Source organism: Phoenix dactylifera, chromosome 10 (genome assembly GCF_009389715.1).
Source record: "Phoenix dactylifera cultivar Barhee BC4 chromosome 10, palm_55x_up_171113_PBpolish2nd_filt_p, whole genome shotgun sequence".
NCBI lineage: Eukaryota > Viridiplantae > Streptophyta > Magnoliopsida > Arecales > Arecaceae > Phoenix > Phoenix dactylifera.
The window spans coordinates 2,850,164-2,921,729 of NC_052401.1; the positions used below are offsets into that span (position 1 = coordinate 2,850,164).

Sequence of the window (71,566 nt, forward strand, 5' to 3'; positions counted from 1 at the left end):
CGGAAAGACTCGTTCCAGAGCCTGGGCATATGAGGCGGGTGTCTCCAAATCCTGCAGACGCATTTTGGGAAGAAAACAAAACCGGGGAGGGGTGAAGGACGTTTGCGTGAAGCCCCAGAACCGGACAATATCTGGCAGGGGAGCCCCGTGTTCCCCCCTCATGTGGCCCCCACGTGGGCACTAGGTGCCTCACGTGCCTCGCGGAGGCGGGGGCGTGACAGTTCTGATGGTTTATCTTTCCCAAGTGTTGCAATCACTGTGACATTGTGCTCATCCTTCATTTGAGAATGAATCGCAGCATTGGGAATTACCCTCTACACTCCCTTATTCAACTAATTTTTGAGTATTTAATTTCCAAACGGTTCTGAAACGCTGACATAATGAGCGTAGTTTCCTCAGATCAAGTCCATGCATTCCAAATTCGAGTAGCCCTGCAACTTCCTACACCGACTTTTTTTTTCCCTCTCGCGAGTTTAGCTTTGCGACTTCGTATCCATTGGATCACCAAAATTAAAAAATATTTAAGAATCCAATCTATAGTGTGTTAGTACCACATGTTACAAAGTTTCAGCCCAAGGAGCCAAGGTTTGAAGCTGTGGCAACCATGTGAAGGCAAAGCAGAAGCTAGAAATGAACATGAGAAACAAGGTTACATGGATTTAGTTTTTGTTTCAACCTATGTAAGTGGGAATGCTGAGTCCTACAATGAACGGTCCTGTGTTGGAGATAATTCTTTTACCATCTAAGTTTGAGGCTATAAATAGTTCTTTCTGCATTAGAGATAAATTCTTTCTTTCTTTTTGATTGCATTCTTTTCTCTCTCTCTTTTTTTTTAAAAAAAAAAGAAATGGGATTGGATTCACTTTCCTCGCTCCTAATTTCTTGCTACAGAAAGATAGATGATAATTTAACACCTCTTAGAGTCTTCTTGCTTGGTTAATGCAATCCAAAGATTCCAAAGGCTAGGGTACCCAGACTAGAAGAATGAAGATAGCAATCAAAGACAAGACAACGCAATGTGACATGGTAAAAAGAGTCCATCTTTAATGCAGAAAGAATTATTTATAGCCTCACACATTGATGGTAAAAAGAATTACATGGTAAAATAAGTTACAGCAGTCACAACTGAATTAGCCCATGATCTCAAGAGTACAAACTACAAATTAAGTGAACACTGACTCAACAACACCTACAAACTATAAATTAAGTGAACACTGACTGAACAACACCACCAAATTTTATGACCCGTCCGTCCAGTACCATGTTACAAACAATCAACTCTTGCAAATTAATTAACCAACACAGGACCACTCATTGTAGGACGTCTCAACATTCTGACTTACACTGGTTGAAACAAAAACTAAATCTATGTAACCTTATTTTAGGGTGCAATCATACCAGCACTAATGCACCATAAGAACCCCCTGGGAAGTCCTCGTCTTGCATTCATTTTATTCTTCTTCATTAAAAAAAAAAAAAGAATCCATGTAACCTTGTTTCTCGTTTTCATCATTTCTAGCTTCAGTTTTGCCTTCAAATGGCTGCGACCGCTTCAAACCTAGGCTCCTTGGGCTGAAACTTCTGCTTGACATACACATCCATGTAGTCCCCGAAGACAAACTTGGGGTACAAAGGTTGAGCCACTTCTCCGGGGGTTGCTGGAGCTATCGTGGCCTTGGGGGAGGGGTTGTAGAAGGACGCAATGGAGCGGCGGTTGCCATTGCTGGTGGCGAGCACACGGTGCCACACGCTTTTGTATCGCCCATTGCTGAGCACCTCTATCTGATCTCCGGTGTTGATCACGATGGCATTGGCTACAGGCTGGACGTCGATCCACTGGCCATCTTTAAGCATCTGGAGTCCACCTACATGATCGTCTTGGAAGAGCAGGATGACGCCGCCGGCGTCGGTGTGGGCACGAAGGCCTTGAACGAGGTCTAGGCGAGGGCATGGCGGGTAGTGGCTCACCTTGGTCCCGAAGAAGGGCTCGTGTTCGCCATTGCCGGAGAAAGCATTCTTTATGCAGCCCTTCTGTAAACCCAAGTTTTCATCCATTATTTCCATTAGTTTCTCCGCCAGCTTCTTGAGCTCTCTCCTGTATTCCTTCATGGTTTCCCTGCAAGTTAAGGAAGAGAAGGGTTTTAATGAAGCAACCGTATATGTCTTCGGTTGACCTGGCCGGGAAGTGTAGGATCTTACTTGAACTCTGGGGGGTTGGATGGCCATTCATTGTCGTCTTGGAGAACAAACACATCCTCCCAATCCACGTCGTCCAACCGCTGAACGTTACTGTTCTCGCCTTCTTTATCCTCCAATTTGTTCAACAACTGGACAGGGTTGGATTTCTTGAAGGCTTCAGCTCTCAGTTTGTAGCATTCAGAGCTGACCTTCTTCACGCGCTCCAGAAGCTCCACCGGAATCCCATGGTTCACCAGCTGACAACAGCAACAACAAGATCGTTGAGAATAAATGACAACATTTAATATGTTCATGGCCTAAATGGGTTGCGGCAGTGTTACTGACTGACCTGAAAGAATCCCCACTCTTCGCATCCATTGGCGATCTTAGCCAAAGTTTCGGCCCTTTCCTTGCCATCCAACTTCGAGAAGTCGATGACCGGAATTGCCATGTCTAATAGCAAAGGTAGTTCTAGAGAGGGAAGATGAGAACTCAGAAGCTTTATGGCAAGTTTCGGAAGTCTCTCTTCTGCTGTGAGTGGAATTGGTGGCATGGTTGGCCTTTTATAATGCACCGTCTCGGTGTATTTAGACAAGAAAACAGGAAGGATAGTAATTAATGACATTAATCACATTAATCAGGTGTTGGTGGCTAAGCTTGGTCCAAAGGTCATCTTGGGTGACAGCTTTGTCCGCAGCCTTCTTTCCATTGACTGGGATACGCAAGAGCCTTCTTTTCAACTTCCAAGCTAATTAAGTTTGACCTGAATGATCTTAAATTCTATGTAGGTAGGCCATGCCTTCCAATATATATATATATATATATATATATGGTCTAATTTTACAGACTACCATGTGTTAATAAAAGTAGACCATATTTATCTACCTACCTACCTGTCTGCCTCTCTATCTATCTATCTATATAGATATCAATCTCTATGTGTATGCATGCATATGTTGCCTAATTTTACTGGGTTCTTATCTAGTTCTGCTAGATCTTTGTTGCACCACGCTGGACTTAATCAATAATTGATGATAATCGTAAAGCGAGGATGATGGGATATCTTATATGTACTTAAATTAGATGTACACACTACAAGAAAATACATATTCAGCGACTAAGATTTGAGTTGCCGAATAACCATATTTGGTCGCCGAAACCTTTTCGCGACTAGAATACTCTTCGTCGCCGAACCCTAGTCACTGAAAGGTTTTGGCGACCAATATTGTGTGGTCACCTAAGGTACACCAACAACGACCAACGTTTGGTTGCCAAAGCAACTTTTCAGCGACCAAATTTGTTGTCGCTAATTCCCACGCCGACCAAATAGTTGGTCGTGGAATGTTTGTCTTCCGCTACCAAAAATATGGTCACTGAATGTCTATCTTCCCCCACCAATAGTTTGGTCGTAGAATGTATTGGAATGCATTGGCAACAAACATTTTTTGGTGGCAGAAAGTATTAACCTGTATTTAATTAATAATTCAAATTATAAGCTTAATATTTATTTTTGGGCTCGTTCCAAATCCTGTACAACCAACACAGCCTATCCATTATCCATATTGCACAATACATTTGCTCATCCAAATAGAAGTATACACAATGTTGGAGAATCCATAATCATTCATTATAAATATCATCATCTATAAGTCTAAAGTCAAGCAAACCTATTAACCATTCATCAAAATGTTTCATCCATACCATATGTTAAGGTGATAATCATCACCAAACACATCAAAATGTAAATTAAAAATCCCAAAATATCTGATCTTGCAATTCATCCAAACAACCATCATGTAGATAAAAATATGAATAAACAAAAAACTGATTTCTGCTTGTAGACAACTCCACCATGATCATCTGAACAAAAGCTATCCATGTACCAAAAACTAGATTCACATGCTCATAACTCCACCATGTATCTGAGAAAGCAAAAAAGAATACACAATCAATAACCACATGTGAAAAATAATAAACTAAAATTCAAGTATAAGTTCACAATGATATTTCACTTAATTTGGTCTAAATCTCTAAATAACCTACGTAATATAAATGAGAATACATACCAACGAGTATTTGTGCCACCAGTTGATGACATGGCCCCATCATGATGGATAGACGACTTATGCGTTTGAGTCTTTTCCTTTAAGAACTCTGTCACCAAACTTGTAAGATGTGCAATTTGCTTCTGTTCTTCCTCTCGCTCTTTCTTTTCCTCCTCACGCTCTCTCCTCTCCTGTTCCAATTGCCTCCGCAGCTCCTCACGCTCCATCTCACGCTCCATCTTCATCTCCTCCATCTCAGCTTTAAGTTTCTGTAACTCCCCAACATGGTCTTGTGACACACGACTAGGTGTGGAAGAAGATGAAGAGGGCTTCGGCCCATCCCCAAATCCAAGAATGTATCTCTTCCTTTTTCCAAGTGCCTGCCTAGACATCTCCTCTGATGTTAATTGCACACCGGATTAGGAAGATTCTTCTCGCAAGCTCAACATCTTTGACTGTCAATGCAAAGGTAACAACAGAATTAAATGTATATATAATCTTGCAAAAGCATAAAGTGATTTAAATTATTATTGAGATTTTAGATACCTACATGTTTCACGGCGCAAATAGGATCAATCCACTCATTGTTCTTCTTGGTATGAGTTTTCTTATAGAATTCTGGAAATTCAAGGTTTTCAGAACCATTAAACTCCGGCTGCAAAGTGTAATTTAGATTAGCATATAGCCACTATATAATAAAAAAACTAGAATAACTGTCAGATCTACTTGCATAAATGATTCCAAAAATATACATGCAGCAAACTAGAATAAAAAATCTACTTGCAGCAAATTATCTATTTTACAATAGCCAAAACTATCCCATAGACTGTTTCACAGGCAATTCACTAAAAATATAGCCAGTACATACTCAAAATATATTACCTGTATAGTCATTGTTGCAACAAATGACCGAGATCCTGAACAATGATTGTACTCAAGCTTTTTCCTAATCTTTTTGCCAGCTTTTGATCTCACCTTCAAAAAAAATACAAATCAAAAATCTAAAGAAAACATTATGATCAAATATTTTACTTATAAACTCTGAAGCACTAAATATGTAAGTTACCTTGTGTTCTTTGCTTTTCCACACATCGTCAATTAAGTGGCGCCAATCCTCTTGAGTCACATGTTCGTATGGATGACTATAAGGATCCACATGTAAGACGTTCTTAACATGCTTGTAATGCAATTTCATATTGTGCCTTCAATTGCATATTCTCCATGTTGCACCCAAGTCTTGTAAGAAGGCGAGATTCCTTTTAACATTAAATGAATCTTGACAACTTGAATCCTTTGTTTTTTGTCATTCATGCACTCGACACAAGGACACCAAATATCATTTGCTGAGCCTAAATTTGCCACCGCAAATTCAATAAAGGACTTCACCCCTTCTCTATACTCTTTACTCTTCATTCTATTTTTTATTGTCATCCAACTCTTGTCCATTTTAACTGACCTACAAAGTACTTCATCAAGTTAGATTGATTAGTTTATAGATTTATTTTTGTATCCTGCAAAAAAAAGTTGCAGCAGAAAATCAGAGACGGCCCAATACATTTGGAGGCCTAAGACAAATTCAGTGAATGAGACATTTCTTTTTTTTTATTATTATAATAATACTAAATTTTAATAAGTACAAAATAGTTAAAAAATGATATGAAAATAGATAGCTGTCAAGTATACTATTTCAACAAAGATGCATGAATCTAACAAAGATAAAAAAGCCTCTTCAGTTTAATATAATTCTTGAATAGGAGCATGAAAATATATTTAGTTTAAAAAAAATTCCATCTCCCATCTCCCCTTCGATACCACGGCAACCATTCAACCCAAATAGAAATGGGAAGAAAAAATTAAAAAAATCTCCACCCTCTCCAATCCCCCTATCTTTCTTCCCGATGGCCCAGCTGGATCGGAGTAACGTGAGGGAAGGAAAACCAAGACCAAAACATCCTCTGTTTCTCTCCACCCAAAACAAAACCACCGTCCCCAAATCCCTCCTCGCTCTCTCTCCCTGCCGGCCTAGGAAAAGGACCTAGCCCCAAATCTCCTCCCCGGTGGCGGCGGCGGCGGCGAAGGAGGAGAAGCCTTCCGCGGTGGATGCGGCGGCGGCGAAGGAGGAGAAGCCCTCGTCGGTTTCTTCTTCTCTCGCCTCGCCTCCAAATTCCCCGGTGGCGGCGGCGGCGGCGAAGGAGGAGAACCCCCGAGGACCCCCGGCCACCGCTCCCTCTCCCTCTCCCTCTCCCTCCCGGCCTCTGCAAAATAAAAGGGTTTCTTCTTCTCCCGGCTCGCCTCCACTGGTTCCCGACGACCCCCGACGACCCCCGGCCACCTCTCCCTCTCCCTCTCCCTCCCGGCCTCTGTTTCTCTCCCAGCTTATCAATCCTCTCCCGGCTGGCCTCCTAATTTCCCGACGACCTCCGGCCACCTCTCCCTCTCCCTCTCCCTCTCCCTCTCCCTCCCGGCCTCTGCTAAATTAAAATCGAGAAGAGAACGTACCTTGGGACGCCGACGCCGAAGGGATGACCGAACGGGCGAACCGGCGAACGGGCGATGCCGACGTGCAGACGTGCGGGTGAAGGCAGGGTGAAGGCGGGGTGAAGGCGACGTGCGGGTGAAAAGGAGAAGAATAGGGAATTAGGTTTTTTTTTATTTGGTTTCCCTGCATTCATACTTTTCGCGACTAAATTGGTTTAGTCGCTACATATGAACCTTTAGGAACCAAAATTTAGTCGCTAAAACTTTTACCTCCAGCCCGCGCGAAATACTGGACTCGCGCCAACTTGATTTTGATTTTCTACGATCAAATATGCATTTAATTGATGTAAAACAATCATTCAGTAACTAAAAAGGATGCATGCAAATTTATTTCGGAGCGAATTTTCGATCCTGCCCGTAGGATGTCCAAAAATTCTATATATTTTTAAGCGAATTTTCGTTCCTGCCACGTCCTCATGTCGCGTATCCTGTCGATCCATATATTTATTTGATAAGGAGTCAAGCATCGAGCTCGAGCTTTTAAAATTATATTATAATAATAAAAAAAAAAAGAATTTAAGTATGAAGAAAAGTTGTGGGATTGAGATTTAGCCGAAGAGACAAGAATATGCATGCCTAAGTGAATTAAGATGTCAAATGGCACCGTTTGAAAATAAGTAGTTTTTTCTTTTTTTGAACTTAGAAATTAGCATTTTACAGGGGCTAGCACAACATCGTTAGTTTTACCTCCAGCCCGCGCGAAATATTGGACTCGTGCCAACTTAGTATTGCTTTTCCGCGACTAAATATGCATTTCGTCGGTGTAGGATATTTATTCCGTCACTAACAAGGATGTTAGTCGCCGATAGCCTTCTTTTCCGTGACCAAACGTTAGTCGCCCAAAGTTTTACCGCCACCCGCCAACTTGGTTTTGCTTTTCCGCGACCAAATATGCAGTTCGTCGGTGTAGGATAATTATTCCGTAACTAACAAGGATGGTGGTCGCAGATAGCCTTATTATCCGCGACGAAACGTTAGTCGCCAAACGTTTACCTCCACCCCGCCAACTTGGTTTTGCTTTTCCGCGACCAAATATCCATTTCGTCGGTGTAGGATAACCATTCAGTAACTAATAAGGATGTTGGTCGCAAATAGCCTTATTTGCCGCGACCACGATTCATGTAGTCGCCGAAAGTGGTCGCTGAAAGTGTATTTTCTTGTAGTGACATGTTTGGTGGGACTTTTTAATATCTTTGATCACATCATATTCTGAGATCATGAAATTTTCTGAGGGATCATTTCTGACGTCACACATGCTCTGAGGCAAAATTGGTATTGGAATAAACCTTTTCCGGTCTCAAGGGATGGTAACAAGGTCCCAGTCAAACTTTTCTACCGCTTGCCCGCTCCTCTACACGTGGACCGCTGTACTTTGAGGAAGCTTGCCAGGCGTCGATAAGCTTTCCACCCTTGGGCTGACATGGTTTCATTATGCTTGTTTTGTTCACGCTAACTTCTTTCTTCGTGAAGTGAGTCACGCCTCAAACCCATCATCCGGGTCCGGCACGTGACCGGCCGCATGAGCCCTAGAGCAGTGCCCTAAAGATCATGCAAGGCCTAAGATAAACAATAATTCAATAAATCCACAACTAATAAATTAATTCAAATTGACAAATTCGACATGTCCAAATAAACAATCGGTTCAATTACAAGATTTTCAAATGTTCATCAATAAAAGATAAGCTGCTTCTATCTATCTAGCAATCTGACTCCAGATCGATCTCACTTCTTGTCCCACCTGACAGATCCTACGAATCCAGTGCCTCTGAAAAAAATGTAAGTGTAGTATGAGCTTTTCCAGCCCAGTAAGAATCCCAACAGCCACACACAATAATAATAATAAATAATCAAAGCATCAAAATAAATGTCATTTCATCATTTCAAAGGCTCAACAAACAACAAATATATATAACCATTTCATATTCATAAATCCTTTTTCACATTATGTGATCAATTTCCGTATTACTCTGATTCCCAAGTTTTCAGATTTTTCACTTCTGGCTTTGGACTAACCAAGTTTATGACCCAGTCCAAGACTGCACAAATCCCACGCATAAGCTCGTGGCAGCTATCTCACGCGTAGGCCCGTGGAGGCTATCCGACGCATAAGCTCGTAGAGGCTATCCCACGCGTAAGCCCGTGGAGGCTATCCTACGCATAAGCTCGTAGAGGCTATCCCACGCATAAGCTCGTGGCGGCTATCCTACGCATAAGCTCGTAGAGGCTATCTCATGACAAGGTTAGTCCAACCCATTTTACATGTCTAGTTTATATGTTTTAACCATATTTCACACTCATCACATATTTTCACATATTCTCAAAAATATGATAATTCTTCCCAATTTAATTATTCCAATATTTCATAATAAACAAAATGCACACCTCATATGTGTCATACAAGCTCATAAAATTAATATCAACATATTGATAAAATATATCCAACGATAAATCCAATATATGCATAAATAAAAGTGCTCAGATGTAGGGATTCTTACAGGAATTGCAGACTGACTCAAACACAGATCTAAATCACAACCTACGCGCTGGGGTGCTGAGTTTCCTGATCAAAATCTCCTGGCACCGCTGACTCTTTCCCTACAACATCAATTATAAATCACGAACTAAATTATTTAATATTAAAATATTCTGAACCATAACTTACATATACTTTGGGGCCCATTACCAGGTCCCCAATTATCTCAACCCCTCCAGATTTAGGGGCAGTCGGGGAGGCCCGACTCCCCACCTTGTACCACTGGCCTGTGCTGTTGCCAACCATGGCTGCCGCCATGCCGGCGATTGTGGTCTCGGTGAAAAGAACAAAAGGAGGGTGAATGAGAGAGAAGGGAAGAAGACCCTTCTCTCTTCACGGATGGGAGTACATCTCCCCTTCCCCATTTCTTGGCCCAAGGGCAGCAGTCGCCACCTGCCCAACCCTCAGCCACCACTGGTCGGACCGTCGCCGGCCGCTACTGTTGCTGTCACCGGCGATGGTGGCCGACCAAGAGAGGGAGAGAAGAAAAAGTTCTCCTTCTTCTTCTTCTTCCCCCAAAACCGACACTGTCCCCTCCCCCTTCCTCTATTTCTTCCACGGAAAGGCCACCGTGATGGTGGCTCGGCTTCCCCCCCCACCCGACGGCAGTCACGGTGGCCCACGCCGCCGCCGTCGTCGTCACCGGTGGCCAACCGACGGGGGAAAGAGGAGGAGAGGACGGGATCACGAGGAAGAAGGCCTCGGATCCGCCATCTCCCATCTCCAACTAAAGCCCTAGAACCCAACTCCGGCCATCGCATACCCCGACCAACCCCACCGCCATGAATCCCAGCCAACCCGGCGGCCGGCGGCCGGCGGCAAGATCCAAAAAGAGAAGCCAAAACAGGGTACCCATGTTTCGGATCCTTCTCTGACGATCTCACCGGCCAAATCTTCACCCATGCCGCCCCAAATCCATGAAATAAAACACAAAGGACCATGCTTACCTCGGTCCGGTGGGGGTGCTCCGGCGGCCTTTCCGGCGACGAAATCGGAGAGAAAACTCGGATTTTCACGCACGGGTCCAAGATCACTTCACCGATTTGTGGGGATCTTCTTGAAGGGAGGAAAAGTTTTTCGGCTTCCTCCACGGCCGGCCGGTTCTCGGCTCCGGCGCTGGATCTCCTCCGGCGATCAACCCTAGCGCCGCCACCCCCCTTCACCCTTCTTCTTCCAAGATCGTGCCCAGGGCACGATCGTAATAAGGGGGATGGGCCCGGTCTTTTCGGGCCGGCCCGTCCACCCTTTCCTTCTTTTTTGGGTTTTTACATTCCCCCTCCTAAAAAAAATTTCGTCCGCGAAATTAACGTACCTGGAATACCAAAGAGCTGAGGGTGTTTGGCTTTTATTTTTTCTTCGAGCTCCCAAGTGGCCTCTCTTTCGGAGTGGTTGCTCCATTGCATCTTTACATAAGGAATGGTCCGACTTCGCAATACTTGATCCTTTCTATCCACAATCCGTACCGGGTACTCTTCATAAGTTAGATCCTTCTGCAGACTTATAGGCTCAAAATCTACCACATGGTTCGGGTCCGGAATATATTTCCTTAGCATTGAAACATGAAATACATTATGCACACTTGATAAAACTAGTGGTAGAGCCAAACGATATGCCACTTCTCCAACTCTGTCCAGGATCTCGAACGGACCAACATATCTAGGGCTCAATTTGCCACGAATCCCGAACCTCATCACACCTTTAGTAGGAGATATTTTCAAGAAAACATAATCACCAATCTGGAACTCTAGTTCTCTTCTCCTATTGTCAGCATAACTCTTTTGTCTACTCTGAGCTATAAGGAGCCGTTCTCTGATCACCTGTATCTTATCCACAGTTTGTTGTACTATCTCTGGACCCAATACTTTTCTTTCTCCCACATCATCCCAACAAATTGGAGATCGGCATTTCCTGCCATACAATGCCTCAAAAGGAGCAATCTGAATGCTGGCCTGATAACTGTTGTTGTAGGCAAACTCAACCAGCGACAAATGACTATCCCATGCACCACCCAAATCCATGACACAAGCCTTTAACATATCCTCCAAGATCTGAATAGTGCGCTCCGACTGTCCTTCAATTTGTGGATGAAAAGCTGTACTGAAGTCCAGTCTTGTACCAAGAGCTTTATGAAGGCTCTTCCAAAACTGTGACACAAATCTAGTATCTATGTCCGACACAATTAAAACCGGAATCCCGTGCAGCCTCACAATTTGCTCTATGTACAAACTTGCCAATTTCTCCAGAGGAAAGCCAACTCTAAACGGCAAGAAATGTGCTGACTTGGTCAGTCGGTCAACAATTACCCAAACTGCATCATTACCCCGAGGGGTCTTAGGCAAGGCAGTCACAAAATCCATGGTGATATGCTCCCACTTCCACTGAGGAATAAGAAGAGACTGTAATGGTCCAGCAGGCCTCTGATGCTCAGCTTTCACTTGCTGACACACTAAGCACTGTACAACATACTGAGCTATATCTCGCTTCATGCCACTCCACCAAAAATTTTTCTTCAAGTCTCGGTACATTTTAGTACCTCCTGGGTGCACTGTATAAGCTGAGTTATGGGCCTCATCAAGAATCTCTTTCTTCATTTCTAGTACTTTTGGCACACATACCATGTTCCCGAATCTTAAAGAGCCATCTTCATGCACTCGGAATTCTGACTGCACACCTGACTCTACTGTTTCTCTGATCTTCTGTAACTCTGGATCCTCTCTATGAGACATCTTGATCTTTTCAATTAGAGTAGGCTGCACTGTGAGGGTAGCCAAATGTAACTTAGGATCATGTAGCCGTATCTCAATCCCTGATCTCTCCAAATCTAATAAAATATGCTTCTGTGTAGTGATTAATGCTGCCAGCCCACTTAAGAATTTTCTGCTCAAAGCATCAGCCACTACATTTGCTTTCCCCGGATGGTAACTGATAGCAGGTCATAATCCTTCAGTAGTTCTAGCCATCTTCTTTGCCTCAAATTCAGCTCCTTCTGTGTGAAGATATACTTCAAACTCTTATGATCTGTGAAAACCTTACAGTGTTCTCCATACAAGTAATGCCTCCATATCTTCAGAGCAAAAACTACCGCTGCCAACTCCAAATCATGTGTAGGATAATTCTGTTCATATGACTTTAACTGTCTAGAGGCATAAGCTATTACCTTCCCATTCTGCATCAGAACACACCCAAGTCCTTTACGAGATGCATTACTGTAGATGGTGAAGCCTTCTGTTCCAGATGGAATAGCTAGCACTGGGGCTGTCACCAGACGCTTTTTCAGCTCTTGAAAACTCTGTTCACAGTCATCTGTCCATTCAAACTTTACTTGCTTCCGAGTCAAGCGACTTAGAGGCATGGCAATACGGGAGAACCCCTCAACAAATCTTCTGTAATATCCGGCCAATCCTAAGAAGCTGCGCACTTCAGTTACATTGATAGGTCTACACCACCCAACTACCGCCTCCACTTTCATTGGATCAACAGAGACACCTTCTTTGGAGATCACAAGCCCAAGAAAAGAAATGCTATCCAACCAGAATTCACACTTTGATAGCTTAGCATACAACTTATTTTCTCTAAGAATTTGTAATACAACCCTTAGATGTTCTTCATGTTCCTGTGGGCTCTTTGAATACACCAAAATATCATCAATGAACACTACTACAAATTGATCCAGATAAGGTTTAAATATATGCGATTCATAAGATCCATAAAGGCAGCCGGTGCATTTGTCAAACCAAAAGGCATGACCAAAAATTCATAATGCCCGTATCTGGTCCTGAAAGCTGTCTTGGGTACATCCTCTGCCTTTATTTTTAATTGGTGGTAACCAGAACGAAGATCATTTTTTGAGAAAACCTGAGCCCCTTGCAGCTGATCAAACAAATCATCAATCCTTGGTAGTGGGTATTTATTCCGTACTGTCACCCTAGTTAGTTCCCGGTAGTCTATACAGAGTCAGAGGCTACCGTCTTTCTTTTTCACAAATAATACAGGAGCGCCCCAAGGAGAAACACTAGGCCTGATAAAACCTTTATCCAGTAACTCCTGTAGTTGTTCCTTTAGCTCTTTCAATTTAGCTGGAGCCATTCGATATGGAGCTTTTGATATTGGACCAATGCTAGAAATTAAGTCGATGGAGAACTCAATCTCCCTATCAGGGGGTAATTCTGGCAATTCATCTGGAAACACATCTAGAAACTCTGTCACCACCGGAATATCCTCTAACTTGGGCTCCTCTTTCTGTGTGTCTAACACAGCAGCTAAGAATCCTTCACAACCTTTTGCAAGAAGCTTCTTAGCCTGTAGAGCTGAGATTAATTTCATTTGATGAGGTGACTTGCTACCCACCAACCCAAACACTGGCTGACCAGGGATCTGAAACTTGATCGTTTTCTCAAAACAATCAACAGTAGTATGGTATGCTGCCAACCAGTCCATTCCAAGAATCAAATCAAAGTCATTCATCTCTAAGACCAACAAGTCTGCATTCATTTCCCTGTCCTCAACGCCCAAAATACAGTTCTTGCAAACTGAATTAACTAATATAACATCTTCACTTGGCGTTGAGACACAAAGATCAAATTCTAATGGCACCAGTGATATTTCAATATTCTTTCTAACAAAATTGGCCGATATGAATGAGTGGGTAGCACCAAAGTCAAATAAAACATTTGCATCATATGACATTAACCTAATCATTCCTGTACATAGTCACAAGGCACCTAATCACAATCTTTATCCATACATGCACAACATATATAACCTAACCAAATTTATGATATGCCAACAAAAGAAAATATTAGGGATGGATTTATTACCTATCACCACTGAATTAGAGGCCTTGGCATCCTGCTCTGTGAGTGCATAGACCCGCCCCTGGGTCCTAGGCCTCTGCTGCCCTCCCTCTTGTTGCTGTCCTTCCTGAGGTGCTCGGTTTATAGGGGCTCTCTGAGAAGACTGAGGTGCCTGTCGCCTCTGCGGTTCTTTTCCACTAGGACATACAACAACCTTATGCCCTTCTTGACCACAAAAAAAATATGTCCCTCCAATCCAAGTGCAACCTCGCTTAAGATGAGGTCCTCCACATCTGTAGCATCTAATGGCACCTCGGGCTTGACCTCTGTCTCTGGTGACAACTTGATTCGGTCTCTGATCCTTTGACTTGAAGGGTCTACTATTTTGGCTCGGAGAATCAGTAGATCGAAACCTTTTCTTCATATTCTTTTCTCTGGCAGCCTGGGCATTGTCAAACCCTTTTTCTATCACCAGGGCTTTGTTAACCACATCTTTATACCTAGACAGTTCAAAAGCAGCGACTTGTTGTTGAATCCGTCCCCTGAGTCCATTTTCAAATTTTCTTGCTCGGTCACTATCCTCTGATATCAAGGTTGGAGCATATCGGGATATCTCTTCAAACTTTGCTGCATACTGAGCAACTGTCATATCACCCTACTTTAGTCGGTCAAACTCCCTATATTTCTGGAATCGGATACCTTGGGAAAAATATTTCTCATGGAAAACCTTTTTAAATTCCTCCCAAATGAAGGGGGCATCACCCGGACCAAGCTTCCCTTTCTCCATTTTCCACCAGTCAGCTGCCTCACCTTGTAACATAAAGGTGGCAAAAAGGACTTTCTCCTCATCAGGGCACCTTAGAGCTTGAAAGACTTTCTCAATCTGTTTCAGCCAGCTCTCAGCCTCCATCGGGTCAGCCGTACCTTTAAATGCTGGGGGTGCATACCTCTGAAAATCCAACAGACTGACTTGGTGCTCCGGCTGAGCTGTAGTACCTTGGAACTGCTGTTGTTGATACATTGCTTGCTGCTGCTGTTGTTGTTGATACATTGCTTGCTGTTGCAGCAACTGTTGCTGCAAGAACTGTTGCTGCACCTCTACCATCCTCATCATGTCTGCTCTGGCAGCAGCTTGCTGTTGCACCATCATTTGCATCAACTGTGAAGCACTTATCGTCTCCTCAAGCTGAATACTTGGTCCTTCGGATGTCCCAATCTCCGGAGCTCCCATCTCTGGAGTACTGCCAGTAGGGTCAATAGTGTGCTCCTGCCGTGGCACATCCCGAGTCGGCGTGGCTGATGTACCTTCCTGCTGTACAGAGGGTGCCCAAGCCGTGGAGCCATCTGCAAATTAAGTCGGCTTTCGGGCACGCCCTCGTACCATATCCACCTACACAATTTTTTCCAGCATCAAGATTATAAGATTGAGGAAATTTTGCATCCTTCATATGCTAATCACACCATTTTAATATCTTACGTGTTTAGTGATTTTCCCCACTCAGGCTTACTCGAGCCTAAACCCTAGAATTCCTAAACCTTAAGCTCTGATACCAAATCTGTCAAGCCCCAAACCCATCACCCAGGTCCGGCACGTAACCGGCCTCATGAGCCCTAGAGCAGTGCCCTAAAGATCATGCAAGGCATAAGATAAACAACAATTCAATAAATCCACAACTAATTAATTAATTCAAATTGACAAATCCGACATGTCCAAATAAACAATCGGTTCAATTACAAGATTTTCAAATGTTCATCAATAAAAGATAAGCTGCTTCTATCTATCTAGCAGTTTGACTCCATATCGATCTCACTTCTTGTCCCACCCGACAGATCCTACGAATCCAGTGCCTCTGGAAAAAATGTAAGTGTAGTATGAGCTTTTCCAGCCCAGTAAGAATCCCAACAGCCACACACAATAATAATAATAAAATAATCAAAGCATCAAAATAAATGTCATTTCATCATTTCAAAGGCTCAACAAACAACAAATATATATAACCATTTCATATTCATAAATCCTTTTTCACATTATGTGATCAATTCCCGTATTACTTTGATTCCCAAGTTTTCTGATTTTTCACTTCTGGCTTTGGACTAACCAAGTTCATGACCCAGTCCAAGACTGCACAAATCTCACGCATAAGCTCGTGGCAGCTATCTCACGCGTAAGCCCGTGGAGGCTATCCTACGTATAAGCTCGTAGAGGCTATCCCACGCGTAAGCCCGTGGAGGCTATCCTACGCATAAGCTCGTAGAGGCTAGCTATCCCACGCATAAGCTCGTGGCAGCTATCCTACGCATAAGCTCGTAGAGGCTATCTCATGACAAGGTTAGTCCAACCCATTTTACATGTCTAGTTTACATGTTTTAACCACATTTCACACTCATCACATATTTTCACATATTCTCAAAAATATGATAATTCTTCCCAATTTAATTATTCCAATACTTCATAATAAACAAAATGCACACCTCATATGTGTCATACAAGCTTATAAAATTAATATCAACATATTGATAAAATATATCCAACGATAAATCCAATATATGCATAAATAAAAGTGCTCAGATGTAGGGATTCTTACAGGAATTGCAGACTGACTCAAACACAGATCCAAATCACAACCTACGCGCTGGGGTGCTGAGTCCCCTGATCAAAATCTCCTCGCACCCCTGACTCTTCCCCTACAACATCAATTATAAATCACGAACTAAATTATTTAATATTAAAATATTCTGAACCATAACTTACATATACTTTGGGGTCCATTACCAGGTCCCCAATCATCTCAACCCCTCCAGATTTAGGGGCAGTCGGGGAGGCCCGACTCCCCACCTTGTACCACTGGCCTGTGCTGTTGCCAACCATGGCCGCCGCCATGCCGGCGATTGTGGTCTCGGTGAAAAGAACAAAAGGAGGGTGAATGAGAGAGAAGGGAAGAAGACCCTTCTCTCTTCACGGATGGGAGTACATCTCCCCTTCCCCATTTCTAGGCCCAAAGGCAGAAGTCGCCACCTGCCCAACCCTCAGCCACCATTGGTCGGACCATCGCCGGCCGCTGCTGTTGCTGTCACCGGCGATGGTGGCCGACCAAGAGAGGGAGAGAAGAAAAAGTTCTCCTTCTTCTTCTTCTTTCCCCAAAACCGACACTGTCCCCTCCCCCTTCCTCCATTTCTTCCACGGAAAGGCCACCGTGATGGTGGCTCGGCTTCCCCCCCACCCGACGGCAGCCACGGTGGCCCACGCTGCCGCCGTCGTCGTCACCGGTGGCCAACCGACGGGGGAAAGAGGAGGAGAGGACGGGATCACGAGGAAAAAGGCCCCGGATCCACCATCTCCCATCTTCAACCAAAGCCCTAGAACCCAACTCCGGCCATCGCATACCCCGACCAACCCCACCGCCATGAATCCCAGCCAACCCGGCGGCCGGCGGCAAGATCCAAAAAGAGAAGCCAAAATAGGGTACCCCTGTTTCGGATCCTTCTCTGACGATCTCACCGGCCAAATCTTCACCCATGCCGCCCCAAATCCAGGAAATAAAACACAAAGGATCATGCTTACCTCGGTCCGGTGGGGGTGCTCCGGCGGCCTTTCCGGCGACGAAATCGGAGAGAAAACTCGGATTTTCACGCACAGGTCCAAGATCTCTTCACCGATTTGTGGGGATCTTCTTGAAGGGAGGAAAAGCTTTCCGGCTTCCTCTACGGCCGGCCGGTTCTCGGCTCCGGCGCTGGATCTCCTCCGGCGATCGACCCTAGCGCCGCCACCCCCCTTCACTCTTCTTCCACGATCGTGCGTAGGGCACGATCGTAATAAGGGGGATGGGCCCGGTCTTTTCGGGCCGGCCCGTCCGCCCTTTCCTTTTTTTTTTTTTTGGCTTTTTACAAAGTGTAAGTTTTTGGACGCTATCATATCCAAAATGCTAGTATGGTAAAACTAGAAAATTATCTTATGTTAATCATGATTTGTTATTAAATTATCGCCTCATACATACTTACATATATATATATATATATATATATATATATATATATATATATATATATATATATATATATATATATATATATATATATATATAATATGGATAATTGTAGTTGATGAAGAATAATTGCCATGCATTAGGTAGGCTAAAGACTTTTATTTGATTATTTCAAATAATCAATAGATACGAAGCAACCAGCCATGAGTCTCCGACTGGTAGATCGATGGGCGGACACGATAGATTATTGGTGGCTCCCCATCGTTCATTATCCATTTTTTTTCTTTTAATATAACCAAAACAAAAATCATACTCGAAGGATATCCCTCAACATTGTTTGTAAAATCTCTATTATGCAAGAATAAACATACAAATATGGTATATAAAACTTATCCATGTGATGTTAATATCACAAACGACTATCATCCAAGTACTAAACACGCAATAAGGTTAAAAGAATGCTCTGATACCACAACATGAAAACTATCTTAAGTAAAATAATTTTATGCAGCGACAATATTGGTGATGCATATCTCCAGCCATAATTGTTCAAGTATTAAATTAAAACATATCCACAATAAAATTTTAAGAAGGAGCTTTCTAACCTATGCTTCTCTAAAAGCCAAAAAAATTGATAGAATATCATAGGCTCAAAAATAGACTAGGCAAGAAATTCTTATCAGACGATTAAAACCTCGCCAGTTTTTTTATTAAAAAAACTATCTATAAGCATAACTAGAGATAGTAGGTAATTATCGATCACTCAAAGTTATCTGATACATGTGGGCTATATAGAGACGTGCTCAGCATCCCTTCCACTGATTCTATTGCTATTTTCTTGCATAAGTTTATAGTGTTAATGATTTAGTTGCAAAACTAAAGTTTTGCATTATAATGGCGTGTACTTTGTTGTCTGGATAGTTTCAACATGAGAAAAATACGGTTGTGCAGCTCTTTTTTCTCTATCATATGACTAATTTAAGGATTTCTTGGACAGCGACAAATAGCCATTTCAACCAAGATAAAATGTCCAGAATTACTATAAAATACTATGTTAAAACTGGTGTGAGAAGTTTTGGTCCTCCCAAGCTCAAAATATTGTACAAGTCCTAGAATTTGATGGCCCACGAGAAAGATTTGTGTGGTCACTTCCTGTTTCTCCCCACGCACATCCCCATTTTGAACAATGCCATCTTTTGGACGGGGTGAATTTTGGAAGCAATTGACATGAGAAAAAAGTGGATGGCTGACATCCTCGACATGTCCACGTGGTCCGTCTGTGAGGTAGGATCGTCGTCCCTACGTCCTGTTTAACTAGGAGTGTAAATAAATCAGATTGAGTAGAGTCCAGAGTGACTCCGATCTAATCCAATCCGATTTTTTGTTCGAGTTTTAATTTTGGACCTAGATTCGACCCGGTTGAAGATCGTATTAGGTCGGGTCGAATCCGAGTCGGATCTGAGTCGGATTCGGATTCGAATCGGATCCATTTTTTGTACTTTTTTTTTTGCTAATACGGGTGGATCATACCTGACGGGTACGGATACACCCAATAAAGTCAAAAAATAGGATACATCGGAGTACCAAAGGCAGCTCCTCATCTACAGTCCACAAAGTGCCTCCGGAAGGACTAGCTACATACGCAGCAACCCAATCCGCCGCACCATTGGCTTCACGGTAAATATGCTTGGCCTGAAAGGCCCCTCCATCCCTCACCATAGCCCAAATATCCCGGAGTAAAGGATGGTCGCTACCGTCACCCCTAGGTCCCCCCTGGATCCAACTGATAACGGTAGCAGAATCACCCTCCAGGATGATAGATCTGGCCTGTAACACACACCGGGCATGACAAAAGCCCGCCTAGGCAGCTCTCAGCTCCGCATTCGGTACCGAGGTGTCAAATAGCTGACTACTCCCAGCAGCCACAACCCTAGCAGACGGGTCCCGAATAACGAAACCCGCGCCTCCCCTAGTGCCACCATCCAAGACTGACCCATCAAAGTTGACCTTGAGGAAACTCGGAGGTGGGGGCTTCCAGGTGAAAAACACCGTGCGGAAAGCTGCCGAAGCAGAGTGGGAGCTCCAGATGTCCCGAGCTGTTAAGGTCCCTCCAACGGGGGTGATGTGACACAGCTCTGCTGCCTGACAGCGAGCACTCTCGACCACAAATCTTGGCGACATATGTCGTTCGCCGAATGTACGAGCGTTCCTGGCCAACCAGATCTGGTAGGCGGTACAGCTCGCTCGAACCAACACCTGACTAAGCGTCGGGGACTCCGAGCCTGGATGCATGGACTGTAAGAACTGGTCCCTACAGCTCCAAACCAACTGTGGGACTCCTGCCAGGCGCCAAGTATCCCTCGCCCATGTGCACCGAAACAGGACATGGTCTACCATCTCGACCGCACCACACAGCCCACACTCCAATGGGATCCTCACTCCTCGTCCACCAAGTACAGCTCTCGCAGGGAGCCGGTCCCAAACCATCTTCCAGAGGAACAACGCGACCCTCGGGAGGAGGCCCAATCGCCAAATCCAGGCGCATTCCAAATATTCCAAACCAATCGAGTCCAAATTCAAGCATCCATATATATTGAGAGATGAACAATCAAAGACGAGACAAATATATTCTAGTAGACAACAGAATTAAGGAACTCACTCGACACCACAAACTTTCAGTTTTGTATTCAATAGACACTACAAGCACTGACTCAACGGCACACTCAATATACCATATGTGCTATTGCCTGATGCAGGCAAGCATCTCTAGCAAACAACACACCCAAACTACACGACGCAACTTCCACCCTTGCATAGGCTGAACAAACTACTCATATGACTTTATCCCTTATCAGAAAAGCTAGGAGGTCACACTCTTATTCACTTCTATCTTCGTCTCTTCCTTCACATAGCTGCTACTGCTTCAAACCTTGGCTCCTTGGGAAGGAACTTCTGCTTGACATACACATCCATGTAATCCCCAAAAACAAACTTAGGATACAAAGCATCAGCCTCTTCTTTGGTGGCTGCTGGAGCTATGGAGGCCTTGAGGGAAGGATTATAGAAGGAGGCAATGGAGCGGCGGTTACCATTGCTGGTGGCGAGCACGCGGTGCCACACGCTCTTGTATCGCCCATTGCTGAGCACCTCTATCTGATCTCCGGTGTTGATCACAATGGCATTGGCAATAGGCTGAACGTCAATCCACTCGCCATCTTTAAGGATCTGGAGGCCGCCAACTTGATCGTCTTGGAAGAGGAGGATGACACCACCGGCGTCGGTGTGAGCACGGAGGCCATTCACAAGGTCCAAGCGTGGGCATGGTGGGTAGTGGCTCACCTTGGTCCCAAAGAAGGGCTCATGCACGCCATTGCCAGAGAACAAACTCTTTATGTAGCCCTTCTCCAAGCTCAAGTTCTCATCCATTACTTCCATCACCTTTTCAGCTAGCTTTTTGAGCTCTCTCCTGTATTCCTTCATGGTTTCCCTGAAAGTGTGAACAGAAAAAAAAGAACATCATCCCCATGTAGGAGTTGTTAAAGAGAAAGACTATGTTTTTTGAGCAAGTTTAGCTAGCATATTATGTAGACACTCTGCATTTGTAGGACAATTTTATCATTTAGCAAAACTGCATAGTTTTACTTGTTTTTTTTTTTTTTGTTTTCCTGACGTGAAATTCTAGAACCACTATATATGCATGCAGTAATAAGCAGAATCTAAAGGGGAAGATAATAAGCATTCATATTTTCTGTATGATAAAACCATACGACAAGTTTCTATGATTCTTTTTTCTCCCGAATAGCTCGCAGTAATATATGGCCCTTACAGTTGAGTTATTATACTTATATTTATAGTCATACGTAGATTATGTACCATCTACCTCCATTACTTTCTTTTCATATTTCTGTATTTTAATCCCTATGATTTTATGTTTAGAAATTCCTGAACAAAAATCCAAGAAGAAATATTCACGATCTCTTCATAAGAATTATCATTTATCATTGAAACTGAGAGTAATATTAGGTGGTCGATATTATAAATAAACTATCATCGTACTAGTGGATTAAATAGGTTGGTAAAATCTGAAAGTCAAATTTTGTAGTAAAACGTAGTCAAGTCTTGCTATAATGGGGTTAGCAGAATCTTTAGTACCTGATTCACCAAATCAACACAAAATCCAGTTTCCTTTGGAGTAATAACAAAAAGAGAGAAAAATGCATGGTATACGCTCATGAAGGTGGCAATATAATAGTTATATATCTCTTCTTATATGATTCACGCATAACCTCTAATCAAGGTAGAGAATGGAAGGCTTACTTGAACTCAGGGGGGTTGGATGGCCATTCATTTTGATCCTGGAGGAAAAACACATCCTCCCAATCCACATCATCCAACCGCTTGATTGCACCCTCCTCAACTTCCTGGTCCTCCAATTTGTTCAACAATTGGACAGGGCTGGATTTCTTGAAGCCTTCTTCTCTCAGCTTGTAGCATTCAGAGCTCACCTTCTTAACTCGTTCGAGAAGCTCCACTGGAATCCCATGGTTCACCAGCTAAAAGCGATAACAAGATCGAATGGATGGAAGTTGGCATTTAGCTCATTAATTAGACAATACAAGAGAAAGAAAAAAGAAATAATAAGAAAGTATCCATAGCCTGTGGACTCGTAAGTACTGTCAGCTAACCTGAAAGAATCCCCATTCTTCGCATCCATTGGCGATCTGAGCCATAGTTTGGGCCCTTTCCTTGCCATCCAGCTTTGAGAAGTCGATGACTGGAATCGCCATACCTAACAGCAAATGTAGTTCTAGAGAGAGCTTAGCTTTAGGACAAGCTCTGAAAGTGTTTCTGCTGCAGCGGTTGACTGGAACTGGAGGCAAGGGTGTCCTTTTTATAGTCCAACAGATTAGATGTCAACATCTTGTTTGATCTCAGGTATATCTGAATCAATAAGAACAGTTATCTGCTAAGATATAAAAATCGAAGGTGAGTGCAGCCATGGCTGGCCACAGCTCAAGTTTTTCCATCAGGGGAAATCTTTATCAATGTATTTAGTCTAGGAAACAGATACAAGTGAAGCTCTCTGACCTAGTAATTAAGATGATTATTAATCAAATTGGTCAGGTGATCCAGGTTACTGGATTTAAGGACCCAGTGGAAGGGTGATGGCTAAGGGTGCAAATGGGAGGATAGGACCAGTTGGGTCTTAACACGATATGAAGTGACGCAAATCTTTTCTTGAGAGAGTTGTTGATTATGAAATGTTGTAAATCAAATTGGTTTCAGTTTCATTGTTAAAAAAAAAAATTATCTATTAAAAAAAAGATGATGGGATATTGTATATATGTACTTAGTTTCACAACCATAGGTGAAGACTCCATGTTGAGTCGGCAAACAGGGAATACATTGAATGAACTTCGATACTTGGAGCATATCATATCATCCATCACGCTATTCTCTGAGATCAAATAATCTTCTCTGTGATCATTCGCGTCATACATATTCTTGTATCTTAGGCAAAATTGTGAAGCAATGTCTAAGGGCATGAATCTTGAAGGCTCGGCATACGGTATTGCCAACAAATTCCAACTTTTCTTACTCATTTCCTATTATCTTTGTTGTGAATTGTTGTATTTTGAGGTGTCATCACATATTTTGGCATTTTAAAAATCAGGAGAATGACAGCATGATGGTATGACTCTTATAATAATGCGTAAATAAAATTTAAGATGATGATGAAAGATTACTTAGTCAATCATTAGGAAATCTCTAGATTCAGCCCACGGTATTGGGCATCTCTCCGACAAGTCAAAACTGCAAGCAAGGGATCAAAAAGTGGTTTTCCCTTGTGACAAACTATCTCAAGCAAAATAATTTCATGCAGCAATAATATTGGTAATGCGTACCTCCAGCCATAATTATTTAAATATTTGATTAGAGTCTATCTATAAGAAAACTTTAAGAAGGAGTCTTCGAACCTATTCCTCCGTAAAAACCATATAACAGATGGAATATCGCAGGCTCAAAAATAAGATAGGCTAGGAACCCTTATCAAATAACCAAAACCTCATTAGTTTTCTTCAATCAAGAAAACTACTTTAGGCATAACTAAAGATAGTGAGTAGTTACCTACCACCTAAAGTTATCCAACAACTAAACCATGTATATAGACTATATAGAGATGTGTCCAACATTCTCTCACTTGGCCCACATGATGTAGTTAGACAATCCTCATAAGTGATAGTTAACACAATAGTATTGCCACAATTACTTTATTGTCACTCAACTAATCAACTAGTATGTAACTATTGCCCAAATAGAAATTCTCTATACACGAATCATGATGGTCTTACTCTCTAGGCGAGCATTTCCTTCCATGAATTACAATGTATGATACTTTCTAATTGAGTACCTCATAATACTTTATGAATGATCTCTTATAAATCATTTAAGGTCCAACTTTATTGATCTAAATGGATCATGATCTCGTATTTAACAAATTACTTAATGTGTACAATAGACATCATGTCATTAGTTAACCAAATATGTTTATAATTATACATAACAGTCAGAGAATTATAAGCAATAAATTAAAATGAGCCAAAAGGTCTTATATGAAATACATGATCACTTAACAACTTTGCCGACAAATCTTTAGTCATAGGATCAGCAACCATGAACTCAGTATTTATGTGTTTAATAGCCACTTCTTGCTTTTCAACATTTTCTCTAACAACCAAATACTTTGTGTCGATATGCTTACTTTAGCTTCCATTTTCATTATTTTTAGAGAAGAAAACTACAGCCTAATTATCGCAGAAAATTCTCAATGGCCTAGTAATAGAATCGACAACCTTTAGTCCAGATATAAAATTCTTCAACCATAGTGCATGTGATATAGCTTCATAGCATGCGATAAATTCTGTCTTCACAGTGGATGATGCAATAATAGTTTGATTTGTGCTTCTCTAAGATATAACACCTTCAGCAAGAAGAAAGATGTATTATGAAGTAGACTTTTTTGTATCTATGTATCCAGCAAAATCCGAATTTGACTATTCAATCACTTCCAGATGTGTGCAAACTTGAAGTCCTTAGTTCCTTGTAAGTACCTTATAACCCTTTTGGCTGCTTTTCAATACTCTATATCTAGGTTACTTTTGTATCTACCTAACATTTCTATTGCATTTCTAGTATCAGATCTAGTGCAGACCTGCACATACATGAGACTCGCTACTGCAAAACTATAAGGGATGTTTTTTATCTATTCTCGTTCCAATATATTTTGGGGACATTGATTCAAATTGAATTTGTCCCTTTTGATAATGGTCCTGCAATAGATGAGCAATCCTTTAACTTAAACCTTTCTAGAACTTTTTTAATGTAAGCTTTTTGAGATAGTCCTAAGGTTCTTTTGACTCTACATTTTTGAATCTCTATACTAATGACATAAGAGGATTCACCCATATTCTTTATTTGAAAGTTCTAGATAAGAAATTATTTGGTCTCATGCAATAAGCCCAAGTTATTACTTGCAAATAAAATATCATCTACATATAAAACTAAGAAAATATATTTTCTCCCACTATATTAAGGTATGTACATTGATTAACAATGTTTTCTATGAAACCATATGAAGAAACAATGTTATGAAACTTTATATACCATTAACAAAAAGCCTGTTTTAATCCATATATAGAATTCTTTAGTTTGCAAACTAAGTAACTACCCTTCTCACTATAAAAATCTTCAGGTTGATACATGTATGCCTCTTCTTCAAGATCCCCATTTAAAAATATTGTTTTCACGTCCATTTGATGTAGTTCTAAATCAAAATGAGCTACTATTGCCATGATAATTCTAAATGAATCCTTCTTTGAAATTGGAGAGAAAGTTTCATGATAACCAATGCCTTCTTTTTAAGTGAAACTCTTAGCTACAAGTTGAGCCTTATATTGTTTAATATTACAAGATGAGTCTCGTTTGGTCTTGTTGAATTATTTATATCCAATGACTGATGCTCTTTCTAGTAATTCAATATAATCTCGGACTTTGTTTTTAGCCATGGATTCTATATCTTCCTTCATAGCATCATGCTAAAGTGTGGAAATTTCTCCACTAATGGTTTGTGAAAATAAATTCGGATCATCTTTAGATCCAACATCATAGCCAAACTCTTGAAGATATACAATATAATCACTAGAAATTGCTAGTCTTCTAATTTTTGAGGATCTCCTTACTTCCATTGTTTCATGCATATCTTGAATAGTGGTTTCCATATTACTAATTCTTTCATAAGGTGGCTCCTCCTGATATGATTGTTGTTGAATTGGTTGCTATTCAATAAAAATCAGAGTATTACTTGGAAAATCTACCAACTCTTGTGTATTTCAGGGTACCATAAGTGGTTCCCTTATTTCCTTAAATTTCACCCAACAAGGAAATTTAATCCCATTAAATTCATGATCCTCAAGAAATTTTGCATTTCTAGCCTCAACAATTCTTCGAGTATGCGAGAGATGATAAAACCTATATTCTTGGAATTAACTACATAGCCAATAAAAACTATTTATTATCCTAGCATCCGATTCTTTTAGGTGTGAATTATAAACTCTCATTTCAGCTAGACAACCCCATGTGTGTAAATATCTTAAACTTGCTTTTTATCTATTCCATATTTCAAAGGTGTTTTAGAAACATCCTAGATGGAATCCTGTTTAAGATACATATACACAACGATTTTTAAGGCTTCACTCGATAAATATAAAGGTAAACTTGAATTAATTATGATGCTCCTAACTATGTACATAAGCGTGCTGCTCCTTTCAGCCACACCATTTTGTTGTGTTGTACCGGGCATTGAGTATTGGGCAGTAATATCCTTTTTTTCAAGGAACTTTGCAAATGGACCCGACACTTGTCCTTTTTCTATGTAACTTTCATAATATTCTCCATCCTTGTCTAATTTTACAGTTTTTATTTTTTTTTCCTTTTGTTTCTCCACCTTTGCTTCAAAATTTTAAAGGCATCAAGTGCTTTTGCTTTATCAATTCAGAGATAGAGATACATATATCTTGAATGGGCATTAATAAATAAAATAAAATATTTCTGACCATTTAGATGTGGGGTAAGAAATGATCCATAGATATATGTGTGTATGATCTCTAGAAGCTCACTACTTCTTTTGGCAGCCAAAATGGTCTTGTTGGTCTACCTTTCATTTATGCAGTCTACACAAGTACCAAAGTCTATAATGTTAAGAGCCTTTCAAACTCCATCATCTACTAACTTTTTAATTCTCTCTATGGAGATATATCCCAATCTCTTGTGCCAAAGTTTAGAGAAGCATTAATTCATTAATAATACCATATTTAATGCCAACTTCATTCTCATGCAGGGTTAAAAGACTAAACTGATCATAAGTGGGGTCTAATAAAAAAATTTAAATAAATTATCAATTAAAATTCCAAAACCAACAATTTTCTTATCTTTCAAAAGATTCACAACTGAACCATGAAAATTAAATTGAATTTAAATCCAATACAAATCAAGCTTGAAGTAGAAACCAAATTTCTTGAAAATGATGGAACATAAAAGGTGTTTTAAGGTCTAATTGAAAATCAGTTTTTAAAACTAATCTATAAGTCTCCACTGTTTTCACATGTGAACGCATCTAGCTTTCTGAATAGATATCTTATTCACTTTCCACTAGTTTTCTTAGGTTTAGAAAATTCTGCACATTATTAGAAATATAACTTGTAGTAGCTTTTATTAGGAGTTTAATAAAACAAGATTCATAACACACAAATGTACGACTATGATCTAAATGCTAAACAATAAGGCTAAAAGGATGCTCTGATACCACAACGTGAGAGACTCTCAAGTAAAATAATTTCATGCAGCGATAATTTTAGTGATGCATACCTCTAGTCATAATTATTCAAGTATTTGATTAGAACCTATTCATGAGAAAACTTTAAGAAGAATGAGTCTTCTAACCTATGCCTCCGTAAAAGCCATAAAATTATAGAATGTCATAGGCTCAAAAACAGGCTAGGTTAGAAATTCTTATCAGATGATCAAAACTTCATCAGTTTTCTTCCATTAAAAAAAACTATCTTCAAATATAACCAGAGATAATAGGTAATTACCTATCACTCAAAGTTATCCGAAAACTAAACTATATATGTGGGCTATGTAGAGACGTGCCCAACATCTTCCTTGCATAACTTTATAGTGTTAAATGATTTAGTTGCAAAACTAAAGTTTTGCATTATAATGGCGTGTACTTTGTTGTTTGGATAGCTTCAGTATGGGAAAAATACGGTTGTGCAGCTCTTTTTTCTCTGTCATATATATAATGTCTAGAATTACTATAATAATGCTATGTTAAAACTGGTGTCCAGAAGCAAGATATAATCTCCAGAATTAATATAATAATGCTATGTTAAAACTGGTGTGAGAAGTTTTGGTCCCCCCAAGCTCAAAATATTGCACAAGTCCTAGAACTTGTTGGCCCACGAGAAAGATTTGTGTGGTCGCTTCCTGTTTCTCCCCACACACATCCCCACTTTGAACAATGCCATCTTTTGGACGGGGTAAATTTAGGAAGCAATTGACATGAGAAAAAAGTGGGCGGCCGGCATCCCCGACATGTGAGGTAGGATCGTCGTCCCCACCTCCTCTTCAACTCGGATGTGATTTCTTAGTTTTTCTTGTGTAATATTTATATTTTTGATGCTATATAAAAGTGGGATAAAAACAGATATTTGTAATTAAAATAGGTTAAAATCGGATTACAGATCTGATACTAACATATCCATATGCATATTTATTTTATTTAACGAATACAGATACGAATACCGATGTTAGTCGGATGCAAAAATTTATATCCATATATATCTGTTTTAAACAGATGCAGATACAAATCAGATATCCAGAGGCCCCAACATATTGAAGCTATGTGATGATGTGGTTTAGGCATCATAACTAAGCTTACTCAACCAAAAGCAAAAAGAAGAATTGGAGCTTGAAGATTCTTCAATCTTTACATTTTTTGTCACTTAATTGGGATCTCCTGAATTTATGTTGTTCTTGTGAGGCCCAATAGTCCCACATCGGAAAGACTCGTTCCAGAGCCTGGGCATATGAGGCGGGTGTCTCCAAATCCTGCAGACGCGTTTTGGGAGGAAAACAAAACCGGGGAGGGGTGAAGGACGCTTGCGTGAAGCCCCAGAACCGGACAATATCTGGCAGGGGAGCCCCGTGTTCCCCCCCTCATGTGGCCCCCACGTAAGCACTAGGTGCCTCACGTGCCTCGCAGAGGCGGGGGCGTGACATTTGGTATCAGAGCCGAGGACGGCTCTTGTCCGATGGTGGAAAGGGTGTGAGGCCCAATAGTCCCACATCGGAAAGACTCGTTCCAGAGCCTGGGCATATGAGGCGGGTGTCTCCAAATCCTGCAGACGCATTTTGGGAAGAAAACAAAACCGGGGAGGGGTGAAGGACGTTTGCGTGAAGCCCCAGAACCGGACAATATCTGGCAGGGGAGCCCCGTGTTCCCCCCTCATGTGGCCCCACGTGGGCACTAGGTGCCTCACGTGCCTCGCGGAGGCGGGGGCGTGACAGTTCTGATGGTTTATCTTTCCCAAGTGTTGCAATCACTGTGACATTGTGCTCATCCTTCATTTGAGAATGAATCGCAGCATTGGGAATTACCCTCTACACTCCCTTATTCAACTAATTTTGAGTATTTAATTTCCAAACGGTTCTGAAACGCTGACATAATGAGCGTAGTTTCCTCAGATCAAGTCCATGCATTCCAAATTCGAGTAGCCCTGCAACTTCCTACACCGACTTTTTTTTTCCCTCTCGCGAGTTTAGCTTTGCGACTTCGTATCCATTGGATCACCAAAATTAAAAAATATTTAAGAATCCAATCTATAGTGTGTTAGTACCACATGTTACAAAGTTTCAGCCCAAGGAGCCAAGGTTTGAAGCTGTGGCAACCATGTGAAGGCAAAGCAGAAGCTAGAAATGAACATGAGAAACAAGGTTACATGGATTTAGTTTTTGTTTCAACCTATGTAAGTGGGAATGCTGAGTCCTACAATGAACGGTCCTGTGTTGGAGATAATTCTTTTACCATCTAAGTTTGAGGCTATAAATAGTTCTTTCTGCATTAGAGATAAATTCTTTCTTTCTTTTTGATTGCATTCTTTTCTCTCTCTCTTTTTTTTTAAAAAAAAAGAAATGGGATTGGATTCACTTTCCTCGCTCCTAATTCTTGCTACAGAAAGATAGATGATAATTTAACACCTCTTAGAGTCTTCTTGCTTGGTTAATGCAATCCAAAGATTCCAAAGGCTAGGGTACCCAGACTAGAAGAATGAAGATAGCAATCAAAGACAAGACAACGCAATGTGACATGGTAAAAAGAGTCCATCTTTAATGCAGAAAGAATTATTTATAGCCTCACACATTGATGGTAAAAAGAATTACATGGTAAAATAAGTTACAGCAGTCACAACTGAATTAGCCCATGATCTCAAGAGTACAAACTACAAATTAAGTGAACACTGACTCAACAACACCTACAAACTATAAATTAAGTGAACACTGACTGAACAACACCACCAAATTTTATGACCCGTCCGTCCAGTACCATGTTACAAACAATCAACTCTTGCAAATTAAATTAACCAACACAGGACCACTCATTGTAGGACGTCTCAACATTCTGACTTACACTGGTTGAAACAAAAACTAAATCTATGTAACCTTATTTTAGGGTGCAATCATACCAGCACTAATGCACCATAAGAACCCCCTGGGAAGTCCTCGTCTTGCATTCATTTTATTCTTCTTCATTAAAAAAAAAAAAAAGAATCCATGTAACCTTGTTTCTCGTTTCATCATTTCTAGCTTCAGTTTTGCCTTCAAATGGCTGCGACCGCTTCAAACCTAGGCTCCTTGGGCTGAAACTTCTGCTTGACATACACATCCATGTAGTCCCGAAGACAAACTTGGGGTACAAAGGTTGAGCCACTTCTCCGGGGGTTGCTGGAGCTATCGTGGCCTTGGGGGAGGGGTTGTAGAAGGACGCAATGGAGCGGCGGTTGCCATTGCTGGTGGCGAGCACACGGTGCCACACGCTTTTGTATCGCCCATTGCTGAGCACCTCTATCTGATCTCCGGTGTTGATCACGATGGCATTGGCTACAGGCTGGACGTCGATCCACTGGCCATCTTTAAGCATCTGGAGTCCACCTACATGATCGTCTTGGAAGAGCAGGATGACGCCGCCGCGTCGGTGTGGGCACGAAGGCCTTGAACGAGGTCTAGGCGAGGGCATGGCGGGTAGTGGCTCACCTTGGTCCCGAAGAAGGGCTCGTGTTCGCCATTGCCGGAGAAAGCATTCTTTATGCAGCCCTTCTGTAAACCCAAGTTTTCATCCATTATTTCCATTAGTTTCTCCGCCAGCTTCTTGAGCTCTCTCCTGTATTCCTCATGGTTTCCCTGCAAGTAAGGAAGAGAAGGGTTTTAATGAAGCAACCGTATATGTCTTCGGTTGACCTGGCCGGGAAGTGTAGGATCTTACTTGAACTCTGGGGGTTGGATGGCCATTCATTGTCGTCTTGGAGAACAAACACATCCTCCCAATCCACGTCGTCCAACCGCTGAACGTTACTTGTTCTCGCCTTCTTTATCCTCCAATTTGTTCAACAACTGGACAGGGTTGGATTTCTTGAAGGCTTCAGCTCTCAGTTTGTAGCATTCAGAGCTGACCTTCTCACGCGCTCCAGAAGCTCCACCGGAATCCCATGGTTCACCAGCTGACAACAGCAACAACAAGATCGTTGAGAATAAATGACAACATTAATATGTTCATGGCCTAAATGGGTTGCGGCAGTGTTACGACTGACCTGAAAGAATCCCCACTCTTCGCATCCATTGGCGATCTTAGCCAAAGTTTCGGCCCTTTCCTTGCCATCCAACTTCGAGAAGTCGATGACCGGAATTGCCATGTCTAATAGCAAAGGTAGTTCTAGAGAGGGAAGATGAGAACTCAGAAGCTTTATGGCAAGTTTCGGAAGTCTCTCTTCTGCTGTGAGTGGAATTGGTGGCATGGTTGGCCTTTTATAATGCACCGTCTCGGTGTATTTAGACAAGAAAACAGGAAGGATAGTAATTAATGACATTAATCACATTAATCAGGTGTTGGTGGCTAAGCTTGGTCCAAAGGTCATCTTGGGTGACAGCTTTGTCCGCAGCCTTCTTTCCATTGACTGGGATACGCAAGAGCCTTCTTTTCAACTTCCAAGCTAATTAAGTTGACCTGAATGATCTTAAATTCTATGTAGGTAGGCCATGCCTTCCAATATATATATATATATATATATATGGTCTAATTTTACAGACTACCATGTGTTAATAAAAGTAGACCATATTTATCTACCTACCTACCTGTCTGCCTCTCTATCTATCTATCTATATAGATATCAATCTCTATGTGTATGCATGCATATGTTGCCTATTTTACTGGGTTTCTTATCTAGTTCTGCTAGATCTTTGTTGCACCACGCTGGACTTAATCAATAATTGATGATAATCGTAAAGCGAGGATGATGGGATATCTTATATGTACTTAAATTAGATGTACACACTACAAGAAAATACATATTCAGCGACTAAGATTTGAGTTGCCGAATAACCATATTTGGTCGCCGAAACCTTTTCGCGACTAGAATACTCTTCGTCGCCGAACCCTAGTCACTGAAAGGTTTTGGCGACCAATATTGTGTGGTCACCTAAGGTACACCAACAACGACCAACGTTTGGTTGCCAAAGCAACTTTTCAGCGACCAAATTTGTTGTCGCTAATTCCCACGCCGACCAAATAGTTGGTCGTGGAATGTTTGTCTTCCGCTACCAAAAATATGGTCACTGAATGTCTATCTTCCCCCACCATAGTTTGGTCGTAGAATGTATTGGAATGCATTGGCAACAAACATTTTTTGGTGGCAGAAAGTATTAACCTGTATTTAATTAATAATTCAAATTTAAAGCTTAATATTTATTTTTGGGCTCGTTCCAAATCCTGTACAACCAACACAGCCTATCCATTATCCATATTGCACAATACATTTGCTCATCCAAATAGAAGTATACACAATGTTGGAGAATCCATAATCATTCATTATAAATATCATCATCTATAAGTCCTAAAGTCAAGCAAACCTATTAACCATTCATCAAAATGTTTCATCCATACCATATGTTAAAGTGATAATCATCACCAAACACATCAAAATGTAAATTAAAAATCCCAAAAATATCTGATTCTTGCAATTCATCCAAACAACCATCATGTAGATAAAAATATGAATAAACAAAAACTGATTTCTGCTTGTAGACAACTCCACCATGATCATCTGAACAAAGCTATCCATGTACCAAAAACTAGATTCACATGCTCATAACTCCACCATGTATCTGAGAAAGCAAAAAAAGAATACACAATCAATAACCACATGTGAAAAATAATAAACTAAAATTCAAGTATAAGTTCACAATGATATTTCACTTAATTTGGTCTAAATCTCTAAATAACCTACGTAATATAAATGAGAATACATACCAACGATATTTGTGCCACCAGTTGATGACATGGCCCCATCATGATGGATAGACGACTTATGCGTTTGAGTCTTTTCCTTTAAGAACTCTGTCACCAAACTTGTAAGATGTGCAATTTGCTTCTGTTCTCCTCTCGCTCTTCTTTTCCTCCTCACGCTCTCTCCTCTCCTGTTCCAATTGCCTCCGCAGCTCCTCACGCTCCATCTCACGCTCCATCTTCATCTCCTCCATCTCAGCTTTAAGTTTCTGTAACTCCCCAACATGGTCTTGTGACACACGTAGGTGTGGAAGAAGATGAGAGGGCTTCGGCCCATCCCCAAATCCAAGAATGTATCTCTTCCTTTTTCCAAGTGCCTGCCTAGACATCTCCTCTGATGTTAATTGCACACCGGATTAGGAAGATTCTTCTCGCAAGCTCAACATCTTTGACTGTCAATGCAAAGGTAACAACAGAATTAATGTATATATAATCTTGCAAAAGCATAAAGTGATTTAAATTATTGAGATTTAGATACCTACAGTTTCACGGCGCAAATAGGATCAATCCACTCATTGTTCTTCTTGTATGAGTTTCTTATAGAATTCTGGAAATTCAAGGTTTTCAGAACCATTAAACTCCGGCTGCAAAGTGTAATTTAGATTAGCATATAGCCACTATATAATAAAAAAACTAGAATAACTGTCAGATCTACTTGCATAAATGATTCCAAAAATATACATGCAGCAAACTAGAATAAAAAATCTACTTGCAGCAAATTATCTATTTACAATAGCCAAAACTATCCCATAGACTGTTCACAGGCAATTCACTAAAAAATATAGCCAGTACATACTCAAAATATATTACCTGTAAGTCATTGTTGCAACAAATGACCGAGATCCTGAACAATGATTGTACTCAAGCTTTTTTCCTAATCTTTTTGCCAGCTTTTGATCTCACCTTCAAAAAAAATACAAATCAAAAATCTAAAGAAAACATTATGATCAAATATTTTACTTATAAACTCTGAAGCACTAAATATGTAAGTACCTTGTGTTCTTTGCTTTTCCACACATCGTCAATTAAGTGGCGCCAATCCTCTTGAGTCACATGTTCGTATGGATGACCTATAAGGATCCACATGTAAGACGTTCTTAACATGCTGTAATGCAATTTCATATTGTGCCTTCAATTGCATATTCTCCATGTTGCACCCAAGTCTTGTAAGAAGGCGAGATTCCTTTTAACATTAAATGAATCTTGACAACTTGAATCCTTTGTTTTTGTCATTCATGCACTCGACACAAGGACACCAAATATCATTTGCTGAGCCTAAATTTGCCACCGCAAATTCAATAAAGGACTTCACCCCTTCTCTATACTCTTTAACTCTTCATTCTATTTTTTATTGTCATCCAACTCTTGTCCATTTTAACTGACCTACAAAGTACTTCATCAAGTTAGATTGATTAGTTTATAGATTTATTTTTGTATCCTGCAAAAAAAAGTTGCAGCAGAAAAATCAGAGACGGCCCAATACATTTGGAGGCCTAAGGACAAATTCAGTGAATGAGACATTTCTTTTTTTTTATTATTATAATAATACTAAATTTTAATAAGTACAAAATAGTTAAAAATGATATGAAATAGATAGCTGTCAAGTATATATTTCAACAAAGATGCATGAATCTAACAAAGATAAAAAGCCTCTTCAGTTTAATATAATTTCTTGAATAGGAGCATGAAAATATATTAGTTTAAAAAAAATTCCATCTCCCATCTCCTTCGATACCACGGCAACCATTCAACCCAATAGAAATGGGAAGAAAAAATTAAAAAAATCTCCACCCTCTCCCAATCCCCCTAATCTTTCTTCCCGATGGCCCAGCTGGATCGGAGTAACGTGAGGGAAGGAAACCAAGACCAAAACATCCTCTGTTTCCTCCACCCAAAACAAAACCACCGTCCCCAATCCCTCCTCGCTCTCTCTCCCTGCCGGCCTAGGAAAAGGACCTAGCCCCAAAATCTCCTCCCCGGTGGCGGCGGCGGCGGCGAAGGAGGAGAAGCCTTCCGCGGTGGATGCGGCGCGGCGAAGAGGAGAAGCCCTCGTCGGTTTCTTCTTCTCTCGCCTCGCCTCCAAATCCCCGGTGGCGGCGGCGCGGCGAAGGAGGAGAACCCCGAGGACCCCCGGCCACCGCTCCCTCTCCCTCTCCCTCTCCCTCCCGGCCTCTGCAAAATAAAAGGGTTTCTTCTTCTCCCGGCTCGCCTCCACTGTTCCCGACGACCCCCGACGGACCCCGGCCACCTTCCTCTCCTCTCCCTCCCGGCCTCTGTTTCTCTCCCAGCTATCAATCCTCTCCCGGCTGGCCTCCTAATTTCCCGACGACCTCCGGCCACCTCTCCCTCTCCCTCTCCCCTCCCTCTCCCTCCCGGCCTCTGCTATATTAAAATCGAGAAGAGAACGTACCTTGGGACGCGACGCCGAAGGGATGACCGAACGGGCGAACCGCGAACGGTGCGATGCCGACGTGCAGACGTGCGGGTGAAGCAGGGTGAAGGCGGGGTGAAGGGCGACGTGCGGGTGAAAAGGAGAAGAATAGGAATTAGGTTTTTTTTATTTGGTTCCCTGCATTCATACTTTTCCGCGACTAAATTGGTTTAGTCGCTACATATGAACCTTTAGGAACCAAAATTTAGTCGCTAAACTTTTACCTCCAGCCCCGCGCGAAATACTGGACTCGCGCCAACTTGATTTTGATTTTCTACGATCAAATATGCATTTTAATTGATGAACAATCATTCAGTAACTAAAAGGATGCAAGCAAATTTATTCGGGAGCGAATTTTCGATCCTGCCCGTAGGATGTCCAAAAATCTATATATTTTAAGCGAATTTTCGTTCCTGCCACGTCCTCATGTCGCGTATCCTGTCGATCCATATATTTATTGATAAGGAGTCAAGCATCGAGCTCGAGCTTTTAAAATTATATTATAATAATAAAAAAAAAAAAGAATTTAAGTATGAAGAAAAGTTGTGGGATGAGATTAGCCGAAGAGACAAGAATATGCATGCCTAAGTGAATAAAGATGATCAAATGGCACCGTTTGGAAAATAAGTAGTTTTTTCTTTTTTTGAACTTAGAAATTAGCATTTACAGGGGCTAGCACAACATCGTTAGTTTTACCTCCAGCCCGCGCGAAATATTGGACTCGTGCCAACTAGTATTGCTTTTCCGCGACTAAATATGCATTCGTCGGTGTAGGATATTTATTCCGTCACTAACAAGGATGTTAGTCGCCGATAAGCCTTCTTTTCCGTGACCAAACGTTAGTCCGCCCAAAAGTTTTACCGCCACCCGCCAACTGGTTTGCTTTTCCGCGACCAAATATGCAGTTCGTCGGTGTAGGATAATTATTCCGTAACTAACAAGGATGGTGGTCGCAGATAGCCTTATTATCCGCGACGAAACGTTAGTCGCCAAACGTTTACCTCCACCCCGCCAACTTGGTTTTGCTTTTCCGCGACCAAATATCCATTTCGTCGGTGTAGGATAACCATTCAGTAACTAATAAGGATGTTGGTCGCAAATAGCCTTATTTGCCGCGACCACGATTCATGTAGTCGCCGAAAGTGGTCGCTGAAAGTGTATTTTCTTGTAGTGACATGTTTGGTGGGACTTTTTAATATCTTTGATCACATCATATTCTGAGATCATGAAATTTTCTGAGGGATCATTTCTGACGTCACACATGCTCTGAGGCAAAATTGGTATTGGAATAAACCTTTTCCGGTCTCAAGGGATGGTAACAAGGTCCCAGTCAAACTTTTCTACCGCTTGCCCGCTCCTCTACACGTGGACCGCTGCTTGCCAGGCGTCGATAAGCTTTCCACCCTTGGGCTGACATGGTTTCATTATGCTTGTTTTGTTCACGCTAACTTCTTTCTTCGTGAAGTGAGTCACGCCTCAAACCCATCATCCGGGTCCGGCACGTGACCGGCCGCATGAGCCCTAGAGCAGTGCCCTAAAGATCATGCAAGGCCTAAGATAAACAATAATTCAATAAATCCACAACTAATAAATTAATTCAAATTGACAAATTCGACATGTCCAAATAAAACAATCGGTTCAATTACAAGATTTTCAAATGTTCATCAATAAAAGATAAAGCTGCTTCTATCTATCTAGCAATCTGACTCCAGATCGATCGTCACTTCTTGTCCCACCTGACAGATCCTACGAATCCAGTGCCTCTGAAAAAAATGTAAGTTGTAGTATGAGCTTTTCCAGCCCAGTAAGAATCCCAACAGCCACACACAATAATAATAATAAATAATCAAAGCATCAAAAATAAATGTCATTTCATCATCTTCAAAGGCTCAACAAACAACAAATATATATAACCATTTCACATTCATAAATCCTTTTTCACATTATGTGATCAATTTCCGTATTACTCTGATTCCCAAGTTTCAGATTTTTCACTTCTGGCTTTGGACTAACCAAGTTCATGACCCAGTCCCAAGACTGCACAAATCCCACGCATAAGCTCGTGGCAGCTATCTCACGCGTAGGCCCGTGGAGGCTATCCGACGCATAAGCTCGTAGAGGCTATCCCACGCGTAAGCCCGTGGAGGCTATCCTACGCATAAGCTCGTAGAGGCATCCCACGCATAAGCTGCGTGGCGGCTATCCTACGCATAAGCTCGTAGAGGCTATCTCATGACAAGGTTAGTCCAACCCCATTTTACATGTCTAGTTTATATGTTTTAACCATATTTCACACTCATCACATATTTCACATATCTCAAAAATATGATAATTCTTCCCAATTTAATTATTCCAATATTTTCATAATAAACAAAATGCCACACCTCATATTGTTCATACAAGCTCATAAAATTAATATCAACATATTGATAAAATATATCCAACGATAAATCCAATATATGCATAAATAAAAGTGCTCAGATGTAGGGATTCTTACAGGAATTGCAGACTGACTCAAACACAGATCTAAATCACAACCTACGCGCTGGGGGTGGCAGTTTCCTGATCAAAATCTCCTGGCACCGCTGATCTTTCCCTACAACATCAATTATAAATCACGAACTAAATTATTTAATATTAAAATATTCTGAACCATAACTTACATTATACTTTGGGGCCCCATTACCAGGTCCCCAATTATCTCAACCCCTCCAGATTTAGGGGCAGTCGGGAGGCCCGACTCCCCACCTGTACCACTGGCCTGTGCTGTGTCAACCATGGCTGCCGCCATGGCCGGCGATTGTGGTCTCGGTGAAAAGAACAAAAGGAGGGTGAATGAGAGAGAAGGAAGAAACCCTTCTCTCCTTCACGGATGGGAGTACATCTCCCCTCCCCATTTCTTGGCCCAAGGGCAAGCAGTCCGCCACCTGCCCAACCCTCAAGCCACCACTGGTCGGACCGTCGCCGGCCGCTACTGTTGCTGTCACCCCGGCGATGGTGGCCGACCAAGAGAGGAGAGAAGAAAAGTTCTCCTTCTTCTTCTTCTTCCCCCAAAACCGACACTGTCCCCTCCCCCTTCCCTCTATTCTTCCACGGGAAAGGCCACCGTGATGGTGGCTCGCTTCCCCCCCCACCCGACGGCAGTCACGGTGGCCCACGCGCGCCGTCGTCGTCACCGGTGGCCAACCGACGGGGAAAGAGGAGGAGAGGACGGATCACGAGGAAGAAGGCCTCGGATCCGCCATCTCCCATCTCCAACTAAAGCCCTAGAACCCAACTCCGGCCATCGCATACCTCGACCAACCCCACCGCCATGAATCCCAGCCAACCCGGCGGCCGGCGGCCGGCGGCAAGATCCAAAAAGAGAAGCCAAAACAGGGTACCCATGTTTCGGATCCTTCTCTGACGATCTCACCGCCAAATCTTCACCCATGCCGCCCCAAATCCATGAAATAAAACACAAAGGACCATGCTTACCTCGGTCCGGTGGGGGTGCTCCGGCGGCCTTTCCGGCGACGAAATCGGAGAGAAAACTCGGATTTTCACGCACGGGTCCAAGACACTTCACCGATTTGTGGGGATCTTCTTGAAGGGAGGAAAAGTTTTTCGCTTCCTCCACGGCCGGCCGCTTCTCGGCTCCGGCGCTGGATCTCCTCCGGCGATCAACCCTAGCGCCGCCACCCCCCTTCACCCCTTCTTCTTCCAAGATCGGCCCAGGGCACGATCGTAATAAGGGGGATGGGCCCGGTCTTTCGGGCCGGGCCCGCCACCCTTTCCTTTCTTTTTGGGTTTTACATTCCCCTCCTAAAAAAATTTCGTCCGCGAAATTAACGTACCTGGAATACCAAAGAGCTGAGGGTGTTTGGCTTTTTATTTTTCTTCGAGCTCCCAAGTGGCCTCTCTTTTCGGAGTGGGTTGCTCCATTGCATCTTTACATAAGGAAATGGTCCGACTTCGCAATACTTGATCCTTTCTATCCACAATCCGTACCGGGTACTCTTCATAAGTTAGAGTCCTTCCTGCAGACTTATAGGCTCAAAATCTACCACATGGTTCGGGTCCGGAATATATTTCCTTAGCATTGAAACATGAAATACATTATGCACACTTGATAAAACTAGTGGTAGAGCCAAACGATATGCCACTTCTCCAACTCTGTCCAGGATCTCGAACGGACCAACATATCTAGGCTCAATTTGCCACGAATCCCGAACCTCATCACACCTTTAGTAGGAGGATATTTTCAAGAAAACATAATCACCAATCTGGAACTCTAGTCTCTTCTCCTATTGTCAGCATAACTCTTTTGTCTACTCTGAGCTATAAGACCGTCTCTGATCACCTGTATCTTATCACAGTTGTTGTACTATCTCTGGACCCAATACTTTTCTTTCTCCCACATCATCCCAACAAATTGGAGATCGGCATTTCCTGCCATACAATTCCTCAAAAGGAGGCAATCTGAATGCTGGCGCTGATAACTGTGTGTAGGCAAACTCAACCAGCGACAAATGACTATCCATGCACCACCCAAATCCATGACACAAGCCTTTAACATATCCTCCAAGATCTGAATAGTGGCCTCCGACTGTCCTTCAATTTGTGGATGAAAAAGCTGTACTGAAGTCCAGTCTTGTACCAAGAGCTTTATGAAGCTCTCCAAAACTGTGACACAATCTAGTATCTATGTCCACACAATTAAAACCGGAATCCCGTGCAGCCTCACAATTGCTCTATGTACAAACTTGCCAATTTCTCCAGAGGAAAGCCAACTCTAAACGGCAAGAAATGTGCTGACTTGGTCAGTCGTCAACAATTACCCAAACTGCATCATTACCCCGAGGGGTCTAGCAAGGCAGTCACAAAATCCATGTGAAATGCCCCACTTCCACTGAGAATAAGAAGAGACTGTAATGGTCCAGCAGGCCTCTGATGCTCAGCTTCACTTGCTGACACACTAAGCACTGTACAACATACTGAGCTATATCTCGCTTCATGCCACTCCACCAAAAATTTTCTTCAGTCTCGTACATTTATACCTCCTGGGTGCACTGTATAAGCTGATTATGGCCTCATCAAGAATCTCTTTCTTCATTTCTAGTACTTTTGGCACACATACCATGTTCCCGAATCTTAAAGAGCCATCTTCATGCACTCGGAATTCTGACTGCACACCTGACCTCTACTGTTTCTCTGATCTTCTGTAACTCTGGATCCTCTCTATGAACATCTTGAATCTTTTCAATAGAGTAGGCTGCACTGTGAGGGTAGCCAAATGTAACTTTAGGATCATTAGCCGTATCTCAATCCCTGATCTCTCCAAATCTAATAAAATATGCTTCTGTGTAGTGATAATGCTGCCAGCCCCACTTAAGAATTTTCTGCTCAAAAGCATGCACCACTACATTTGCTTTCCCCGGATGGTAACTGATAGCAGGTCAAACCTTCAGTAGTTCTAGCCATCTTCTTTGCCTCAAATTCAGCTCCTTCTGGTGAAGATATACTTCAAACTCTTATGATCTGTGAAAAACCTTACAGTGTTCTCCATACAAGTAATGCCTCCATATCTTCAGAGCAAAAACTACCGCTGGCCAACTCCAAATCATGTGTAGGATAATTCTGTTCATATGACTTTTAACTGTCCTAGAGCATAAGCTATTACCTCCCATCTGCATCAGAACACACCAAGTCCTTTACGAGATGCATTACTGAGATGTGAAGCCTTCTGTTCCAGATGGAATAGCTAGCACTGGGGGCTGTCACCAGACGCTTTTTCAGCTCTGAAAACTCTGTTCACAGTCATCTGTCCATTCAAACTTTACTGCTCCGAGTCAACGACTTAGAGGCATGGCAATACGGGAGAACCCCTCAACAAATCTTCTGTAATATCCGGCCAATCCTAAAAGCTGCGCACTTCAGTTACATTGAAGGTCTACACCACCAACTACCGCCTCCACTTTCATGGATCAACAGAGACACCTCTTTGGAATCACAAGCCCAAGAAAAGAAATGCTATCCAACCAGAATTCACACTTTGATAGCTTAGCATACAACTTATTTTCTCTAAGAATTTGTAATACAACCCTTAGATGTTCTTCATGTTCCTGTGGGCTCTTTGAATACACCAAAATGATCATCAATGAACACTACTACATAATTTGATCCAGATAAGGTTAAAATATATGCGATTTCATAAGATCCATTAAAGGCAGCCGGGCAGTTGTCAAACCAAAAGGCAGACCAAAAATTCATAATGGCCCGTATCTGGTCCTGAAAGCTTCTGGGTACATCCTCTGCCTTTATTTTTAATTGGTGGTAACCAGAACGAAGATCATTTTTGAGAAAACCTGAGCCCCCTTTGCAGCTGATCAAACAATCATCAATCCTTGTAGTGGGTATTTATTCCGTACTGTCACCCTAGTTAGTTTCCGGTAGTCTATACAGAGTCAGAGGCTACCGTCTTCTTTTTCACAAATAATACAGGAGCGCCCCAAGGAGAAACACTAGGCCTGATAAAACCTTTATCCAGTAACTCCTGTAGTTGTTCCTTTAGCTCTTTCAATTTAGCTGGAGCCATTCGATATGGAGCTTTTGATATTGGACCAATGCTAGAAATTAAGTCGATGGAGAACTCAATCTCCCTATCAGGGGTAATTCTGGCAATTCATCTGGAAACACATCTAGAAACTCTGTCACCACCGGAATATCCTCTAACTTGGGCTCCTCTTTCTGTGTGTCTAACACAGCAGCTAAGAATCCTTCACAACCTTTTGGCAAGAAGCTTCTTAGCCTGTAGAGCTGAGATTAATTTCATTTGATGAGGTGACTTGCTACCCACCAACCCAAACACTGGCTGACCAGGGATCTGAAACTTGATCGTTTTCTCAAAAACAATCAACAGTAGTATGGTATGCTGCCAACCAGTCCATTCCAAGAATCAAATCAAAGTCATTCATCTCTAAGACCAACAAGTCTGCATTCATTTCCCTGTCCTCAACGCCCAAAATACAGTTCTTGCAAACTGAATTAACTAATATAACATCTTCACTTGGCGTTGAGACACAAAGATCAAATTCTAATGGCACCAGTGATATTTCAATATTCTTTCTAAACAAAATTGGCCGATATGAATGAGTGGGTAGCACCAAAGTCAAATAAAACATTTGCATCATATGACATTAACCTAATCATTCCTGTACATAGTCACAAGGCACCTAATCACAATCTTTATCCATACATGCACAACATATATAACCTAACCAAATTTATGATATGCCAACAAAAGAAAATATTAGGGATGGATTTATTACCTATCACCACTGATTAGAGGCCCTTGGCATCCTGCTCTGTGAGTGCATAGACCCGCCCCTGGGTCCTAGGCCTCTGCTGCCCTCCCTCTTGTTGCTGTCCTTCCTGAGGTGCTCGGTTTATAGGGGCTCTCTGAGAAGACTGAGGTGCCTGTCGCCTCTGGCGGTTCTTTTCCACTAGGACATACAACAACCTTATGCCCTTCTTGACCACAAAAAAAATATGTCCCTCCAATCCAAGTGCAACCTCGCTTAAGATGGAGGTCCTCCACATCTGTAGCATCTAATGGCACCTCGGGCTTGACCTCTGTCTCTGGTGACAACTTGATTCGGTCTCTGATCCTTTGACTTGAAGGGTCTACTATTTTGGCTCGGAGAATCAGTAGATCGAAACCTTTTTCTTCATATTCTTTTCTCTGGCAGCCTGGGCATTGTCAAACCCTTTTTCTATCACCAGGGCTTGTTAACCACATCTTTATACCTAGACAGTTCAAAAAGCAGCGACTTGTTGTTGAATCCGTCCCCTGAGTCCATTTTCAAATTTTCTTGCTCGGTCACTATCCTCTGATATCAAGGTTGGAGCATATCGGGATATCTCTTCAAACTTTGCTGCATACTGAGCAACTGTCATATCACCCTACTTTAGTCGTCAAACTCCCTATATTTCTGGAATCGGATACCTTGGGAAAAATATTTCTCATGGAAAACCTTTTTAAATTCCTCCCAAATGAAGGGGCATCACCCGGACCAAGCTTCCCTTTCTCCATTTTCCACCAGTCAGCTGCCTCACCTTGTAACATAAAGGTGGCAAAAAGGACTTTCTCCTCATCAGGGCACCTTAGAGCTTGAAAGACTTTCTCAATCTGTTTCAGCCAGCTCTCAGCCTCCATCGGGTCAGCCGTACCTTTAAATGCTGGGGGCATACCTCTGAAAATCCAACAGACTGACTTGGTGCTCCGGACTGAGCTGTAGTACCTTGGAACTGCTGTGTGATACATTGCTTGCTGCGCTGTTGTTGTTGATACATTGCTTGCTGTTGCAGGCAACTGTTGCTGCAAGAACTGTTGCCTGCACCTCTACCATCCTCATCATGTCTGCTTCTGGCAGCAGCTTGCTGTTGCAACCATCATTGCATCAACTGTGAAGCACTTATCGTCTTCCTCAAGCGAATACTTGGTCCTTCGGATGTCCCAATCTCCGGAGCTCCCATCCTGGAGTACTGCCAGTAGGGTCAATAGTGTGCTCCTGCCGTGGCACATCCCGAGTCGGCGTGGCTGATGTACCTTCCTGCTGTACAGAGGGTGCCCAAGCCGTGGAGCCATCTGCAAATTAAGTCGGCTTTCGGGCACCGCCCTCGTACCATATCCACCTACACAATTTTTTCCAGCATCAAGATTATAAGATTGAGGAAATTTTGCATCCTTCATATGCTAATCCACACCATTTTAATATCTTACGTGTTTAGTGATTTTCCCCCACTCAGGCTTACTCGAGCCTAAACCCTAGAATTCCTAAACCTTAAGCTCTGATACCAAATCTGTCAAGCCCCAAACCCATCACCCAGGTCCGGCACGTAACCGGCCTCATGAGCCCTAGAGCAGTGCCCTAAAGATCATGCAAGGCATAAGATAAACAACAATTCAATAAATCCACAACTAATTAATTAATTCAAATTGACAAATCCGACATGTCCAAATAAACAATCGGTTCAATTACAAGATTTTCAAATGTTCATCAATAAAGATAAGCTGCTTCTATCTATCTAGCAGTTTGACTCCATATCGATCTCACTTCTTGTCCCACCCGACAGATCCTACGAATCCAGTGCCTCTGAAAAAAATGTAAGTATAGTATGAGCTTTTCCAGCCCAGTAAGAATCCCAACAGCCACACACAATAATAATAATAAAATAATCAAAGCATCAAAATAAATGTCATTTCATCATTTCAAAGGCTCAACAAACAACAAATATATATAACCATTTCATATTCATAAATCCTTTTTCACATTATGTGATCAATTCCCGTATTACTTTGATTCCCAAGTTTTCTGATTTTTCACTTCTGGCTTTGGACTAACCAAGTTCATGACCCAGTCCAAGACTGCACAAATCCCACGCATAAGCTCGTGGCAGCTATCTCACGCGTAAGCCCGTGGAGGCTATCCTACGTATAAGCTCGTAGAGGCTATCCCACGCGTAAGCCCGTGGAGGCTATCCTACGCATAAGCTCGTAGAGGCTAGCTATCCCACGCATAAGCTCGTGGCAGCTATCCTACGCATAAGCTCGTAGAGGCTATCTCATGACAAGGTTAGTCCAACCCATTTTACATGTCTAGTTTACATGTTTTAACCACATTTCACACTCATCACATATTTTCACATATTCTCAAAAATATGATAATTCTTCCCAATTTAATTATTCCAATACTTCATAATAAACAAAATGCACACCTCATATGTGTCATACAAGCTTATAAAATTAATATCAACATATTGATAAAATATATCCAACGATAAATCCAATATATGCATAAATAAAAGTGCTCAGATGTAGGGATTCTTACAGGAATTGCAGACTGACTCAAACACAGATCCAAATCACAACCTACGCGCTGGGGTGCTGAGTCCCCTGATCAAAATCTCCTCGCACCCCTGACTCTTCCCCTACAACATCAATTATAAATCACGAACTAAATTATTTAATATTAAAATATTCTGAACCCATAACTTACATATACTTTGGGGTCCATTACCAGGTCCCCAATCATCTCAACCCCTCCAGATTTAGGGGCAGTCGGGAGGCCCGACTCCCCACCTTGTACCACTGGCCTGTGCTGTTGCCAACCATGGCCGCCGCCATGCCGGCGATTGTGGTCTCGGTGAAAAGAACAAAAGGAGGGTGAATGAGAGAGAAGGGAAGAAGACCCTTCTCTCTTCCACGGATGGGAGTACATCTCCCCTTCCCCATTTCTAGGCCCAAAGGCAGAAGTCGCCACCTGCCCAACCCTCAGCCACCATTGGTCGGACCATCGCCGGCCGCTGCTGTTGCTGTCACCGGCGATGGTGGCCGACCAAGAGAGGGAGAGAAGAAAAAGTTCTCCTTCTTCTTCTTCTTTCCCCAAAACCGACACTGTCCCCTCCCCCTTCCTCCATTTCTTCCACGGAAAGGCCACCGTGATGGTGGCTCGGCTTCCCCCCCACCCGACGGCAGCCACGGTGGCCCACGCTGCCGCCGTCGTCGTCACCGGTGGCCAACCGACGGGGGAAAGAGGAGGAGAGGACGGGATCACGAGGAAAAAGGCCCCGGATCCACCATCTCCCATCTTCAACCAAAGCCCTAGAACCCAACTCCGGCCATCGCATACCCCGACCAACCCCACCGCCATGAATCCCAGCCAACCCGGCGGCCGGCGGCAAGATCCAAAAAGAGAAGCCAAAATAGGGTACCCCTGTTTCGGATCCTTCTCTGACGATCTCACCGGCCAAATCTTCACCCATGCCGCCCCAAATCCAGGAAATAAAACACAAAGGATCATGCTTACCTCGGTCCGGTGGGGGTGCTCCGGCGGCCTTTCCGGCGACGAAATCGGAGAGAAAACTCGGATTTTCACGCACAGGTCCAAGATCTCTTCACCGATTTGTGGGGATCTTCTTGAAGGGAGGAAAAGCTTTCCGGCTTCCTCTACGGCCGGCCGGTTCTCGGCTCCGGCGCTGGATCTCCTCCGGCGATCGACCCTAGCGCCGCCACCCCCCTTCACTCTTCTTCCACGATCGTGCGTAGGGCACGATCGTAATAAGGGGGATGGGCCCGGTCTTTTTCGGGCCGGCCCGTCCGCCCTTTCCTTTTTTTTTTTTTTTGGCTTTTTACAAAGTGTAAGTTTTGGACGCTATCATATCCAAATGCTAGTATGGTAAAACTAGAAAATTATCTTATGTTAATCATGATTTGTTATTAAATTATCGCCTCATACATACTTACATATATATATATATATAATATATATATATATATATATATAATATATATATATATATATATATATATATATATATATATATAAATATAATATGGATAATTGTAGTTGATGAAGAATAATTGCCATGCATTAGGTAGGCTAAAGACTTTTATTTGATTATTTCAAATAATCAATAGATACGAAGCAACCAGCCATGAGTCTCCGACTGGTAGATCGATGGGCGGACACGATAGATTATTGGTGGCTCCCCATCGTTCATTATCCATTTTTTTTCTTTAATATAACCAAAACAAAAATCATACTCGAAGGATATCCCTCAACATTGTTTGTAAAATCTCTATTATGCAAGAATAAACATACAAATATGGTATATAAAACTTATCCATGTGATGTTAATATCACAAACGACTATCATCCAAGTACTAAACACGCAATAAGGTTAAAAGAATGCTCTGATACCACAACATGAAAACTATCTTAAGTAAAATAATTTATGCAGCGACAATATTGGTGATGCATATCTCCAGCCATAATTGTTCAAGTATTAAATTAAAACATATCCACAATAAAATTTTAAGAAGGAGCTTTCTAACCTATGCTTCTCTAAAAGCCAAAAAAATTGATAGAATATCATAGGCTCAAAATAGACTAGGCAAGAAATTCTTATCAGACGATTAAAACCTCGCCAGTTTTTTTATTAAAAAAACTATCTATAAGCATAACTAGAGATAGTAGGTAATTATCGATCACTCAAAGTTATCTGATACATGTGGGCTATATAGAGACGTGCTCAGCATCCCTTCCACTGATTCTATTGCTATTTTCTTGCATAAGTTTATAGTGTTAATGATTTAGTTGCAAAACTAAAGTTTTGCATTATAATGGCGTGTACTTTGTTGTCTGGATAGTTTCAACATGAGAAAAATACGGTTGTGCAGCTCTTTTTTCTCTATCATATGACTAATTTAAGGATTTCTTGGACAGCGACAAATAGCCATTTCAACCAAGATAAAATGTCCAGAATTACTATAAAATACTATGTTAAAACTGGTGTGAGAAGTTTTGGTCCTCCCAAGCTCAAAATATTGTACAAGTCCTAGAATTTGATGGCCCACGAGAAAGATTTGTGTGGTCACTTCCTGTTTCTCCCCACGCACATCCCCATTTTGAACAATGCCATCTTTTGGACGGGGTGAATTTTGGAAGCAATTGACATGAGAAAAAAGTGGATGGCTGACATCCTCGACATGTCCACGTGGTCCGTCTGTGAGGTAGGATCGTCGTCCCTACGTCCTGTTTAACTAGGAGTGTAAATAAATCAGATTGAGTAGAGTCCAGAGTGACTCCGATCTAATCCAATCCGATTTTTTGTTCGAGTTTTAATTTTGGACCTAGATTCGACCCGGTTGAAGATCGTATTAGGTCGGGTCGAATCCGAGTCGGATCTGAGTCGGATTCGGATTCGAATCGGATCCATTTTTTGTACTTTTTTTTTTTGCTAATACGGGTGGATCATACCTGACGGGTACGGATACACCCAATAAAGTCAAAAAATAGGATACATCGGAGTACCAAAGGCAGCTCCTCATCTACAGTCCACAAAGTGCCTCCGGAAGGACTAGCTACATACGCAGCAACCCAATCCGCCGCACCATTGGCTTCACGGTAAATATGCTTGGCCTGAAAGGCCCCTCCATCCCTCACCATAGCCCAAATATCCCGGAGTAAAGGATGGTCGCTACCGTCACCCCTAGGTCCCCCCTGGATCCAACTGATAACGGTAGCAGAATCACCCTCCAGGATGATAGATCTGGCCTGTAACACACACCGGGCATGACAAAAGCCCGCCTAGGCAGCTCTCAGCTCCGCATTCGGTACCGAGGTGTCAAATAGCTGACTACTCCCAGCAGCCACAACCCTAGCAGACGGGTCCCGAATAACGAAACCCGCGCCTCCCCTAGTGCCACCATCCAAGACTGACCCATCAAAGTTGACCTTGAGGAAACTCGGAGGTGGGGGCTTCCAGGTGAAAAACACCGTGCGGAAAGCTGCCGAAGCAGAGTGGGAGCTCCAGATGTCCCGAGCTGTTAAGGTCCCTCCAACGGGGGTGATGTGACACAGCTCTGCTGCCTGACAGCGAGCACTCTCGACCACAAATCTTGGCGACATATGTCGTTCGCCGAATGTACGAGCGTTCCTGGCCAACCAGATCTGGTAGGCGGTACAGCTCGCTCGAACCAACACCTGACTAAGCGTCGGGGACTCCGAGCCTGGATGTATGGACTGTAAGAACTGGTCCCTACAGCTCCAAACCAACTGTGGGACTCCTGCCAGGCGCCAAGTATCCCTCGCCCATGTGCACCGAAACAGGACATGGTCTACCATCTCGACCGCACCACACAGCCCACACTCCAATGGGATCCTCACTCCTCGTCCACCAAGTACAGCTCTCGCAGGGAGCCGGTCCCAAACCATCTTCCAGAGGAACAACGCGACCCTCGGGAGGAGGCCCAATCGCCAAATCCAGGCGCATTCCAAATATTCCAAACCAATCGAGTCCAAATTCAAGCATCCATATATATTGAGAGATGAACAATCAAAGACGAGACAAATATATTCTAGTAGACAACAGAATTAAGGAACTCACTCGACACCACAAACTTTCAGTTTTGTATTCAATAGACACTACAAGCACTGACTCAACGGCACACTCAATATACCATATGTGCTATTGCCTGATGCAGGCAAGCATCTCTAGCAAACAACACACCCAAACTACACGACGCAACTTCCACCCTTGCATAGGCTGAACAAACTACTCATATGACTTTATCCCTTATCAGAAAAGCTAGGAGGTCACACTCTTATTCACTTCTATCTTCGTCTCTTCCTTCACATAGCTGCTACTGCTTCAAACCTTGGCTCCTTGGGAAGGAACTTCTGCTTGACATACACATCCATGTAATCCCCAAAAACAAACTTAGGATACAAAGCATCAGCCTCTTCTTTGGTGGCTGCTGGAGCTATGGAGGCCTTGAGGGAAGGATTATAGAAGGAGGCAATGGAGCGGCGGTTACCATTGCTGGTGGCGAGCACGCGGTGCCACACGCTCTTGTATCGCCCATTGCTGAGCACCTCTATCTGATCTCCGGTGTTGATCACAATGGCATTGGCAATAGGCTGAACGTCAATCCACTCGCCATCTTTAAGGATCTGGAGGCCGCCAACTTGATCGTCTTGGAAGAGGAGGATGACACCACCGGCGTCGGTGTGAGCACGGAGGCCATTCACAAGGTCCAAGCGTGGGCATGGTGGGTAGTGGCTCACCTTGGTCCCAAAGAAGGGCTCATGCACGCCATTGCCAGAGAACAAACTCTTTATGTAGCCCTTCTCCAAGCTCAAGTTCTCATCCATTACTTCCATCACCTTTTCAGCTAGCTTTTTGAGCTCTCTCCTGTATTCCTTCATGGTTTCCCTGAAAGTGTGAACAGAAAAAAAAGAACATCATCCCCATGTAGGAGTTGTTAAAGAGAAAGACTATGTTTTTTGAGCAAGTTTAGCTAGCATATTATGTAGACACTCTGCATTTGTAGGACAATTTTATCATTTAGCAAAACTGCATAGTTTTACTTGTTTTTTTTTTTTTTGTTTTCCTGACGTGAAATTCTAGAACCACTATATATGCATGCAGTAATAAGCAGAATCTAAAGGGGAAGATAATAAGCATTCATATTTTCTGTATGATAAAACCATATGACAAGTTTCTATGATTCTTTTTTCTCCCGAATAGCTCGCAGTAATATATGGCCCTTACAGTTGAGTTATTATACTTATATTTATAGTCATACGTAGATTATGTACCATCTACCTCCATTACTTTCTTTTCATATTTCTGTATTTTAATCCCTATGATTTTATGTTTAGAAATTCCTGAACAAAAATCCAAGAAGAAATATTCACGATCTCTTCATAAGAATTATCATTTATCATTGAAACTGAGAGTAATATTAGGTGGTCGATATTATAAATAAACTATCATCGTACTAGTGGATTAAATAGGTTGGTAAAATCTGAAAGTCAAATTTTGTAGTAAAACGTAGTCAAGTCTTGCTATAATGGGGTTAGCAGAATCTTTAGTACCTGATTCACCAAATCAACACAAAATCCAGTTTCCTTTGGAGTAATAACAAAAAGAGAGAAAAATGCATGGTATACGCTCATGAAGGTGGCAATATAATAGTTATATATCTCTTCTTATATGATTCACGCATAACCTCTAATCAAGGTAGAGAATGGAAGGCTTACTTGAACTCAGGGGGGTTGGATGGCCATTCATTTTGATCCTGGAGGAAAAACACATCCTCCCAATCCACATCATCCAACCGCTTGATTGCACCCTCCTCAACTTCCTGGTCCTCCAATTTGTTCAACAATTGGACAGGGCTGGATTTCTTGAAGCCTTCTTCTCTCAGCTTGTAGCATTCAGAGCTCACCTTCTTAACTCGTTCGAGAAGCTCCACTGGAATCCCATGGTTCACCAGCTAAAAGCGATAACAAGATCGAATGGATGGAAGTTGGCATTTAGCTCATTAATTAGACAATACAAGAGAAAGAAAAAAGAAATAATAAGAAAGTATCCATAGCCTGTGGACTCGTAAGTACTGTCAGCTAACCTGAAAGAATCCCCATTCTTCGCATCCATTGGCGATCTGAGCCATAGTTTGGGCCCTTTCCTTGCCATCCAGCTTTGAGAAGTCGATGACTGGAATCGCCATACCTAACAGCAAATGTAGTTCTAGAGAGAGCTTAGCTTTAGGACAAGCTCTGAAAGTGTTTCTGCTGCAGCGGTTGACTGGAACTGGAGGCAAGGGTGTCCTTTTTATAGTCCAACAGATTAGATGTCAACATCTTGTTTGATCTCAGGTATATCTGAATCAATAAGAACAGTTATCTGCTAAGATATAAAAATCGAAGGTGAGTGCAGCCATGGCTGGCCACAGCTCAAGTTTTTCCATCAGGGGAAATCTTTATCAATGTATTTAGTCTAGGAAACAGATACAAGTGAAGCTCTCTGACCTAGTAATTAAGATGATTATTAATCAAATTGGTCAGGTGATCCAGGTTACTGGATTTAAGGACCCAGTGGAAGGGTGATGGCTAAGGGTGCAAATGGGAGGATAGGACCAGTTGGGTCTTAACACGATATGAAGTGACGCAAATCTTTTCTTGAGAGAGTTGTTGATTATGAAATGTTGTAAATCAAATTGGTTTCAGTTTCATTGTTAAAAAAAAAAATTATCTATTAAAAAAAAGATGATGGGATATTGTATATATGTACTTAGTTTCACAACCATAGGTGAAGACTCCATGTTGAGTCGGCAAACAGGGAATACATTGAATGAACTTCGATACTTGGAGCATATCATATCATCCATCACGCTATTCTCTGAGATCAAATAATCTTCTCTGTGATCATTCGCGTCATACATATTCTTGTATCTTAGGCAAAATTGTGAAGCAATGTCTAAGGGCATGAATCTTGAAGGCTCGGCATACGGTATTGCCAACAAATTCCAACTTTTCTTACTCATTTCCTATTATCTTTGTTGTGAATTGTTGTATTTTGAGGTGTCATCACATATTTTGGCATTTTAAAAATCAGGAGAATGACAGCATGATGGTATGACTCTTATAATAATGCGTAAATAAAATTTAAGATGATGATGAAAGATTACTTAGTCAATCATTAGGAAATCTCTAGATTCAGCCCACGGTATTGGGCATCTCTCCGACAAGTCAAAACTGCAAGCAAGGGATCAAAAAGTGGTTTTCCCTTGTGACAAACTATCTCAAGCAAAATAATTTCATGCAGCAATAATATTGGTAATGCGTACCTCCAGCCATAATTATTTAAATATTTGATTAGAGTCTATCTATAAGAAAACTTTAAGAAGGAGTCTTCGAACCTATTCCTCCGTAAAAACCATATAACAGATGGAATATCGCAGGCTCAAAAATAAGATAGGCTAGGAACCCTTATCAAATAACCAAAACCTCATTAGTTTTCTTCAATCAAGAAAACTACTTTAGGCATAACTAAAGATAGTGAGTAGTTACCTACCACCTAAAGTTATCCAACAACTAAACCATGTATATAGACTATATAGAGATGTGTCCAACATTCTCTCACTTGGCCCACATGATGTAGTTAGACAATCCTCATAAGTGATAGTTAACACAATAGTATTGCCACAATTACTTTATTGTCACTCAACTAATCAACTAGTATGTAACTATTGCCCAAATAGAAATTCTCTATACACGAATCATGATGGTCTTACTCTCTAGGCGAGCATTTTCTTCCATGAATTACAATGTATGATACTTTCTAATTGAGTACCTCATAATACTTTATGAATGATCTCTTATAAATCATTTAAGGTCCAACTTTATTGATCTAAATGGATCATGATCTCGTATTTAACAAATTACTTAATGTGTACAATAGACATCATGTCATTAGTTAACCAAATATGTTTATAATTATACATAACAGTCAGAGAATTATAAGCAATAAATTAAAATGAGCCAAAAGGTCTTATATGAAATACATGATCACTTAACAACTTTGCCGACAAATCTTTAGTCATAGGATCAGCAACCATGAACTCAGTATTTATGTGTTTAATAGCCACTTCTTGCTTTTCAACATTTTCTCTAACAACCAAATACTTTGTGTCGATATGCTTACTTTAGCTTCCATTTTCATTATTTTTAGAGAAGAAAACTACAGCCTAATTATCGCAGAAAATTCTCAATGGCCTAGTAATAGAATCGACAACCTTTAGTCCAGATATAAAATTCTTCAACCATAGTGCATGTGATATAGCTTCATAGCATGCGATAAATTCTGTCTTCACAGTGGATGATGCAATAATAGTTTGATTTGTGCTTCTCTAAGATATAACACCTTCAGCAAGAAGAAAGATGTATTATGAAGTAGACTTTTTTGTATCTATGTATCCAGCAAAATCCGAATTTGACTATTCAATCACTTCCAGATGTGTGCAAACTTGAAGTCCTTAGTTCCTTGTAAGTACCTTATTGTCACGACCCCCGCCCCGTTCCCGGCGGGCCGCCGCGACGGTCCTAGGGTGCGGGTAGGCATAAGGCCACCAGCCACCGCGTAGAACCCTACTACCTATCAATCATCAATAAATCTTGAAAAATTTGGCATGATGCATGCACAAAATGATCACTTTTCCTATAGTGACCTGTCAGGATTATCTCAATACATACAACACACTACCTGTCAGAGCAGCAATCACATAATCTGTCACATATAAACCTGGACAATATATAGCAATACATTATCACAGGCACACAACTGATCTGCACACATATATATACCTGCTTCCCAATCCATCCATGGTCAAACCCATATCCACAACAGGATCTATGACTGTAACTATGCACTATATATAATAGAAGGTTTATAATACACCAAAAGGGGATAAACCTCTATCTACATTATACTATACTATACTATGGAGCGGCACAGCTAGCAGGCAACCACTAATCCTGCTCCTCTCTATACAATACCTTTCCTGCAATCAAAAACATCAAACTGGGGAGTGAGTATATAAATACTCAGTGAGTGGAGTAGAGAGTACTATGCACATGAGACAAGATATAATCATGGCTCGAGGTAAAATCTCAAGATCAATAACAAGATGAACATGAACTCAACATAAAGAATATGGAGTAAATCATCAATATCACCACAATCAATATCAACTCATCTGAAGCATATATGGAATAATCAAGTCAACATATATGCTACTCATGAATATGTTCAACAGGTCATAGTACTGAATCATATAAATCAGGTGTCAATAGGCTGAATCATCAACAAGACAGCTATCGGGAGGTGGGTTTTACGCTCCAGGCGAACCAGCAACAACTCCCTACTGCCATATGCATACATCGAATATGACACCACACCAATATGTAAATCATCACTAGACAGCTGTCGGAAGGTGGGTTTTACGCCCCAGGCGAACCAGCAACAACTCCCTACTGTCACATGCATATGCAGGATAAGACACCATACCGATAACATAAATGCTAGACAGCTATCGGGAGGTGGGTTTTACGCCCCAGGCGAACCAGCAACAACTCCCTACTGTCACATGCATATGCAGGATAAGACACCACACTGATCATATAAATGCTGGCCAGTATCCAGAACAGAAATCCATCTCACATCTACATACTAAACGGCACCTCGCGGGAATTCTACATCCGCGGAAAGCCATACTGCACCTCGCGGGGTCTTACTATGCCCGGCGGCAAGCAGAATATAAGTCGTAGGACCGGCCGATCCTACGCCTAGGGCCGTGTCCCCCCTAGGAAGGGACTGGGCTCCGCCCACCCAGAAGGCTACTATGTGCACAAAGGCCGATGTTCAACCCCATCGACTATAGGTGTCCTGCAGATACTGCCAAGCCATGCATAAATGCCATAATGCACCCTCCCAATACTCTACTAAAAAGGAGCATAGTCAAGACTACCACTCACTCGGCCACGACCCAATTATAACTAACATCAGGGTTGGGAGTGAGGAATCACGGGAGTACAATGCAACTCAATATACCATGAGAAGGGCTCTACAAGTCTTTGAAATAGAGAAAATGAAATCAATTTACAAAAGAAGTTATTTCACAATTCGGAATCAATTTGATTACTCATCAACCCCTCGTAATTCCTCTCAATGTTCCCTCAAATGCATGTACAGAATAATCAAGGATAGAGAATCAAGATTATAGAGGAATCTACTACAACAATTAATCAATAAGCTCAGGTGGAATCAAGTCACACTTGGCAACATTCATGAAAATGAATTAAGGATGCTCATAGTGCAAAGTACATGACTCCCACTCACAAGTCTTTGAAATAGATGAAATGAAATCACTTTACAAAAGATGTCATTTCCCAATTCAGATCCATCGTAATTCCTCTCAATGTTCCCTCGAATGCATGTACAGAATAATCAAGTATGGAGAACAAAATATAGAGGAATCTACAACAACAATTAATCAATAGGCTCAGGTGGAATCAAGTCACACTTGGCAACATTCATGAAAATGAATAAGGAATGCTCATGGTGCAAAGTACATGACTCCCACTCACCTGCCAATCCGGCACGGCCTCGATACGCCTCTAGAATTTTACAGTAGGCAGCAGGGACTTCTTCCTCTTGTTCCCTAGCTTCTTGCCCAACTATGACATGCATTTACAATACATTTAGTTTTGTATCAAGGGCTATAATCTACGTGCCAATTATAATATAGGAAACTTTAATTGATTCAACTCTCCCGTTCCCTAAATCTTTTCTTTTCTTTCTCTTTTTCTTTTTCTATTAATTAACTCATCATTTATGTGTATTAGGGACTCCCTTGCACGAGTACAAGGTCCCTTTTAGCTTGATCTAGGCTTAATACCCTATTATAGCATGAAATCCCCTATTTTCCACCCGGATGAACAGTAACTCGGACCGACAGCCGGTTACTTCATCCCGGGTTTGATCCACTTTCCAGACTCCAAATTTGATGAAATTTTTACCTAACATTCTACACTCATAGGGGATTCCAAAAAGGTAACATGCATCACTATCGGAGGCCGTTTGACCCCCTAAATAATTTGCCAAAGTTGGGACTTTGACACGATTTTTCCGTAGTGCCGGAAAAATTTGTCGAAATCCGATTCTTCCCCTTTTAACACCTTTTACAACTATCATCTACCCTTTCTATAGCATAAATTCTTTAGAATACTAGGTAGGGATGGGTATTTACCTTTTTCTTCTTGTGAAACTTGGGTCCTTGCATAGAAGGGAAGGAGATCTACACTTTTTCCTTCAGCAGGCAGCGCAACCGGAGCTTCCTTGCACCTCGAATCCCCTCCCTCTTTCTTCTTCTTCTTCTTCTTTTTCTTCTTCTTCTCTTTTTCCCTCTCTCTGTTTCCACGCCTGAGACCTCCTCTCCCTCTCTGTCTCAATTTCCTCTTCTCAGCCAACCCACCGCCAGACAACCCCCATTTAAGTCAAATCAAACTCTAAAAATTCCCATTTTGCCCTTGCCACTTCAACGGATCTACAGTTATGCCATTAACTTTTGATTCCTTCCAATTTTACCCCTTATATCAATTTTAAAGGACTATTCTATCCCTTTTTAAAAAAAAAAAAATTTTTTGGGGTTATTACATCCTCCCCCCCTTATATAAAATTCGTCCTCGAATTTAAAAGGGTAAATTATCTGATTACTCAAAGAGGTGAGGGTATTTGCTCTTCTGCCTACTGAACACTGTCCTCAACCTTTCCTGTATCACTAACACCTTTTCTGATCAGTGCATCTACCACAACATTAGCTTTTCTCGGATGTGAGTAGAGCAGCAATACTACCAGAAGTTTTTCAACTCGGTGTATCTATTTCCAGAGAGTAGTGTATAGACAAGGCATGATTTTTATTAATTCCAATCATCTTTCCTGTCTCATATTGAGTAGCTTCTAGGTAAGAAGGTATTTTAAACTCTTATGATCAGTATACACCTTACAAGATTCATTAATACATGGCCGAAGATATTTGTTCTGTATTGTTACCTTGTCCAATCCTTGATAACCAATACATAACCTCAAACTTCCATCTTCCTTCTTTACAAACAATACTAGAGTTCCCTAAGATGACACACTAAGTCGGATGAAGCCTTTATCAAGCGATTCTTGCAACTTTTTCTTTAATTCTTTTATTTCAGTTGGAGCCATTCTATAGGGGGTTTTTGAAGATTGGTATGGTAGTGGGAATCAAATCAATTGCAAATTCAATCTCTCTCTCTGGTGGCAAACCAGGAAGATCTTCTGAAAAAAAAAAACATCAGGGTGTTCATTCATTACTGGAATATCCTCTAATTTGGTCTCCTTTCAGGTATCCATTACACAGACTAAATAAGTCTTATACTCCTTTTCTAATGCCTTCCTAGCTTTCAGGGCAGAAATTAATGTTATGATGAATTACATTACACGGGTGCATCGCTTTGAAAGAAGAACCCTGGTTCTTCAGGTATCCAGAATATCACTCTTTTACTGTAGTAGTCAATATGAGTGTGGTACTGAGACCTCCAAGCTATTCCCAAAATGATGTCAAAATCTTGCATGTCAAGTTATATAAGATTTGTCACTAACTCTCCTACCCCTATTTGAATTATGCAATTCTTGCACTAATGTCAACAATTACTGTTCTATAGGGGTGTAGGAACACACAGTGATTCTTCTAGTTCCTCGAGTATGCAGTGTAGTTATCTAGATAAACTAACTGAAATAAAGGAATGCATAGTGCCAGAATCGAACAAAATAGAGGGATCAATCAAGCTGACTGGTAATATACCTGTTACCACCCGGTCATTGGCACTAGCATCTTGGTAGGTCAGTGTAAAACTCGAGCATTACCTCTTGGCCTCTGGTCACCAGGTACAGGAGGTCTGAGCTCATTCCTCCTCTTGTATGGGCAATCACGTACCAGGTGTCCAGTCCGCCCACAACTATAACATGCCCTCGCTCTCCTCATATAGGGCCCACTATGGGATCTGCTAGAGTAAGTGCGGGCTCTGGGATCTGCTATGGTGATATTGATGATTCCACTATGGGATCTGCTAGAGTAATTGCGGACCCTGGGCTTCTCTTGAATTGGAGTGCCCCTGAAATCCCATGGCCTGCCACTCTGACTTCTATCTGATCTGGATCTCATCAGGTCAGCCCTTTCTCTATCAGATCTTTTCAATTCAGCCTCTACTCTCAAGGCTCTATCCAAAATATCCATATAGCTGGTAATTAACTGTGAAGATGTCCGGGACCTGATCTCATGTCTAAGCCCTTGTTCGAACCGGTTGGCTCTACTCATATCATCCTCCATAAACTGGGGGCAGAATCGACCCAGCTCATCGAACCTATTGACGTAATCCGAAACAGTCATATGCTCGGACTGAGTCAGCGATAAAAACTCATTCTGCTTCATTTGCCTAACTGAGTCCGAAAAGTACTTAGCATAAAATATTCTCTTAAAATCTCCCCAGGCCGTTCCGTTGACCTCATATGCTGTCTCCATAGCAGTCCACCAAGAGTCAGCACTCCCCCTTAGCATGGAGATAGCTAATTTGACTTTTACCTCCTCGGGAAATTGGAGTAACTCATACATCTTCTCCAGTTCCCGGATCCAGGCCTCAGCTATCATGGGATCGGACCCACCATTAAACATCGGTGGATTCAGCCTACGGAACCTCTCGTAATAGGATTCTATCGGCTGTACAGGTTGGGCAGCTAACTGCATCTGCTGCTGTTGCTCAAGCAGTTGTGCTATTAACTGGTACACTCCTGCTAAATCTGCCTGGGTTGCTATGGAGTGTGGAGTAGTTTGTGAAATTGATTGGCTATCAGGGTCCGGAGAAGGTGCCCTTATTTCTCTTTCATCCTCCATGTTGCTTACGGCTACCTAGCAGTCAAGAATTTATGATGAGTTTACATAAATTATCTCTTAACATAGTAAAATAGCAAAAACCATCAAAGAGATCACATAGTCATATCATAATAAATCTGAGAATCTACAATATTCACCTTCTCTTATTAACACAAATCTTCATTATTGAAAAATCTAGTCTCCCATCACAGTCAATATTTTTGACCAATTTAAATTGATTCGATCCACTATACTTTCACTACACAACTCTGATCAATATCCTCCGAATTTATTAATTGACTTTCTGTCAAAATATAAATCTTGATTGTAAACTGAATGATATACAATTATTTTTCTCAAGTAGAGCCAAAAAGAACTCTTAAGTCTCATCCCCAAATATATTTTACAGAATTGTATATGACTCATAAAATAACATATAGAAAAACTCTATGCTCCATAGTATAATCCTATACTTAATCCTGACTCACCCTATTGCTCCGACAGGACTCTTCTTAACCTTTGCTCTGATACCAAGCTTTGTCACGACCCCCGCCCCGTTCCCGGCGGGCCGCCGCGACGGTCCTAGGGTGCGGGTAGGCATAAGGCCACCAGCCACCGCGTAGAACCCTACTACCTATCAATCATCAATAAATCTTGAAAAATTTGGCATGATGCATGCACAAAATGATCACTTTTCCTATAGTGACCTGTCAGGATTATCTCAATACATACAACACACTACCTGTCAGAGCAGCAATCACATAATCTGTCACATATAAACCTGGACAATATATAGCAATACATTATCACAGGCACACAACTGATCTGCACACATATATATACCTGCTTCCCAATCCATCCATGGTCAAACCCATATCCACAACAGGATCTATGACTGTAACTATGCACTATATATAATAGAAGGTTTATAATACACCAAAAGGGGATAAACCTCTATCTACATTATACTATACTATACTATGGAGCGGCACAGCTAGCAGGCAACCACTAATCCTGCTCCTCTCTATACAATACCTTTCCTGCAATCAAAAACATCAAACTGGGGAGTGAGTATATAAATACTCAGTGAGTGGAGTAGAGAGTACTATGCACATGAGACAAGATATAATCATGGCTCGAGGTAAAATCTCAAGATCAATAACAAGATGAACATGAACTCAACATAAAGAATATGGAGTAAATCATCAATATCACCACAATCAATATCAACTCATCTGAAGCATATATGGAATAATCAAGTCAACATATATGCTACTCATGAATATGTTCAACAGGTCATAGTACTGAATCATATAAATCAGGTGTCAATAGGCTGAATCATCAACAAGACAGCTATCGGGAGGTGGGTTTTACGCCCCAGGCGAACCAGCAACAACTCCCTACTGCCATATGCATACATCGAATATGACACCACACCAATATGTAAATCATCACTAGACAGCTGTCGGAAGGTGGGTTTTACGCCCCAGGCGAACCAGCAACAACTCCCTACTGTCACATGCATATGCAGGATAAGACACCATACCGATAACATAAATGCTAGACAGCTATCGGGAGGTGGGTTTTACGCCCCAGGCGAACCAGCAACAACTCCCTACTGTCACATGCATATGCAGGATAAGACACCACACTGATCATATAAATGCTGGCCAGTATCCAGAACAGAAATCCATCTCACATCTACATACTAAACGGCACCTCGCGGGAATTCTACATCCGCGGAAAGCCATACTGCACCTCGCGGGGTCTTACTATGCCCGGCGGCAAGCAGAATATAAGTCGTAGGACCGGCCGATCCTACGCCTAGGGCCGTGTCCCCCCTAGGAAGGGACTGGGCTCCGCCCACCCAGAAGGCTACTATGTGCACAAAGGCCGATGTTCAACCCCATCGACTATAGGTGTCCTGCAGATACTGCCAAGCCATGCATAAATGCCATAATGCACCCTCCCAATACTCTACTAAAAAGGAGCATAGTCAAGACTACCACTCACTCGGCCACGACCCAATTATAACTAACATCAGGGTTGGGAGTGAGGAATCACGGGAGTACAATGCAACTCAATATACCATGAGAAGGGCTCTACAAGTCTTTGAAATAGAGAAAATGAAATCAATTTACAAAAGAAGTTATTTCACAATTCGGAATCAATTTGATTACTCATCAACCCCTCGTAATTCCTCTCAATGTTCCCTCAAATGCATGTACAGAATAATCAAGGATAGAGAATCAAGATTATAGAGGAATCTACTACAACAATTAATCAATAAGCTCAGGTGGAATCAAGTCACACTTGGCAACATTCATGAAAATGAATTAAGGATGCTCATAGTGCAAAGTACATGACTCCCACTCACAAGTCTTTGAAATAGATGAAATGAAATCACTTTACAAAAGATGTCATTTCCCAATTCAGATCCATCGTAATTCCTCTCAATGTTCCCTCGAATGCATGTACAGAATAATCAAGTATGGAGAACAAAATATAGAGGAATCTACAACAACAATTAATCAATAGGCTCAGGTGGAATCAAGTCACACTTGGCAACATTCATGAAAATGAATAAGGAATGCTCATGGTGCAAAGTACATGACTCCCACTCACCTGCCAATCCGGCACGGCCTCGATACGCCTCTAGAATTTTACAGTAGGCAGCAGGGGACTTCTTCCTCTTGTTCCCTAGCTTCTTGCCCAACTGTGACATGCATTTACAATACATTTAGTTTTGTATCAAGGGCTATAATCTACGTGCCAATTATAATATAGGAAACTTTAATTGATTCAACTCTCCCGTTCCCTAAATCTTTTCTTTTCTTTTTCTTTTTCTTTTTCTATTAATTAACTCATCATTTATGTGTATTAGGGACTCCCTTGCACGAGTACAAGGTCCCTTTTAGCTTGATCTAGGCTTAATACCCTATTATAGCATGAAATCCCCTATTTTCCACCCGGATGAACAGTAACCCGGACCGACAGCCGGTTACTTCATCCCGGGTTTGATCCACTTTCCAGACTCTAAATTTGATGAAATTTTTACCTAACATTCTACACTCATAGGGGATTCCAAAAAGGTAACATGCATCACTATCGGAGGCCGTTTGACCCCCTAAATAATTTGCCAAAGTTGGGACTTTGACACGATTTTTCCGTAGTGCCGGAAAAATTTGTCGAAATCCGATTCTTCCCCTTTTAACACCTTTTACAACTATCATCTACCCTTTCTATAGCATAAATTCTTTAGAATACTAGGTAGGGATGGGTATTTACCTTTTTCTTCTTGTGAAACTTGGGTCCTTGCATAGAAGGGAAGGAGATCTACACTTTTTCCTTCAGCAGGCAGCGCAACCGGAGCTTCCTTGCACCTCGAATCCCCTCCCTCTTTCTTCTTCTTCTTCTTCTTTTTCTTCTTCTTCTCTTTTTCCCTCTCTCTGTTTCCACGCCTGAGACCTCCTCTCCCTCTCTGTCTCAATTTCCTCTTCTCAGCCAACCCACCGCCAGACAACCCCCATTTAAGTCAAATCAAACTCTAAAAATTTCCATTTTGCCCTTGCCACTTCAACGAATCTACAGTTATGCCATTAACTTTTGATTCCTTCCAATTTTACCCCTTATATCAATTTTAAAGGACTATTCTATCCCTTTTTAAAAAAAAAAAATTTTTTGGGGTTATTACACTTATAACCCTTTTGGCTGCTTTTCAATACTCTATATCTAGGTTACTTTTGTATCTACCTAACATTTCTATTGCATTTCTAGTATCAGATCTAGTGCAGACCTGCACATACATGAGACTCGCTACTGCAAAACTATAAGGGATGTTTTTTATCTATTCTCGTTCCAATATATTTTGGGGACATTGATTCAAATTGAATTTGTCCCTTTTGATAATGGTCCTGCAATAGATGAGCAATCCTTTAACTTAAACCTTTCTAGAACTTTTTTAATGTAAGCTTTTTGAGATAGTCCTAAGGTTCTTTTGACTCTACATTTTTGAATCTCTATACTAATGACATAAGAGGATTCACCCATATTCTTTATTTGAAAGTTCTAGATAAGAAATTATTTGGTCTCATGCAATAAGCCCAAGTTATTACTTGCAAATAAAATATCATCTACATATAAAACTAAGAAAATATATTTTCTCCCACTATATTAAGGTATGTACATTGATTAACAATGTTTTCTATGAAACCATATGAAGAAACAATGTTATGAAACTTTATATACCATTAACAAAAAGCCTGTTTTAATCCATATATAGAATTCTTTAGTTTGCAAACTAAGTAACTACCCTTCTCACTATAAAAATCTTCAGGTTGATACATGTATGCCTCTTCTTCAAGATCCCCATTTAAAAATATTGTTTTCACGTCCATTTGATGTAGTTCTAAATCAAAATGAGCTACTATTGCCATGATAATTCTAAATGAATCCTTCTTTGAAATTGGAGAGAAAGTTTCATGATAACCAATGCCTTCTTTTTAAGTGAAACTCTTAGCTACAAGTTGAGCCTTATATTGTTTAATATTACAAGATGAGTCTCGTTTGGTCTTGTTGAATTATTTATATCCAATGACTGATGCTCTTTCTAGTAATTCAATGTAATCTCGGACTTCGTTTTTAGCCATGGATTCTATATCTTCCTTCATAGCATCATGCTAAAGTGTGGAAATTTCTCCACTAATGGTTTGTGAAAATAAATTCGGATCATCTTTAGATCCAACATCATAGCCAAACTCTTGAAGATATACAATATAATCACTAGAAATTGCTAGTCTTCTAATTTTTGAGGATCTCCTTACTTCCATTGTTTCATGCATATCTTGAATAGTGGTTTCCATATTACTAATTCTTTCATAAGGTGGCTCCTCCTGATATGATTGTTGTTGAATTGGTTGCTATTCAATAAAAATCAGAGTATTACTTGGAAAATCTACCAACTCTTGTGTATTTCAGGGTACCATAAGTGGTTCCCTTATTTCCTTAAATTTCACCCAACAAGGAAATTTAATCCCATTAAATTCATGATCCTCAAGAAATTTTGCATTTCTAGCCTCAACAATTCTTCGAGTATGCGAGAGATGATAAAACCTATATTCTTGGAATTAACTACATAGCCAATAAAAAACTATTTATTATCCTAGCATCCGATTCTTTTAGGTGTGAATTATAAACTCTCATTTCAGCTAGACAACCCCATGTGTGTAAATATCTTAAACTTGCTTTTTATCTATTCCATATTTCAAAGGTGTTTTAGAAACATCCTAGATGGAATCCTGTTTAAGATACATATACACAACGATTTTTAAGGCTTCACTCGATAAATATAAAGGTAAACTTGAATTAATTATGATGCTCCTAACTATGTACATAAGCGTGCTGCTCCTTTCAGCCACACCATTTTGTTGTGTTGTACCGGGCATTGAGTATTGGGCAGTAATATCCTTTTTTTCAAGGAACTTTGCAAATGGACCCGACACTTGTCCTTTTTCTATGTAACTTTCATAATATTCTCCATCCTTGTCTAATTTTACAGTTTTTATTTTTTTTTCCTTTTGTTTCTCCACCTTTGCTTCAAAATTTTAAAGGCATCAAGTGCTTTTGCTTTATCAATTCAGAGATAGAGATACATATATCTTGAATGGGCATTAATAAATAAAATAAAATATTTCTGACCATTTAGATGTGGGGTAAGAAATGATCCATAGATATATGTGTGTATGATCTTTAGAAGCTCACTACTTCTTTTGGCAGCCAAAATGGTCTTGTTGGTCTACCTTTCATTTATGCAGTCTACACAAGTACCAAAGTCTATAATGTTAAGAGCCTTTCAAACTCCATCATCTACTAACTTTTTAATTCTCTCTATGGAGATATATCCCAATCTCTTGTGCCAAAGTTTAGAGAAGCATTAATTCATTAATAATACCATATTTAATGCCAACTTCATTCTCATGCAGGGTTAAAAGACTAAACTGATCATAAGTGGGGTCTAATAAAAAAATTTAAATAAATTATCAATTAAAATTCCAAAACCAACAATTTTCTTATCTTTCAAAAGATTCACAACTGAACCATGAAAATTAAATTGAATTTAAATCCAATACAAATCAAGCTTGAAGTAGAAACCAAATTTCTTGAAAATGATGGAACATAAAAGGTGTTTTAAGGTCTAATTGAAAATCAGTTTTTAAAACTAATCTATAAGTCTCCACTGTTTTCACATGTGAACGCATCTAGCTTTCTGAATAGATATCTTATTCACTTTCCACTAGTTTTCTTAGGTTTAGAAAATTCTGCACATTATTAGAAATATAACTTGTAGTAGCTTTTATTAGGAGTTTAATAAAACAAGATTCATAACACACAAATGTACGACTATGATCTAAATGCTAAACAATAAGGCTAAAAGGATGCTCTGATACCACAACGTGAGAGACTCTCAAGTAAAATAATTTCATGCAGCGATAATTTTAGTGATGCATACCTCTAGTCATAATTATTCAAGTATTTGATTAGAACCTATTCATGAGAAAACTTTAAGAAGAATGAGTCTTCTAACCTATGCCTCCGTAAAAGCCATAAAATTATAGAATGTCATAGGCTCAAAAACAGGCTAGGTTAGAAATTCTTATCAGATGATCAAAACTTCATCAGTTTTCTTCCATTAAAAAAAACTATCTTCAAATATAACCAGAGATAATAGGTAATTACCTATCACTCAAAGTTATCCGAAAACTAAACTATATATGTGGGCTATGTAGAGACGTGCCCAACATCTTCCTTGCATAACTTTATAGTGTTAAATGATTTAGTTGCAAAACTAAAGTTTTGCATTATAATGGCGTGTACTTTGTTGTTTGGATAGCTTCAGTATGGGAAAAATACGGTTGTGCAGCTCTTTTTTCTCTGTCATATATATAATGTCTAGAATTACTATAATAATGCTATGTTAAAACTGGTGTCCAGAAGCAAGATATAATCTCCAGAATTAATATAATAATGCTATGTTAAAACTGGTGTGAGAAGTTTTGGTCCCCCCAAGCTCAAAATATTGCACAAGTCCTAGAACTTGTTGGCCCACGAGAAAGATTTGTGTGGTCGCTTCCTGTTTCTCCCCACACACATCCCCACTTTGAACAATGCCATCTTTTGGACGGGGTAAATTTAGGAAGCAATTGACATGAGAAAAAAGTGGGCGGCCGGCATCCCCGACATGTGAGGTAGGATCGTCGTCCCCACCTCCTCTTCAACTCGGATGTGATTTCTTAGTTTTTCTTGTGTAATATTTATATTTTTGATGCTATATAAAAGTGGGATAAAAACAGATATTTGTAATTAAAATAGGTTAAAATCGGATTACAGATCTGATACTAACATATCCATATGCATATTTATTTTATTTAACGAATACAGATACGAATACCGATGTTAGTCGGATGCAAAAATTTATATCCATATATATCTGTTTTAAACAGATGCAGATACAAATCAGATATCCAGAGGCCCCAACATATTGAAGCTATGTGATGATGTGGTTTAGGCATCATAACTAAGCTTACTCAACCAAAAGCAAAAAGAAGAATTGGAGCTTGAAGATTCTTCAATCTTTACATTTTTTGTCACTTAATTGGGATCTCCTGAATTTATGTTGTTCTTGTGAGGCCCAATAGTCCCACATCGGAAAGACTCGTTCCAGAGCCTGGGCATATGAGGCGGGTGTCTCCAAATCCTGCAGACGCGTTTTGGGAGGAAAACAAAACCGGGGAGGGGTGAAGGACGCTTGCGTGAAGCCCCAGAATCGGACAATATCTGGCAGGGGAGCCCCGTGTTCCCCCCTCATGTGGCCCCCACGTGAGCACTAGGTGCCTCACGTGCCTCGCAGAGGCGGGGGCGTGACATTTGGTATCAGAGCCGAGGACGACTCTTGTCCGATGGTGGGAAGGGTGTGAGGCCCAATAGTCCCACATCGGAAAGACTCGTTCCAGAGCCTGGGCATATGAGGCGGGTGTCTCCAAATCCTGCAGACGCATTTTGGGAAGAAAACAAAACCGGGGAGGGGTGAAGGACGTTTGCGTGAAGCCCCAGAACCGGACAATATCTGGCAGGGGAGCCCCGTGTTCCCCCCTCATGTGGCCCCCACGTGGGCACTAGGTGCCTCACGTGCCTCGCGGAGGCGGGGGCGTGACAGTTCTGATGGTTTATCTTTCCCAAGTGTTGCAATCACTGTGACATTGTGCTCATCCTTCATTTGAGAATGAATCGCAGCATTGGGAATTACCCTCTACACTCCCTTATTCAACTAATTTTTGAGTATTTAATTTCCAAACGGTTCTGAAACGCTGACATAATGAGCGTAGTTTCCTCAGATCAAGTCCATGCATTCCAAATTCGAGTAGCCCTGCAACTTCCTACACCGACTTTTTTTTTCCCTCTCGCGAGTTTAGCTTTGCGACTTCGTATCCATTGGATCACCAAAATTAAAAAATATTTAAGAATCCAATCTATAGTGTGTTAGTACCACATGTTACAAAGTTTCAGCCCAAGGAGCCAAGGTTTGAAGCTGTGGCAACCATGTGAAGGCAAAGCAGAAGCTAGAAATGAACATGAGAAACAAGGTTACATGGATTTAGTTTTTGTTTCAACCTATGTAAGTGGGAATGCTGAGTCCTACAATGAACGGTCCTGTGTTGGAGATAATTCTTTTACCATCTAAGTTTGGGGCTATAAATAGTTCTTTCTGCATTAGAGATAAATTCTTTCTTTCTTTTTGATTGCATTCTTTTCTCTCTCTCTTTTTTTTTAAAAAAAAAAGAAATGGGATTGGATTCACTTTCCTCGCTCCTAATTTCTTGCTACAGAAAGATAGATGATAATTTAACACCTCTTAGAGTCTTCTTGCTTGGTTAATGCAATCCAAAGATTCCAAAGGCTAGGGTACCCAGACTAGAAGAATGAAGATAGCAATCAAAGACAAGACAACGCAATGTGACATGGTAAAAAGAGTCCATCTTTAATGCAGAAAGAATTATTTATAGCCTCACACATTGATGGTAAAAAGAATTACATGGTAAAATAAGTTACAGCAGTCACAACTGAATTAGCCCATGATCTCAAGAGTACAAACTACAAATTAAGTGAACACTGACTCAACAACACCTACAAACTATAAATTAAGTGAACACTGACTGAACAACACCACCAAATTTTATGACCCGTCCGTCCAGTACCATGTTACAAACAATCAACTCTTGCAAATTAATTAACCAACACAGGACCACTCATTGTAGGACGTCTCAACATTCTGACTTACACTGGTTGAAACAAAAACTAAATCTATGTAACCTTATTTTAGGGTGCAATCATACCAGCACTAATGCACCATAAGAACCCCCTGGGAAGTCCTCGTCTTGCATTCATTTTATTCTTCTTCATTAAAAAAAAAAAAAGAATCCATGTAACCTTGTTTCTCGTTTTCATCATTTCTAGCTTCAGTTTTGCCTTCAAATGGCTGCGACCGCTTCAAACCTAGGCTCCTTGGGCTGAAACTTCTGCTTGACATACACATCCATGTAGTCCCCGAAGACAAACTTGGGGTACAAAGGTTGAGCCACTTCTCCGGGGGTTGCTGGAGCTATCGTGGCCTTGGGGGAGGGGTTGTAGAAGGACGCAATGGAGCGGCGGTTGCCATTGCTGGTGGCGAGCACACGGTGCCACACGCTTTTGTATCGCCCATTGCTGAGCACCTCTATCTGATCTCCGGTGTTGATCACGATGGCATTGGCTACAGGCTGGACGTCGATCCACTGGCCATCTTTAAGCATCTGGAGTCCACCTACATGATCGTCTTGGAAGAGCAGGATGACGCCGCCGGCGTCGGTGTGGGCACGAAGGCCTTGAACGAGGTCTAGGCGAGGGCATGGCGGGTAGTGGCTCACCTTGGTCCCGAAGAAGGGCTCGTGTTCGCCATTGCCGGAGAAAGCATTCTTTATGCAGCCCTTCTGTAAACCCAAGTTTTCATCCATTATTTCCATTAGTTTCTCCGCCAGCTTCTTGAGCTCTCTCCTGTATTCCTTCATGGTTTCCCTGCAAGTTAAGGAAGAGAAGGGTTTTAATGAAGCAACCGTATATGTCTTCGGTTGACCTGGCCGGGAAGTGTAGGATCTTACTTGAACTCTGGGGGGTTGGATGGCCATTCATTGTCGTCTTGGAGAACAAACACATCCTCCCAATCCACGTCGTCCAACCGCTGAACGTTACTGTTCTCGCCTTCTTTATCCTCCAATTTGTTCAACAACTGGACAGGGTTGGATTTCTTGAAGGCTTCAGCTCTCAGTTTGTAGCATTCAGAGCTGACCTTCTTCACGCGCTCCAGAAGCTCCACCGGAATCCCATGGTTCACCAGCTGACAACAGCAACAACAAGATCGTTGAGAATAAATGACAACATTTAATATGTTCATGGCCTAAATGGGTTGCGGCAGTGTTACTGACTGACCTGAAAGAATCCCCACTCTTCGCATCCATTGGCGATCTTAGCCAAAGTTTCGGCCCTTTCCTTGCCATCCAACTTCGAGAAGTCGATGACCGGAATTGCCATGTCTAATAGCAAAGGTAGTTCTAGAGAGGGAAGATGAGAACTCAGAAGCTTTATGGCAAGTTTCGGAAGTCTCTCTTCTGCTGTGAGTGGAATTGGTGGCATGGTTGGCCTTTTATAATGCACCGTCTCGGTGTATTTAGACAAGAAAACAGGAAGGATAGTAATTAATGACATTAATCACATTAATCAGGTGTTGGTGGCTAAGCTTGGTCCAAAGGTCATCTTGGGTGACAGCTTTGTCCGCAGCCTTCTTTCCATTGACTGGGATACGCAAGAGCCTTCTTTTCAACTTCCAAGCTAATTAAGTTTGACCTGAATGATCTTAAATTCTATGTAGGTAGGCCATGCCTTCCAATATATATATATATATATATATATATATATATATATATATATATATATATATATATATATATATATATATATGGTCTAATTTTACAGACTACCATGTGTTAATAAAATTAGACCATATTTATCTACCTACCTACCTGTCTGCCTATCTATCTATCTATCTATATAGATATCAATCTCTATGTGTATGCATGCATATGTTGCCTAATTTTACTGGGTTCTTATCTAGTTCTGCTAGATCTTTGTTGCACCACGCTGGACTTAATCAATAATTGATGATAATCGTAAAGCGAGGATGATGGGATATCTTATATGTACTTAAATTAGATGTACATGTTTGGTGGGACTTTTTAATATCTTTGATCACATCATATTCTGAGATCATGAAATTTTCTGAGGGATCATTTCTGATGTCACACATGCTCTGAGGCAAAATTGGAATTGGAATAAACCTTTTCAGGTCTAAAGGGATGGTAACAAGGTCCCAGTCAAACTTTTCTACCGCTTGCCCGCTCCTGTACACGTGGACCACTGTACTTTGAGGAAGCTTGCCAGGCGTCGATAAGCTTTCCACCCTTGGGCTGACATGGTTTCATTATGTTTGTTTTGTTCACGCTAACTTCTTTCTTC

At 41.4% G+C, this 71,566-nt stretch overlaps 6 protein-coding genes and 1 pseudogene across 7 annotated transcripts; all 7 read right to left on the reverse strand.

Moving 5' to 3' along the window:
* Positions 1-1,065: 1,065 nt before the first annotated feature.
* Positions 1,066-2,746, reverse strand: LOC103699725 (1-aminocyclopropane-1-carboxylate oxidase-like). Its single transcript, XM_039130774.1, has 3 exons — positions 2,528-2,746; positions 2,200-2,435; positions 1,066-2,116 (listed from the first exon to the last, which is right to left on the reverse strand). Exons 1-3 carry the CDS (start codon positions 2,729-2,731, stop codon positions 1,534-1,536), a joined length of 1,023 nt encoding a protein of 340 aa, XP_038986702.1. The 5' UTR covers positions 2,732-2,746; the 3' UTR covers positions 1,066-1,533.
* A 1,035-nt stretch (positions 2,747-3,781) lies between these two features.
* LOC120112128 (beta-mannosyltransferase 3-like) lies at positions 3,782-7,051 on the reverse strand. Of its 2 annotated transcripts, XM_039130776.1 has the most exons (6): positions 6,723-7,051; positions 5,290-5,734; positions 5,106-5,198; positions 4,774-4,878; positions 4,245-4,678; positions 3,782-4,100 (listed from the first exon to the last, which is right to left on the reverse strand). In XM_039130776.1, the coding sequence occupies exons 2-5, from the start codon at positions 5,416-5,418 to the stop codon at positions 4,643-4,645; spliced, it is 363 nt and encodes a 120-aa protein (XP_038986704.1). In that variant the 5' UTR covers positions 5,419-5,734; positions 6,723-7,051; the 3' UTR covers positions 3,782-4,100; positions 4,245-4,642. The 2 variants fall into 2 exon arrangements, with proteins under 2 accessions (XP_038986704.1, XP_038986703.1); XM_039130775.1 differs by lacking the exons at positions 5,106-5,198; positions 5,290-5,734; positions 6,723-7,051 and having other exon boundaries at positions 4,245-5,093.
* Positions 7,052-20,974: 13,923 nt separating this feature from the next.
* LOC120112250 (1-aminocyclopropane-1-carboxylate oxidase-like) lies at positions 20,975-22,917 on the reverse strand. Its single transcript, XM_039131119.1, has 3 exons — positions 22,756-22,917; positions 22,388-22,623; positions 20,975-21,557 (listed from the first exon to the last, which is right to left on the reverse strand). The coding sequence occupies exons 1-3, from the start codon at positions 22,855-22,857 to the stop codon at positions 20,975-20,977; spliced, it is 921 nt and encodes a 306-aa protein (XP_038987047.1). The 5' UTR covers positions 22,858-22,917.
* Positions 22,918-30,932: 8,015 nt separating this feature from the next.
* Positions 30,933-32,286, reverse strand: LOC120112129 (annotated as a pseudogene).
* Positions 32,287-50,354: 18,068 nt separating this feature from the next.
* On the reverse strand, positions 50,355-52,297 carry LOC120112251 (1-aminocyclopropane-1-carboxylate oxidase-like). Its single transcript, XM_039131120.1, has 3 exons — positions 52,136-52,297; positions 51,768-52,003; positions 50,355-50,937 (listed from the first exon to the last, which is right to left on the reverse strand). The coding sequence occupies exons 1-3, from the start codon at positions 52,235-52,237 to the stop codon at positions 50,355-50,357; spliced, it is 921 nt and encodes a 306-aa protein (XP_038987048.1). The 5' UTR covers positions 52,238-52,297.
* A 6,642-nt stretch (positions 52,298-58,939) lies between these two features.
* Positions 58,940-59,986, reverse strand: LOC120112220. The gene has a single exon (XM_039131082.1). The coding sequence runs from the start codon at positions 59,984-59,986 to the stop codon at positions 58,940-58,942; it is 1,047 nt and encodes a 348-aa protein (XP_038987010.1).
* Positions 59,987-69,021: 9,035 nt separating this feature from the next.
* LOC103713801 (1-aminocyclopropane-1-carboxylate oxidase-like) lies at positions 69,022-70,702 on the reverse strand. The gene is made up of 3 exons (XM_008800827.2): positions 70,484-70,702; positions 70,156-70,391; positions 69,022-70,072 (listed from the first exon to the last, which is right to left on the reverse strand). The coding sequence occupies exons 1-3, from the start codon at positions 70,685-70,687 to the stop codon at positions 69,490-69,492; spliced, it is 1,023 nt and encodes a 340-aa protein (XP_008799049.2). The 5' UTR covers positions 70,688-70,702; the 3' UTR covers positions 69,022-69,489.
* Between the last annotated feature and the right edge of the window lie 864 nt (positions 70,703-71,566).

Excerpts from the sequence above, each read along its gene's own strand:
- LOC103699725 (XM_039130774.1), bottom strand. The coding sequence starts at position 2,731 with ATGCCACCAATTCCACTCACAGCAGAAGAGAGACTTCCGAAACTTGCC. Across the intron at positions 2,436-2,527 it reads AAGAGTGGGGATTCTTTCAG|CTGGTGAACCATGGGATTCC; the intron begins GTCAGTCAGTAA and ends TGCTGTTGTCAG. Across the intron at positions 2,117-2,199 it reads TCCAACCCCCCAGAGTTCAA|GGAAACCATGAAGGAATACA; the intron begins GTAAGATCCTAC and ends CTTAACTTGCAG.
- LOC120112128 (XM_039130775.1), bottom strand. The coding sequence starts at position 4,615 with ATGTCTAGGCAGGCACTTGGAAAAAGGAAGAGATACATTCTTGGATTT.
- LOC120112250 (XM_039131119.1), bottom strand. The coding sequence starts at position 22,857 with ATGGCGATTCCAGTCATCGACTTCTCAAAGCTGGATGGCAAGGAAAGG. Across the intron at positions 22,624-22,755 it reads AAGAATGGGGATTCTTTCAG|CTGGTGAACCATGGGATTCC; the intron begins GTTAGCTGACAG and ends TATCGCTTTTAG. Across the intron at positions 21,558-22,387 it reads TCCAACCCCCCTGAGTTCAA|GGAAACCATGAAGGAATACA; the intron begins GTAAGCCTTCCA and ends TCACACTTTCAG.
- LOC120112251 (XM_039131120.1), bottom strand. The coding sequence starts at position 52,237 with ATGGCGATTCCAGTCATCGACTTCTCAAAGCTGGATGGCAAGGAAAGG. Across the intron at positions 52,004-52,135 it reads AAGAATGGGGATTCTTTCAG|CTGGTGAACCATGGGATTCC; the intron begins GTTAGCTGACAG and ends TATCGCTTTTAG. Across the intron at positions 50,938-51,767 it reads TCCAACCCCCCTGAGTTCAA|GGAAACCATGAAGGAATACA; the intron begins GTAAGCCTTCCA and ends TCACACTTTCAG.
- LOC120112220 (XM_039131082.1), bottom strand. The coding sequence starts at position 59,986 with ATGGAGGATGAAAGAGAAATAAGGGCACCTTCTCCGGACCCTGATAGC.
- LOC103713801 (XM_008800827.2), bottom strand. The coding sequence starts at position 70,687 with ATGCCACCAATTCCACTCACAGCAGAAGAGAGACTTCCGAAACTTGCC. Across the intron at positions 70,392-70,483 it reads AAGAGTGGGGATTCTTTCAG|CTGGTGAACCATGGGATTCC; the intron begins GTCAGTCAGTAA and ends TGCTGTTGTCAG. Across the intron at positions 70,073-70,155 it reads TCCAACCCCCCAGAGTTCAA|GGAAACCATGAAGGAATACA; the intron begins GTAAGATCCTAC and ends CTTAACTTGCAG.